Source organism: Pongo pygmaeus, chromosome 12, assembly GCF_028885625.2.
Source record: "Pongo pygmaeus isolate AG05252 chromosome 12, NHGRI_mPonPyg2-v2.0_pri, whole genome shotgun sequence".
Lineage (NCBI taxonomy): Eukaryota > Metazoa > Chordata > Mammalia > Primates > Hominidae > Pongo > Pongo pygmaeus.
Window position 1 is genome coordinate 67,350,173 of NC_072385.2, and position 72,089 is coordinate 67,422,261.

General features: G+C 38.8%; 1 long non-coding RNA gene across 1 annotated transcript; it reads right to left on the minus strand.

Annotated features, from left to right (window-relative positions):
* Nucleotides 1-589: 589 nt before the first annotated feature.
* On the minus strand, nt 590-60,203 carry LOC134737874 (uncharacterized). Its single transcript, XR_010123276.1, has 3 exons — nt 60,131-60,203; nt 59,235-59,336; nt 590-657 (listed from the first exon to the last, which is right to left on the minus strand). It is a non-coding gene; the product is annotated as an uncharacterized LOC134737874 (long non-coding RNA).
* Nucleotides 60,204-72,089: the final 11,886 nt, after the last annotated feature.

Sequence of the window (72,089 nt, forward strand, 5' to 3'; positions counted from 1 at the left end):
AGAAGCACTGTTAGGCATTTGTAATAATTAATGTGAGATAGATATGGCTCACCAAAATCAGTCACCTGTACCTTATCCTACCAAGTCACCTGCACCTTCTACAGAAACCTCTCAACCCTCTGGAAAGGTCACACACACACACACACACACACACACACAAAGAAAGAGATAACAGGGGAGATGTGAGGGGAGAATAAGAGAGAGAGAGAGAGACACAGAGAGAGAGAGAGAGAAGGAGGGAGACTTCAACTCTAGTATTTTTTTTTTTTTTTGGTTGATGTCCTTGTGCATTCTCAGGCTACCCCTGTCCAAAGCATCAGGATGCACATGGGTCATCTATAAACACATCCTAAGACATGTATCTTATGCAATAATAGCATCTACTCTTTATTTATTTACATTGTCACCCCAAAAACATTTATTTAATATTTATTGAATATGCTATGGACATCATGCTAGTTATTGGAGACAAAACTAGTCTGTAAGACACAATCTTTATTCTTAAAGAGATGGCAAGTCAGTGGGAAAACAGACATGAAAACAGACCATTAGAATACAGTGTGGAAAGTGCTATAAGTTCAGTTACGTACTGTGCAGGGAGGGACTGGTCCAGCAGAGGCAAGACTCATGACCTTCTCTGAGGAGGACCTTGCAATCCTGTTGGGACAAGAACCTAATTAATTGATGAGTGAAGCAGCATTGTATAAGTATGTTCTGTGCTCATAAAGTGAAATTGTCATCGTGAAGTTTCAGACAATCAGAAGAGTAGGCTTGTGTGATTCAAGGAACACACTAGGGCATATACATGAGGGTGAGCACAGAGACCACTGCTGTCTCAGCAGAGAGCCCTGTACTTTTTCTTAACAGTAACAATAGTTACCATGAACTGAGTTGTTACTGCTGTAACATTTTAAACTTATCTCATTTATTCCTTATAATAATGCTTTGAGGTAGCTACACACAAGGATTATATCCATTCTAGGATAGGCCAAATGTGGTTTGCTGATTGGCCCAAGGTCTTATTGCTGGGACGTGATGGAGCTGAGATTTGAACACACCAGAACCCACAAGTGCTTTTTATCAAGGCCCATTCTGCCCCTGCCAATGACATAGCCCACACCCTGGGTGGCTTTTCCGCTATTGACTGAAGCTGACAAATCATACCAGTCTCATCCTCTGTGGCTCAGGGATGGGGCTGAAGACACTGAAGACAGTGACTATTCCTCCAGCACATGCACAGAGTTGGGTAGAATGAGGTTCCTGAGCTCCCTGCTGCTGTAGCTTCAGTTGGAGGGGAGGAAAGTGACCCTGGATGGCCAAAGTATATGTACAATAATTCTCTTCTCCACCCACCTTCCCTATCACCCCTAAACAAGGGTGGTTTTACATGGAAGCAGTGGAAGCAGGAAATGGGCAGCTAATGGGACCTGCTTTCACACCCTGTTTGGCTATTCCCTGTTGGGTGTTCAACATGCTAGGTTGGGAGAGGCGGACTTGTGGTCCTTAAGCTCTACCTACTAAAGAGTCCCTTTCTCTGACTTCTCTTGATTAATCTGCAGATTTCCCCAGAGATCTTTTCTTCCTTCTGTCTCCTGTGTTATGGCTTTGGTTGCTCCAAAGTTGGTGGGTTATTGTTGACCCAAAAGGCAACTTAAAAGGCTACCTGAGGAATGAAAATAAAAGAAAAGGAACCACAAATTTACTTTGCAAGCAAGGCCATTCTTAGTATGCAGTGGCAGATTAGAGCCTGGTTGTGAGAGCCCTGGAACCTATTATTCAAGTCCATGACTTATGTAGGTCAATGTAAATAACCCCAGGCATAAAAAGGGGAATGTTTATGATGGGCGAGGCATCCAATTCAAGTGGATGGTTCAACATGCATTATAGTGTTTCAAGCCAATTTTTAACTGAAAAAAAAAAAAGCACAAAAATTGGGATAGCAACTGAACCTCACTCCTTAGTGTAAAGGAGGGCAGTGGGATCTCTTAGACTTCCTAGGAGTGTCATTGTTGCCAATTTTGACAGATTTTCCATGTCCCTTTGGGTACTTTCAACTGAGACAATCTGCTTTGGTGCCTTGGTTATTATGGACTCCTGCTTTCAACAGTCAAGTGTATCAAATACAAGGTTAATTGGAAGAGAACTGATCATGCTTCATTTTTAATAGTCTTACTAATCTAGTTAAATAGTCTATTAGTAACTACAATTATTAATCTCTTTTAAGGTGTGTTCAATTACAAGATGTAAAGATGAAGTTCTACTTGCTAGTAAACTGTTTGCTAATCGTTTACTCAGTGGCTTTATACTAGTTGTTGCTTAATACAAACGGTTTAAATAGAACACTTCTTTCACCTCATTGTTCATATCTAAACAGAATCAAAAGCTCTTCCACCAGCTATTTTTCTTTAACTCCAATTGATGGCAACAACCTTTTATAGGTTGAGATGCTAATTCCGTATCCCAATGGCATAAAATAAATCGAAAGTATATATATTTTCTTGCTTAAAATTATACTGAATTTAGTATTGGCTATTGTTTTTCCCTTTTTTAAAACTTTTATTTTAGAATCAGAGACAGAGGGTGCATGTGCAGGTTTGTTACAAAGCTGTATTGCATGACACTGAGGTTTGGAGTATAAATAAATTGGTCACCCAAGTAATGAGCATAGTACCCAATAGGCAGTTTTTTACAACCTTTACCCCTCCCATCTTGTATTCCCCAGTGTCTATTTTTCCAATTTTATGACTATGAGTACCCATTATTTAGCTCCCACTTGTAAGTGAGAACATGGCAGGCAGTATTTGGTTTTCTGTTTCTGCATTACTTTACTTAGGATAATCGTTTCTAGTTGCATCCATGTTGCTGCAAAGAACATGATTTTATTATTTTTTATGGCTGTATAGTATTCCATGGTGCATGTGTACCACATTTTCCTTATCCAGTCCACCCTTGATAGGCACCTGGGGTGATCCCATGTCTCTGCTATTATGAATGGTGCTGCAGTGAACATATGGGCACATGTAGTCTTTTTGGTAGAATGATTTATTTTCCTCTGGGTGTATACCCAGTAGTGGGAATGCTGAGTTGAATGGTAGTTCAACTCTCAGTTCTTTGAGAAATCTCCAAACTGCTCTTCACATGGCTGAACTAATTTGCATTCCCACCAACAGCCCACGAGTTCCATTTTCTCTGTAACCTCACCAACATCTAATTTTTGATTTTTTAATGAGAAAACAATTGCCTTTTTAAAAATGACTTTTCTGGGATAATACATACTCAGTCTCCCTCCACCCTTCACCCTGGGTATCTCCTGTTTCTCTAACAGTTCCTAGACAAGGTCATCTGCTGATCTTTAACTCTGGTTGTTGATATTTGGTGTCTGGATCCAAACCCATCCTACCAAGAAGATAACTGATCATTTGTGGGCGTTTTGCCATGATTTTCTGAATGCTTACTTCCTTGATTGATTGTACTTTTCTACAATTCCCTCATTCTGAGAATCTGGTTTTCCTGATATCCACACTTGGGTGTGACAGAGACAGAAACTGTATCAAGTGATGTGATGTTATTGATATGTTTGAACTTGTAATATCTGTTTGTGGATTAGAATGGAGTGATTCTACACCTGCCCACCTCTCATCTTTAGTTGTTTGCCCCTAGAAATTTCAACTTGATTATACTGATAAATTTATGTGAAATGTTCCCGATCATTTTTATTCCAGTGTGCTTTGGCCCTCTTTACCCTGTCTTAATTTTCTTAATAGCAATTATCACTACCTGATACTAAATTTTGTATTTGTTTGTTTATTGCTTGTTTCCACCACTACATGTAGGTTCCATAAGAGTAGTTACTACATCTTCAGTATTTAGAATACTGGCTGGCACATAGTAAGCACTGGATATATATTTTTAAAATAAATGTTGAGTGGATGAATTAGCCACAAGCAAGAAGGACAGCATATTACCAATGATCAGTATCATGTCCCCTCCACTGGAATCTTTCAGATGAAGATCTCTAGGCTGTTTTGCTATAGCTTTGCCTAATGTTGGGGGAGTGAAGTACTGTACCATAAATGTTAAGAGCGTGGGTTTTGATTCAGATTCTCTGGATTTGAATATGGTTTTAATTCTTATCATCTGTTTATAATTTTATGAAAGCTATTTAACATCTCTGTGATTCTATTTCCTTTCTTTAGAATGGAGATAACCACACCTACCTCAAAGGGCTATTGTGAAGATGAAATAAAATAATATAAAGCCCTTGTAATAGTGATCGGCTTATGGAAAGGGCACAATTAATGCTATGTGTTCCTAGTTAAGATCTAGTTGCAAATAACAGAAAACTCAACTCAAATTGACTCAAATTATAAATGGGGATTTATTGGTTCATGTAAACAAAAATTTCAGAGGCAAGATATGATTTAAACATGTATTGATAAAAATTCTGGTCATGTTTTTCTGCAATTTTCTATACCTTTCCTCCCTCCAGGGACTTCATTCTTCATGATAGTATGGTGATTGTAATAAACTTGGCCTCACAGCCACACTGCACATCACTCAGAATGAGAGGTTTTCTTTAAGTGCTTCCATGGAAGCCGGAGGAGGTTCTTACCTAGAAGCAAGAACTCTGACATTTCCTGGGAAAATTGGGTCACATGCCCATCCTGAATCAATCACTGTGGCCTCTGAGATGGGATGTATGAAATGTATTGATTGGCATAAGCTAAACATTTATCGTTCTTTGACTGGAGGTGAAGTCAGTTTGCATTGAAACACTAGAATTTCATGGTGGAGAAATAGAAAGCCAAACCAGAGTTGAGGCACTATAACACGAGAAAAGGACAATGGATGCCAAAACATAGCAAAAGTGCTCTATTGGTGAATAAACTATAGCAAACATCTTGAGTCCCGATGACACTGTAAAATGGGCAGAGGGAGAGGAAATTTCATCATCACTTTCACCTTCACAAAATGTTTTGGTGAAATGGTTTACCTGATGCACAGCAAGGGACAGAGGGTTTCCTCCAAGCTAATGGCTTGCTAAAACTAATTTCACTCCAATCTCTTACTCTTCAACAGCCTCTCCTCAATGAACACATTCCATTATTTTATATTTCCTGAACTATTTTGAATGTCCTTATACACTACATGAATGAAAGTATTAATCTCTTTTAAACCTGGGTTGTATTCTTTACATATATATTTATTTATTTTTGAGACAGAGTCTCAAATACAGTCACCCAGACTGTAGTGTAGTGGTGCGTTTTCAGCTCACCGCAACTTCCACCTCTCACGTTCAAGAGATTCTCATGTGTCACCCTCCTGAGTAGCTGAGATTACAGGCATGCACCACCATATCCAGCTAATTTTGTGTATTTTTAGTAGAGACAGGGTTTTGCCATGTTGGCCAGGCTGGTCTCGAACTCCTGGCCTCAAGTGATCCACCCACCTTGGCATCCCAAAGTGCTGGTATTACAGATGTGAGGCACTGCACCTGGCCTGTATTCTTAATTTTATAAAATAAAAGCATCTTTTGCAATCACTTTTCTTATATAAAATGAAAACTTATAATTGTGAATGGATTTAAGTTGAGAGATGATACATTTTATGTGATTTTTTCTTATAAATCCTGTGTGACTTTGTCAAGTTGCATAGATATTGAAATAACCATAATTTTATCACAGTGACAAGGTACACGATATAGTAGAGCATCTTGTTTTAGAAAATGTTCAGGCCATTTCTTATTCTTGATTTTCTGTTGTTGTTTTAATGATATGCACAAAAGACATTGTTTTTATTGTAACCTTATGTATAAAACACTGTTATTGACATCTGAGGATTAAGTTTTAATTGAAGTAAGTTTTCAAATAGTCTATTATCTGTGATCCCTATATAATGATCACAAAGACATCCTAGAGTAGGCAATGAAACAGATAAATATGTTGAAAAGACAGCTAACAGCTCCATTTAGCTCACCCATGCTTGCCGAACTTGACACACACAATTTATCCCAGACTGATGGAAAGGCAGCATAAAATATAGCCAGATTATGATACTGTATGTCTCTCCAGTGGTGCTTCCTTAGGCTGAAAATCAGGTGTCTCATATGCCCAGTCATGGTATTCCCATAACTGTGGATGGGATTTTTGGCCCAAGTTTATCATATTTTTTTATTCTTTAGTTTGGAGCTTCCCTGAGAACAAGGTTAGCAGTAAGTCCCTCATCTGTATAACATCTTGGATAAAATGAGCTTCAATACGAAGAGAGAGTAGGGAGCCATCCATGACTAAACCCAAATCAACTCCTAAGAGAGAAGTGAGAAGTGAATCCAGCAAATATTTAACAAATGATAATCATTTGTGACAGTGATGGTAAACAATGGGAAGTAATTAGATTTTCTGTAAAGTGGCTCTCATGATGTTTCAGTTTCAAGAATTTTTTTTTTTTACATCTCTACTCAACAGTTTTGCCTGGGGAACATGCCCAAGAGAATTCTGCTCTGGGCTGATCAGTCTGAATTTGAGTCTGTTTTCAAAGGTGATTCAACAACTTGGGTTTTCAATAGCCAACCCATGGCACTGGACAACCCTTGGATTGCAGCTTCAGAGAGAGTAGGAGGCCAGACCACAGCTGCAGCACTGTCCATTTTTAATAGAAACAACAACCCCCTTCCATGTGTGTCCCCCTTCCGGACCTCCAGCCAGCCATCCACTCCCTACTTCCCTGCTAGGAAGTTGTCTGAGATAAACTGGGCAAAAGTGACTCCACAGTGTAAAGCAAGGTCCTGTCAGCAAGATGCCAGTAAAGGAAGCCTCTTGTGAACATGGATTGGAATTAAAATTACCTGCTGCTTCATGTTTATTTAGGACTGCAGAGACACAGGAGTTGACAGGCTGTGGAGGAGGAGCTCAGGGGACATCAGGGCCTGGGCTCCAGTGTGGGTTTCACTGATCTCACCCCAATGGTCCAGGATGTTCTTGCTGCTGCCGCTCATTCCCTTGCTTTCGCTTTTCCTCTGTTCCACAGGTCTCATTTTCTACCCTCACCTAGTTAAGTCAGGGTGGAGGTAAAATTTGCCATATAGAAACAGCAGTTTGAAACAGAGCCTCCTCAAGTAAGTGAAATGAGCAAAAGGTCTTTTCTTTTGCTTCCCGAAAGAGGACATGATGATAAGGACATGGAGACAAAGATGCTATGAATAGGCAAGATCCTCCAGGTAAGCCTTTACATCACGTGAGCCACAGGGGACAAGAGTCACCACTGGGCCTCATGTTCAGATAAATCTGAATATTGGGTAGGAAGGCTGATTGTAAGACCTAGATAAGACACTTTACTCATGGGTGGTGGGGGCTGGGGGTGTAGACACAAGAGAAAGAAACGTGTTTTGCTTGCTTGTTTCCATTTGCTTTCTTGGAGGAAGTTCACCTGCTCTCTAAGGCAGGCGCTCACCCACTCTCTAAGGCAATCAGCTCACCACCTTCATAGGAAAACATTCTCTTCACCTGTCTTCTCCCTTGACTGCGCCACTCTCCCTGAGAATGTGGCTCTGCTCTCTGACCTCTGCATTGCCCAGGATGTCCCCAGGAGAGCTCTCAAGGATTCTTGAATGGACTAAAATGTTTGTGACCTGCAGCCAAGAACCAGGGCAGGACAGAAAGCATAGGCTTCAACTCAACAGAAGTGATTGAGGCTGATTTAAGGCAACCTCAGGATTGCTAAACACAAAGTGACATCCTTCAGCCCAGATCACTTTTCCCTCCTCTACCTGGAAAATGCCCTCTCAGTCATCAAAACCCAGCTCAACAGCGTACTTCTCTGACAGCCTTCTCTGCAATCTCCCATTTGGAGTTGCTAGCACATTTCCCCATTACAGTGATTCTCTCCCCTTCCTGCACTGTTTACCTACATGCTTTCTCTAGCAGACTATGCATCTTTAGAGAAAAAGAGGTCCTGTCCTATTCGTGTTTATGCTCCCCAAGCCTGGAATAACAATATTGTTGTTGAATGATGATGATGATAATGAAAGCTATCACTCAGATAGTACTTACTCTGTACCAGCCATTGTTCTAAGTGGCTCACGTATATTCACACACTAATCTTTACAACAATCCTGTAAGGCAGCTTCTGTTATTTCACTCCTTTTACAAATGAAAAAACCAAGTCCTAAAATGGTTAAATAGCCCTTTAGACATTAGATAATATAACCACACAGCTTCCTAGGGTTGGGACTGCTGCTCAGAATTCTGGCTTTGTTTTCTCTATGATTTGAGCCCAAAAATGATTTTTCATGAGTGAATGAATGTACTGGAAAAGGAACCAGGAACAAATGCCACTAAGAAATGGTTTAGATTATTATTTTTTCCATGAAATATAGTTATACAGGCCATATTTTGTTTTCAAGCTTTTGGCCTGACAAAAGATTGATTTTTTGATTAATTAATTTCTTAATATAAATGATATTACAGAAACATAAAAAATAAATACTATTTAGTCATAAGTAACATATTAGCATATGTAACTGTGTGTGTATATATATGTGTGTATATATATATGTATTTAAAATTTGGAACATAAGGCTACAATGAGTATGGAATAAAATACTCTCAAACATAAAAGTCATTCAGATCATCTACCAATCTCATGTTTATGTCCCTTCTATAAAACATTCATTAATAATGATCATCCAGGCCAGGTGCAGTGGAGTGTACCTGTAGTCCCACCTACTCAGGATGCTGAGGTGGGAGGATCCTTGAGCCCAGGAGTTCAAGGGTATACTATGCTGTGATTATGCCTGTGAATAGCCAGTACACTCCAGCCTGGGCAACATAGGAAGACCACATCTCTAAAAAAAAAAAAAAAAAAAATGATCCAACCTTGGATTGAACTCCCGTAGGGATGGGTAACTCCCTACTTTTCAGAGTAAACTATTCCCTCTCAAAATGACTCCACTGTTGAGTTTCTTCCTTACGCTAAGCTGCAGTTAACTATAACTGACTCTGCTAACTTCCTGGAGCATCTTCGCACGGTTCTAGTAGGAGGCAAAGTGCAGGGCTGGAAGACATCTTTGGCTCTCTCTTTGCTATATATTTCCAAGTTATTACATGTTGATCCCTTTGTCTTAAAGGAACCAATCTTTAGATTTTACTCATTGTATCCATATCTTACTGCTTGGCATTGTTCCATTGTCTTGAGTTTTGGGAACCTAGGAAAGAGGAGGATGAGACTTCTAAAAAAAGGCAGACATGACAATAAGATCTGTAAATCACATAGACTGATGAGACTTCTAAAAAAAGGCAGACAGGCAGACATGACAATAAGATCTGTAAATCACGTAGACTGAAGTGTCTCAAAATTTAAGTTTAACATGCACACAAATCTCCTGGGAATTGTTAAAATGTAGATTTTGACAGTTGTTCTGACATACGATCTGAGATTCCAAATTTCAAATAGGTCCCAATTGATGCTGATACAGTTGGTCCAGGGACCACACTTTGAGAAACAAAGAACTAGAACTTAAGGTGTGAGACTGTGCATTTGCAATAATTCTCCTGATTCTGGCATTTTCCATGAAACTAGCACCCCTCCTTATGCAAGAACTCTAGTTTATTCACTTCACTCACAACAGGGTTTCTCAAACTTTAATGGGTATAAACAATCCTGTGCGGGAATTCTTTTAACATTCAGATTCCTGGTCCTTTCTGGATACACTGATTTGGTAGGTCTAGAGTAAAGCAGAGAAATTTGAATTCCTTTTTTTTTTTTTTTATTTTGAGATGAAGTCTCATTCTGTTGCCCAGGCTGGAGTGCAGTGGTGCAATCTCAGCTCACTGCAGCCTCTGCCTCCTGGGTTCAAGCAATTCTCTGCCTCAGCCACCAGCGTAGCTGGGACTACAGGCACCTGCCACCATGCCTGGCTAATTTTTTTATATTTCTAGTAGAGACAGGGTTTAACCATATTGGCCAGGCTGGTCTTGAACTACTGACCTCATGATCCACCCACCTCAGCCTCCCAAAGTGCTGGGATCACAGGTGTGAGCCACCGTGCCCGGCTGAAATTTGATTTTTGTAACAAGTGTTTCCCCAAATATGATTTTGATGCAGATGGCCTTTGGCTCAGGCTCTGGGAAACACTGCCTGGAATGAATAAGTTAAGTGGAAACACCAGTTTTCTACATAGCTCATCATTCTTAATCATCAGAGTGAAGGATGTCAACTAAATGGTGACCATATTTTGTAGGGGTTAGTAATGAAGGCTCAGATTGACACTGTTAAGTCAAACTACTCTCTCATAGCAACCAGAACATGCCCAAGAATGCCTCCCTGACTGGAGAATACAATCCATATGTTTTGATTACAAGAAAAGTTCAATAAATAATACATTCAGAGAGCAAACAATGTAATGGTCATATGGATACCACTGATCATTGGATTTGCTGGGCCAGTGTACCTGTGTTCTGCCTATTAACAAATAGTATTTTCATAAAATAGGATGATGCTACAAGGCCCATGCCAAGTTAGTAGCACTCTTGTCTTAATCTGGATGATTAGAAAATCATCTAACTCTCTTAGAAGCCAGAAGAAATTTAGTCACATTTGAAAATACACTAAAACCGGGTGGAGTCAAGATGGCCGAATAGGAACAGCTCCAGTCTACAGCTTCCAGCGTGAGCGATGCAGAAGACGGGTAATTTCTGCATTTCCAACTGAGGTACCAGGTTCATCTCACTGGGGAGTGCCGGACAGTGGATGCAGGACAGTGGGTGCAGCGCACCTTGCATGAGCCGAAGCAGGGCAAGGCATCGCCTCACCCGGGAAGTGCAAGGGGTCAGGGAATTCCCTTTCCTAGTCAAAGAAAGGGGTGACAGACAGCACCTGGAAAATCGGGTCACTCCCACCCTAATAATGCACTTTTCCAATGGGCTTAACAAACGGCACACCAGGAGATTATATCCCGCACCTGGCTTGGAGGGTCCTATGCCCACGGAGCCTCACTCATTGCTAGCACAGCAGTCTGAGATCAAACTGCAAGGCGGCAGCGAGGCTTGGGGAGGGGCTCCCGCCATTGCCCAGACTTGAGTAGGTAAACAAAGCGGCTGGGAAGCTCGAACTGGGTGGAGCCCACCACAGCTCAAGGAGGCCTGCCTGCCTTTGTAGGCTCCACCTCTGGGGGCAGGGCACAGACAAACAAAAGGCAGCAGTAACCTCTGCAGACTTAAATGTCCCTGTCTGACAGCTTTGAAGAGAGTAGTGATCTGAGAATGGGCAGACTGCCTCCTCAAGTGGGTCCCTGACCCCCGAGTAGCCTAACTGGGAGGCACCCCCGAGTAGGGGCGGACTGACACCTCACACGGCCAGGTACTCCTCTGAGACAAAACTGCCAGACGAATAATCAGGCAGCAGCATTTGCGGTTCACCAATATCTGCTGTTCTGCAGCCACTGCTGCTGATACCCAGGCAAACAGGGTCTGGAGGGGACCTCCAGCAAACTCCAACAGACCTGCACCTGAGGGTCCTGAGTGTTAGAAGGAAAACTAACAAACAGAAAGGACATCCACACCAAAAACCCATCTGTATGTCACCATCATCAAAGACCAAAAGTAGATAAAACCACAAAGATGGGGAAAAAACAGAGCAGAAAAATCGGAAACTCTAAAAATCAGAGCGCCTCTCCTTCTCCAAAGGAACACAGCTCCTCACCAGCAACAGAACAAAACTGGACAAGAATGACTTTGACAAGTTGAGAGAAAAAGGCTTCAGAAGATCTAAAGGAGGAAGTTCGAACCCATGGCAAAGAAGTTAAAAATCTTGAAAAAAAATTAGACGAATGGCTAACTAGAATAACCAATGCAGAGAAGTCCTTAAAGGACCTGATGGAGCTGAAAACCACAGCACGAGAACTATATGATGAATGCACAAGCCTCAGTAGCCAATGCGATCAACTGGAAGAAAGGGTATCAGTGATGGAAGATGAAATGAATGAAATGAAGTGAGAAGTTTAGAGAAAAAACAATAAAAAGAAATGAACAAAGCCTCCAAGAAATATGGGACTCTGAAAAGACCAAATCTACGTCTGATTGGTGTACCTGAAAGTGACGGGGAGAATGGAACCAAGCTGGAAAACACTCTGCAGGATATTATCCAGGAGAACTTCCCCAATCTAGCAAGGCAGGCCAACATTCAAATTCAGGAAATACAGAGAATGCCCCAAAGATACTCCTCGAGAAGTGCAACTCCAAGACACATAATTGTCAGATTCACCAAAGCTGAAATGAAGGAAAAAATGTTAAGGACAGCCAGAGAGAAAGGTCTGGTTACCCACAAAGGGAAGCCCATCAGACCAACAGCTGATCTCTTGGCAGAAACTCTACAAGCCAGAAGAGAGGGGGGGCCAATATTCAACATTCTTAAAGAAAAGAATTTTCAACCCAGAATTTCATATCCAGTCAAACTAAGCTTCATACGTGAAGGAGAAATTAAATACTTTACAGACAAGCAAATGCTGAGAGATTTTGTCACCACCAGGCCTGCCCTAAAAGAGCTCCTGAAGGAAGCACTAAACATGGACAGGAACAACCAGTACCAGCCACTGCAAAAACATGCCAAATTGTAAAGACCATCAAGTCTAGGAAGAAACTGCATCAACTAATGAGCAAAATAACCAGCTAACATCATAATGACAGGATCAAATTCACACTTAACAATATTAACCTTAAATGTAAATGGGCTAAATGCTCCAATTAAAAGACACAGACTGGCAAACTGGATAAAGAGTCAAGACCCATCAGTGTGCTGTATTCAGGAAACCCATCTCATGTGCAGAGACACACATAGGCTCAAAATAAAGAGATGGAGGAAGATTTACCAAGCAAATGAAAACAAAAAAAGGCAGGGGCTGCAATCCTAGTCTCTGATAAAACAGACTTTAAACCAACAAAGATCAAAAGAGACAAAGAAGGCCATTACATAATGGTAAAGGGATCAATTCAGCAAGAAGAACTAACTATCCTAAATATATATGCAAGGAAATATATATGAAGGAAATAGAGACGCAAAAATCCCTTCAAAATCAATGAATCCAGGAGCTGGTTTTTTGAAAAGATCAACAAAATTGATAGACCGCTAGCAAGACTAATAAAGAAGAAAAGAGAGAAGAATCAAATTGACGCAATAAAAAATGACAAAGGGGATATCACCGCCAATCCCACAGAAATACAAACTACCATCAGAGAATACTATAAACACCTCTATGCAAATAAACTAGAAAATCTAGAAGAAATGGATAAATTCCTCAACACATACACCCTTCCAAGACTAAACCAGGAAGAAGTTGAATCTCTGAATAGACCAATAACAGGCTCTGAAATTGAGGCAATAATTACTAGCTTACCAACCAAAAAAAGTCCAGGACCAGATGGATTCACAGCCGAATTCTACCAAAGGTACAAGGAGGAGCTGGTACCATTCCTTCTGAAACTATTCCAATCAATAGAAAAAGAGGGAATCCTCCCTAACTCATTTTATGAGGCCAGCATCATCCTGATACCAAAGCCTGGCAGAGACATAACAAAAAAAGAGCATTTTAGACCAATATCCTTGATGAACATTGATGCAAAAATCCTCAATAAAATACTGGCAAACAGAATCCAGCAGCACATCGAAAAGCTTATCCATCACAATCAAGTGGGCTTCATCCCTGGGATGCAAGGCTGGTTCAACATACAAAAATCAATAAACATAATCCAGCATATGAACAGAACCAATGACAAAAACCACATGATTATCTCAATAGATGCAGAAAAGGCCTTTGACAAAATTCAACAGCCCTTCATGCTAAAAACTCTCAATAAACTAGGTATTGATGGGACATATCTCAAAATAATAAGAGCTATCTATGACAAACCCACAGCCAATATCATACTGAATGGACAAAACTGGAAGCATTCCCTTTGAAAACTGGCACAAGACAGGGATGCCCTCTATCACCACTCCTATTCAACATAGTGTTGGAAGTTCTGGCCAGGGCAATCAGGCAGGAGAAGGAAATAAAGGGCATTCAATTAGGAAAAGAGGAAGTCAAATTGTCCCTCTTTGCAGATGACATGATTGTATATCTAGAAAACCCCATTGTCTCAGCCCAAAATCTCCTTAAGCTGATAAGCAACTTCAGCAAAGTCTCAGGATACAAAATCAATGTGCAAAAATCACAAGCATACTTATACACCAATAACAGACAAACAGAGAGCCAAATCATGACTGAACTCCCATTCACAATTGCTTCAAAGACAATAAAATACCTAGGAATCCAACTTACAAGAGATGTGAAGGACCTCTTCATGGAGAACTACAAACCACTGCTCAATGAAATAAAAGAGGATACAAACAAATGGAAGAACATTCCATGCTCATGGGTAGGAAGAATCAATATCGTGAAAATGGCCATACTGTCCAAGGTAATTTACAAATTCAATGCCATCCCCATCAAGCTACCAATGACTTTCTTCACAGAATTGGAAAAAACTACTTTAAAGTTCATATGGAACCAAAAAAGAGCCTGCATCGCCAAGTCAATCCTAAGCCAAAAGAACAAAGCTGGAGGCATCACGCTACCTGACTTCAAATTATACTACAAGGTTACAGTAACCAAAGCAGCATGGTACTGGTACCAAAACAGAGATATAGACCAATGGAACAGAACAGAGCCCTCAGAAATAATTCCACACATCTACAACTATCTGATCTTTGACAAACCTGACAAAAACAGGAAATGGGGAAAGGATTCCCTATTTAATAAATGGTGCTGGGAAAACTGGCTAGCCATATGTAGAAAGCTGAAACTGGATCCCTTCCTTACACCTTATACAAAAATTAATTCAAGATGGATTAAAGACTTACATGTTAGACCTAAAACCATAAAAATCCTAGAAGAAAACCTAGGCAATATCATTCAGGACATAGGCATGGGCGAGGACTTCATGTCTAAAATACCAAAAGCAATGGCAACAAAAGCCAAAATTGACAAATGGGATCTCATTAAACTAAAGAGCTTCTGCACAGCAAAAGAAACTACCATCAGAGTGAACAGGCAACCTACAAAATGGGAGAAAATTTTTGCAAACTACTCATCTGACAAAGGGCTAATAACCAGAATCTACAATGAACTCAAACAAATTTACAAGAAAAAAACAAAAAACCCCATCAAAAAGTGGGCAAAGGATATGAACAGACACTTCTCAAAGGAAGACATTTACGCAGCCAAAAAACACATGAAAACATGCTCACCATCACTGGCCATCAGAGAAATGCAAATCAAAACCACAATGAGATACCATCTCACACCAGTTAGAATGGCAATCATTAAAAAGTTAGGAAACAACAGGTGCTGGAGAGGATGTGGAGAAATAGGAACACTTTTACACTGTTGGTGGGACTGTAAACTAGTTCAACCACTGTGGAAGTCAGTGTGGCGATTCCTCAGGGATTTAGAACTAGAAATATCATTTGACCCAGCCATCCCATTACTGGGTATATACCCAAAGGATTATAAATCATGCTGCTGTAAAGACACACGCACACGTATGTTTATTGCGGCACTATTCGCAATAGCAAAGACTTGGAACCAACCCAAATGTCCAACAATGATAGACTGGATTAAGAAAATGTGGCACATATACACCATGGAATACTATGCAGCCATAAAAATGATGAGTTCATGTCCTTTGTAGGGACATGAATGAAGCTGGAAACCATCATTCTCAGCAAACTATCGCAAGAACAAAAAACCAAACACCGCATGTTCTCATTCATAGGTGAGAATTGAACTATGAGAACACATAGACACAGGAAGGGGAACATCACACACCAGGGCCTGTTGTGTGGTGGGGGGAGCGGGGAGGGATAGCATTAGGAGATATACCTAATGCTAAATGACGAGTTAATGGGTGCAGCACACCAACATGGCACATGTATACATACGTAACAAACCTGCACATTGTACACATGTACCCTAAAACTTAAAGTATAATCATAATAAAATTTAAAAAAATAAAAAATAAAATTAATAAATCAAGTATGCTAAAAAAAAAAAAAAAGAAAATACACTAAAACAATGAACTCACAGCTCTGTTTTCCCAATATGTCTTCTTCCCAGAGGATGTGAAGAGAACAAGTAAGTGAGGTCAATGTTCTTAACTAAGCCCTGGAAATAAACTGTCCAAGTGTTACCAGTAAGGATTAGGGAGAACTCTTCCAGGGAAGGAAGAGTTAGTGAGAAATGTACTCTCTGCATAAAGGAGCTGAGACCAAAGACACTTCCATGTTGATTTCTTGAGTTCTTGAGATGTTGAAAGGTGAGTAGAATTTCTGCCATAAATATTTCTCAGGAAACCCATAATCCAGTTTGCTTTCCGCCCAAACAGGCAAAATTCCACAGAACTCAAGCATATACTAGGTAAAGGGAATGGGCAGAATGTGAATTTTCTTATTCTAATACTATGTGTGTATTGCCAGAGCACTTGGCTCACTCACACATGCTTGCATAATTATTATTAAATGACCTTGTTGTGTTGAAAGCTTGCTAAGGTTGTGGTAAGATGATGAAAGGAAATCTATGCTGCCTTAGGGAGAAACACCAAGGAGACACACATTTTCAATGTGGATTGTGTGTGTGTGCATTTCTGTGCTGACTATGTGTTGGAACAATGTGACTCACACTATCAGGATATCAGGCAATGTGCCAGTAATGTTTGAAAATAAAATGGCTAGGAAAATTGTTGCAAAATGCAGATGTGCTTGTGGCAATCTTTGATAAATGATATGCACATCTACACATCAGCAGAATGTGTACCGTATCCCCTCCTAGCTCCTCATAGATGAGGCATGATGATTGGATATGGTGATAGAGGATCAAAGGGGTTATTGGGACAACCATCCTTTGACCTTTGCAAAGCAGACAAACATTCAGCATTGCATAGAGACATAACAACATATGATGACATGGAGACTTTTGTAACAAGACACAGATGGAAACAACCAAAACGTGCCCAGCTTTGCCCCCTTCATTCGTGGCTGTGGCTTCATCTCTTTTCTTCAGACTAACTGATAGTCCTTGCTCTTATGAGAATCAATAGGCTTTTTATGAAAGGATTTCCCTGGGACAATACTCCCCAACTCTTACAGCTGAGATTACTCAAAAGCTAAGGTTAAGTGGCCTATTTGAAAGTTACATACAGTTAGTGGAATGCAGGTCAGGAAAGTTGGGGATAAGGCTCTAAATTGACACCTCCTACATTGGCTCTAGCCATCCCCATCATCTATGAACAAGAATATGCAGAATTTGTGTCACCCCATTTAATTAACCTTGACATATTTATTCAGATGACAGATTTCCAAGTTGTATCTCCTACATCCTCAGCCCCTAGCCTGGAAAAAAATAAATGATCAGAACAAATTTCTTACAATATTTGGTGAATGAATGAGTGAATAAATGAGTCTTTGTATGTCAGTTATCTTTTCAGATTCTCAGTAAATTCTTACATCAATGTATTCTTTTAAATATAAACTCATTTTAAAAAATATAAACTGTCATTTAAACTTCTATCTTTTACATACACTGCAATCATCTATGGCTCTACCACTAGCACCATCGTGATGACACGTTCTTAATGCCAACAGAGACTACAATCAAGCCATTCAATCAAAATCATTCAAATTCAGTTTCACATTCCAAGGGTCAGATTCTCAGGAGGGCCAATTACAAATGATAAGTAATGCCTCCGGGGGCAATACTTATATAGACATTTTATAATCCATTTTCTCCAAAAGTAGTCTTCCTGATTGGATTATTAGCAATGGCTAAAGCTGTGGTTAAAATCAGCAAGGATATGCTGGGAAAGCTGGCTAGCTATATGCAGAAGAATGAAACTGGACCCCTACCTTTCATCATATACAAAAATTAACTCAAGATGGATTAAAGATTTAAATGTAAGATTGTAAACTATAAGAATCCTAGAAGAAAACCTAGAAAACACCATTCTAGATATCAGCCTTGGGAAAGAATTTATGACTAAGTTATCAAAAGAAATTGCAACAAAACCAAAAGTTGACAAGTGGGACCCAATTAAACTAAAAAGCTTCTGCACAACAAAAGAAACTATAAAAGACAACTTACAGAATGGGAGAACATACTCACAAACTATACATCTGACAAAGATCTAATATCCAGAATCTATAAGGAACTTAAACAATTCAACAAGCAAAAACAAATAACCCTGTTAAAAAATGGGCAAAAGACATGAACAGACACTTTTTAAAATAAAACATACAAGCAGCCAACAAACACATGACAAAATGCTCCACATCACTAATTATCAGAGAAATACAAATCTAAACCACAATAAGATACAATCTCAAACTAGTCAGAATAGCTATTAAAAAGTCAAAAAACAACAGATGCCAGCAAAGCTGCTTAGAAAAGGGAATGCTCACACACTGTTGGTGGGAATATAAATTAGTTCAGCCACTATAATAAGCAGTTTGGAGATTTCTCAAATAACTTAAACAGAACTACCATTCAATCCAGCAATCCCATTACTGGGTGTATATCTAAGAGAATATAAATCATTCTACCAAAAAGACACATGTACTCATATGTTCATCACAGCACTAGTCACAGTAGCAAAGACATGAAATCAACCTAGTTGCCCATCAATGGTGGATTGGACAAAGAAAATGTGGTACATATACACCGTGGAATACTACACAGCCATAAAAAAGGAGATTGTGTCCTTTGCTGCAACATGGAGGCAGTTGGAGGCCCTTTCCCTAAGCATATTAATGCAGGACTAGAAAAACAAATACCACATGTTCTCATGTAGAAGTTGGAGTTAATCACTGGATACTCATGGACATAAATATGACAACAATAGACACTGGAGATAACTAGAAGAGAACGGGAAGAAGGGAGGGGGACAAGGGTGGAAAAACTAACTGTTGGGTACTATGATCACTCCCTCAGTGACCGGATCAGTCATATCTTAAATCTCAGCATAATGCAATATACCCAGGTACAAATCTGCACATGTACCCCCGAATCTAAAATAGAAGTTGAAATTATTAAAAAAATTAAAAAACTTCAATTGCAAGAAAAAATCAGCAACCACTAATTATGTGATATCTTCTGTCTCTCCCATCCTGGTCACACACACACATACACACAGAGCACAAACCATGCCTCTGTGTTTTCTAATTCATTTTCTGATTTCCATTTCCCTTCTCCTCAAATGTGCATTATTTTAACCCTAAATGATTATTTTCTGCCTCTTGTTCAGTTGTCTTTCTAGTGTTCCTGGTTATTATCTGCTAGTACTGGCTACCTCATAGTACAGAACGTACCTTATTTTCCTCACCAGTGGGTGTGCATAGGTCGAATTTTAAGATATAAATTTAATTAACGCAGTTTCTTTTCTTTTGAGCTCAGAGTAGCAGCATCAGGACTGTGGGGCAAATGTAGAAAGAGATGTCTCCAGCCTCCCTCACTCTTTCCAGTTTAATCCAGCTTGTTCTGAATTGAACTGGAAACTCTGGCTGTCCCTGGTAACTTTCTTCTGGCTTCCTATTGGCTCAAGGCCTGTGCTACTTCAAACTGAGCAAAATAAAACTACATGAAGAGTGGGTACCATGGAGATCAAAGTCTCCGGCTCTCTCATTTACACATTAGCTCACGTGCCTCTGGGTGTGTGTGTATGTGTGTGTGTATTTGTAGCAATGGAGGTTAAAGCAAAAGGGAGGGAGACTTGAGCTTATTCTTCATTCATTGACATTTGCTAATGGCCAGATTTGCATGATTTTTGGAGAGTAATTTTGCAGCCTGAAAGTCTCTTTTACCAACAAGAGGATACATTCTATCCAATCTGAATCAGATGCACTAACTGAACATGTCCTTGTGATACTCTGTGATGCTGATTAGAAAACCCAAGAACAACGAAAAATCTATTATCCCTGTGGATACCAAAAAAACATAATCCAAAAGTTAGATTTGAAATTCTAAAAACATTTTAAATTTAACTATTCAGAATCTGTACCTATTCATAAGTTGTGGGATATATCACATGAATGTAAGTGCGTCTGAAACTCTGAAAATGTATGCTCATCTCTATGATGACGTCATATCAGTTTTTACTTATCCGTCGACAGTCGGGTGTTCTCAATATCCCAGTGCAGGTTTGGATATAGAAGGCAGAGTGCAGAAAGGGGAAATATGTGGTGAGGGGCCCAGGCAGGTCTGATGTGGTGTAGCTCAGCATGCAGGGGAGCTGTGGCCTAATGAAAGCCGAGAGCTGTTTCTACTCAGCTTCGTTGAAGTGCTTCCTTTGGGATCCTTGGTCCAAAAGGAGATGGCCTTGACTCCCACCTACCTCTGCTTTGGAAATATAAACCTAAGGGGTTCCTGCATGGCCCAGATTTGGGAGTCTGCTTTTTGGTTTTCTTTCTTTTGATGCCAAGCGTGATAAAATAAATGGTAAACGAACTCTGGTTTCTTTATGAGGCTCGCCTACGCAGGTTGGGACAAGCACTGCATGGAATACTCCACCCACCCCTCTGAAGCACAATCTCCACCCTTAGCAGAGGCCTCAGGACTGCTTCAGGTGAGCGACTTTGGCTTATTTCATTTCTGGTCTCCACTCTTGCTTTGCCCGGAGAGTATATATGAGGCAATCATTTTCTACCTCTCATGATGAGCCAGTGCCCTAGAGAACATTTCCTAACCCAGCTCCACCCTGCCTGAGAGTGAGTTTAACCCCAGAAAATTCCTTGAAGAGGTCTCAAAGAAATCCTAATCATCCACCCCAGAGAGAAAAGATTCTAACTTACAGATGGCAGGCCACGCAGAAGGGATGTGATATAGGAAAGTCAGAAGGAATGCAATGTAAAAAAGTCACCCATCTCTCTTGATGTGGGACTTAAGGGCATTTAACGCAGTTTTTTAAATGAACACATACTCTCCACACCCTCTTTCCTTTCCCTGTCCCCATGTGCTTACATTTTCTTCTCTCTTTTTTATATAAACACACACCCCAATACCATAACCACTACCACCACTGGTGCCATGTAGCACATTCATATAGATCCAGATTTACAACCTGTTGTGCCATTTGAGAGCTGTATGGCTTTATTCACATTATTTAACTTCCCATGCCTCAGCTTCCTCCAATGATAAGAACAAACACTAGTATCTCTCTCATACGGGATGTTGTGGGGATTAAGAGAGGAGATAAAGTTTCTGATCTAGAGTTTGGCCCAATGCCTGGTGCTTAGCACGTGCAAATCTACCTTCCCCTCACCTCCTGCTTTTGTTTCTCCTTGAGTAAATCCTATAAGCTATCCTCATAGCCACTCATTTTCAGAGGTCTTCCTATCATGAACTGAACTTCTTTCCTTGCATCTGAATGGATTCTGACTTCTTGTACAGCGAGAGTCACGTACATTCCCTCAATTGCCTGCTCCTCTCCTCGATAGCCAGATGTTTAGAAAGTTTTCCTCCGTTCTCACCTCAATCTCTCCTGCTTCCTTTTAAAAATACCTACATGAAAATGACATTTAGCTGGAAGCACTTTCCACAGCAAGACGGCCTATCCTCTGGATCTCTGGGTAGCCGTCTAAATGTAGCCTCCACAGATTAAAATCGAACGCCACTAAGGGGCTCTTCAGCAATGGCTCAGCTGCTTTTTCCTTTGGGGTCTAGGGGCTGTGTTCCCTGTATGAAGATCCCTTTGACTTCAACAAATTGAAATAACACCTATTTCAAATATATTATTTGATGAAAGCAGATGTCAGCAGATACTGCCTATGTAATTGATATTTGATTTATTCAAGATTTATGCATGCTGTGCCTTAGATTTATTAATGATAATCCCCAGCTCTTGTGTTTAATATAGTGGAACCAAAACATAATTTGCTGGGATCAGTCAGAAATGCATCAAAGTGATTAACTCTACATGCAAACCATTATCCAGTGACATCCCTACTGTGCACAGTGCAAAAGGAGGCAATAATACAGTAATTGGCTTCATTTATGCAAGTTAGATATCTGCCGTAATTGCTAGTAAAATTTGGTCCCTTTTATCTCTGATTCTGCATCTCCATATCCCTTCTCATCCTTTGATGCTCCTTTTTCTGGCAGGATTCTCCTGAAATTAGCAGACGCCCATGTGCACGCAAGCATGCATATGCACGCGGGCGCGCACACACACACAAACACACACACACACACACACTATATCAAACTAGCAATTATGTGCTAAGGAAGGTAGAGAATCTTACCAAAACAAGGGGGGTAACTGCTTTTCTCAGGAGGCTCGCTAGTGGGGCACTGCCTCTAGGGTGGACGACCGGCCACCTATCTCTCCTAGCAAAGGAAGGTGATGCATGGCCAGCAAATGAAAATCATATCCCAGTATTGTTTTCTATCCACATCTATCCCCTGTTTCCATACCCAGCCAGGCTGCAAATCCATAGTTCTCTTGGAGTGAAAAATCAGAGCTATGCAAACCAGCACTAAAATGACTTTTTGGGGGAACATGCCTGTTATTTTTTTTTTCACATAGCACTCTTAGAGTCATCTTTTATACATGTGTCTTTAAACACTTCACTATATGCATTACAGTAAGGTCCTATTCTTTTATGTTTTTGTGTTGTTTCATTTTGCTTTTGCTAATTAAAACTTAATTGGACAGACAGCCCTTTATTATAAGACTATGTCTTTTCTACTTAAAAAATATCCTTTTTGTTATGAACCAATGATAGATGAGAACAGTTTATTTTTAAAATTTGAAAGTAAAAATAATATACACATGTGACAAAATATAAAACTGTGTGAAATGAAAAATGGAAGTCACCTTTCTCTGCCCTCTAGTCCCTCTCCACCAAGGTAATAATTGCAATAGCTTCTTGTGCAGCCTTTCAGAAAATGTAAACAACATACCTACATATATATGCACCATGTGCTTTTCATTTAATGTTCTATCCTAGAGATGTTTCCCTGTTTGCATGTGGAGAGCCACCTGACTCATTCTCATTGCTATCGATGATCATTTTTAATTGTTTAAAGTGCTGCCTGGCCTGACAATGATGCACAATGAGCTCTGTACTTGAAAATCATTTAAAAATTCTTATTTCTAGCCTGGGGATTGGGGCCACAATTTAGAATGAAGTAGCTTCTTGTGAAGATTTACAACAAGATGGAAACACATACTGCATCCCACATTTTTCAGCAAAACCTGCATAAGATGGTCCTTGATTTCCACATTGCCTAAATGTGCCATCTGTCTTCAGAGCATCTGGTAGAATGCGTCAGTACATCAGCATGGCATTCTTGATGGGAGAGGGCATTTCTGACTCCCATGCCTACCACCAGGTTTGGATCAGGGTTTTAGCATATTCAGGAATACATTAGTAAACGATGCTTACACCATCTACCTCACAGTCTAACATAGCTCACTACTAATTGAAAATGAAGTCCCCAGATGTTTTCTTGGGTTCTTCTATGGGACAACAAGAAAGATTAGCTTCTCTTTTTCTCCCCCTGCAGTATAGTCAGTATTTTGAGAAAATACAAGAATAGCTCACAGGGATATTCTTTTGTATTCTTAATGCCATTAAGGAATTGCCCAAAGAATTAAATGGATATCTTCTGATGTTTTCTAACTCATCCTTTCAAGCATTATGAACAAGGCCCAGTGTTCTGAATAGTGTTCTGCATGGGCTAGGCCTGTCAATAAACACCCCAAGCCTTGGTTATTAAAAGCACTCTCTACTCAGCAAACCCTCAGACTCCTGAGCCATGGACGCAGCAGTTCACTCTCTGGACTCGTTTCTCTTAGCTGCTGCAGAAGCTCTTCCTGCTTCAGCAATCCAAGTGATCTATCTTTCCTGTCCTAAAAATTAATTGATTCCTGCTTCTGAGTGCCATGGACTATGAAAAGCTATGTCTTTGCTCAGCAACAGTCTATTAGACTAGATCCAGCTGGACTTACTTTGAAAGGCTTCATAGCCTGGCACAACCTGGGGACCCGGGATCTGAAGTCTGAAAGAAATTAGGACAGGCCTACTAGAAGCTTGTCTAAGAGACTCATTTAAAAATGGTGAAATATGGCCAGCAATCTTCACAGTACAAATTTTCAGACTCCCAGAAGATGAGGGAACAATTATTATTACTGAGGGAAGGGACCAGTGGACAGTTTGCAAACTGATAACCATTGCAGGGAGTGGATCCTTAAAGCAAGACTCACTTGGGTCCAAGTTCCAACTATAAACACTTCGAATTGAGAGGTCTCAGGAATAACACTTAACCACTCTGACCTCAGTTTCTTCTGGGGAAAAAAGTCTACATTGGGTGTCATGGAGAGAATGATAATAAAGTATACGAAGAAATGTACGTTAGGAAAATGACAAATGATGCTAGCAGAGTGCTTGGCACTAGTAGCTGATGAACAATGATATCAATAATAGCAACAATCATTACTAGTCAAAAAAGTATCCACATTCAGGCCACTAGCAATTTTCTCAGGGAAAGGCTACGAGAATTTCAGATACCTATACTACATTCTGGGGGACATTTGCAGTTCAGCAGGCCACCGCCTGCTCCTCCTCTACAGCGGTTGTCTTTAGGCTCACTAGACCCCAAAACTCTCTCTATGCCTCCTGTGAGTCAGTGGTATGGACAGTCCCAAAGAGATTGCTTTGCTTCCAATGAAGGACATAGTTAAGGAGAAAATGCATGGAGACTCTGAACAGCAAATGCTTAATTAACTTCACAGTACTGGGGGAAAAGTCTTGCTGAGGCTACTTAAATCTTGAGAAGCATACGCTCCTTTCTTGGACTTCAATGCTTTCCTTCCACAGAGCATTGTTCATGTTCAAGTTATTAAAATTACATGTGACCCTGAGTTTGGACCCCTTCGGCCTATGAAGCCTCCGTTACTTTTAAGCCACTCTTACACTTGAGGTAAGTTTGTAATTTGGGGAGTGTTGATGGCATTTCATTGGGTCTGCACCACACCAGGAAAAGGGTCTGCAAGGTTCTTTGGGGCCACCAAGTCAGAGATGGAACGTTAGAGTTTGAAAGATTCTTAGAAATCCCTAAATTTAGTAGCTTGGCTTTTAACTTATTTGGAATGAGTGCAAAACAGGTTTTATTAAATAAATTCCTGTGCAGGACACCAATTAAAGCAATTGATAAAACTGCAGTTACGCTCATTGCAGTGGAGGGAGGGAAGAGAATCCCTGAGATACCTCTGGGATCTGAAACACCTTTGAAGACCACATTTGTCTAATTTAATTTTCGCCTATTAGGAGAGAATGACAAGCCAGTTCTATCTTAAAGTATGGTATCCTGGGTACAGTATCAGCTTCACCCCAGAGCTTGTTAGAAATTCAAATTTTGGGGCCCACCCCAGACCGACTGGAGGCAGAGTCCAGGAGTCTCTGCTTTAACAATTACTCCAGATGATTCCGATGCACGCTTACTCAAGTTTGAGAACCAGTCCCCCAAGGGCCTTTCAGTGAATATTTCAAGCTCATTTAATACAATGCAGCTTCAATAGATGGCAAGGATAGCCCTTTACACATCCCAAGGAGTTTCTGCGGTACACACCCTGTCTTGGGAGTGGTTCTCTTCCATTCAAGACACTTTAGTAGCATTGCAGGGAACTCTGTCTATCATACATTGGAAACAATTCAAACGGTGGTTCTTCTAGACAAATGGCTTCAAGTCAAGAGATTTTGATCCCTACAATAGATTGTTTTAATGGATTTGGCCAGTAGCCAAACTGTTGCAATGGAATTACACCCCAAAAATAGCTATTCTAAAGAAATTATTTGTCCTTAGAAAAATAGTGAACTTAAAGAGTGATTTTCAGTTTTCAAAACATGTTTTGCTTGTAGTATCTTCTCGTGTGATAATGCTACCATCTTAATCTGACACTCCCACCTAACTTTCCCTTCCTATATTTAGGAGTACAAAATCAAGAACGGAAGGGTTAGGTAAATTTTCCTAGATCACATACAGAGATAGTTGCAGAATGAATATTGGAATCCAGTTCTCCTTGGTACCTAGTTCACTGTTTTTTTTCTGAAGAATATATTAGGCCATTTCCTGAGACATGAATTTACAACCAGATCAGTTACCTCTATGGAACTTTATTTTTTCTCTCTTTTCTTTCGTTGATAATTGATCGTAATAAACTTCATAAGCCCTAAAATTGTTGAATTCCCAGTTTGATTATTAGTTAGGGAGCTTCCTGCCCTATCCCAGTAACAGGTGAGGTGTGAGGTGTTGTTAACTAATGCAGCTATTCCCTTCTGATCCTATTGGTGGGCATCTGTTTCTAGTTGTAACTGGCCAAACATCCCCTTTGCAGGAAAACTAATAACATCTTAACATATGGTCTTGAATGTGAACTGCCAAATGACCTTGCATGGAGATTAATTGAAGGTGTTAATGGCATAGTTCCCAGCCAGGAATGTCAAAATACTGGCTTGGCCTTCTATGTACATGTTTTAAGAGGATTTGCTATTGATACTGAACTGGATTAACTTTAAATATAAAGAAAAATACTATAACTTCAGCAACCACCTGTGAAGCAAGTTTCTGTAGCAAAGAAATCTGGATTAGTGCTCCAAGCATGGTGCAGGATAATGAATTTGACATCCTTTAGGACTCCCTTGAAAAAATTCCCAGGATACAATCTTCTTAAGTGGGGGTAATATAGGGAGCAAAATTCTGTTGAGGGTAAAAAATCTATTGTATGATCTTCTCCAAGACTCTGCTGGAAAATGCCATTAGAGATTAGAGTTGATTTATGGGTGTTCTCTCTTGCTGCCCCCTTCCCTCCCACCTCACCCAGACAGAAGGAATAGGCCAATGACCAGTGAAAAGAACGTACTTTAAATTGCATTTCCTCAAATATTTACATAGAAATATGTTCAACTTTTAGGAAGCTGATTCAAGGCTAGTTATCATAATTATCTCATGACTTAATCCTGGTATAATCTCCCATTCTCTGATGGGTTCCTTTTTTTAAAATTTCTATTTTACTATCCTAGTGCTTGAGTTCTTTTGCATGTGTGTATGTTTATTATAATTCACCTGAAGGCTGCTTGTGGGATATAGATTATAAAGACATAAAAATAAACACGGAATAATCTCCTTTCACACATATATTTGCAAACCCATAAACTCTAAGGAAGAGTGAATTAGATTTTTAAAACATTGAAAATTATGTTTACTAAGCCTTTCTTTGCCCAGTTTATACAGCTATTTTGGCCAAGGGGGCCATATAAATATGTCAACTGCTGCCGGAGCAACTGACTAGAAAGTAAAAATAATTAACTCAAATATAGCACCACCAATCCAATAATGACTTAGAGAAGAGATCCTTGAAATTACAATTTCATATCATTTTTAGGAACTACTCAGTGTCCAGTTCTTTGAGTATTACTCTTTGCTCTTGCAACATCGCCTATGTACAAATCTCAATCTTCTATATTATTATATAATATTTGTGTATATTTTCATTTGTCCTGACAAACTGTGAGCCTCCTGAGGGTAGACTTGTGTTTTATTTATCTTTTTAATACCCAGTGTTTTCTGCAATGACTGACACAAAATAGTTCTCAGTTGTTTGGGGTTTTTTAAATAAATAATTCTGTGAGGTGTGCAAATGAGATCTCAGCTACCATCCTGGCTGCAAGGAGGTTTTGTGGTATCAGTACTTACTTACCTGAGCAAGAAGAATGAAATTAACCCATAGTATCAATACCCACATTACACATTTGATTTTGCAAACTCACTGAAGCCAGCTAAGTAGTTTTCTTTAGGCCATCCAATAGCACACATTTGTGCTTATTGAGAAACATTTTGTAACATATGAAAAAACTCTAAAAGCTTAATTATTCTTAGAAACTTAGCACATTTTGTGCTCATGTACTTGTGCCAACAAGATTCCACATGTGCATTTTAATTTTCCCCTAAATAAAATTCTCCAAATTCTTTTTTAAAAAAATCTTAACTCATTGTGTTCAGATGAAAGAAGTAGAAAACCAAGTGGGCCAGCTTTATCTAATTTTCCAAATTGAATAAAATGAAAAACAAATAAAGGGATGATGAAAAGCAAGGTACGTCTGATTCCCTTGGCTTTCCTGTTGGTCAAGCCACTCAGGTCATTCATTTGGGCCCCCTGTAATTCTTTGCACATTTGAATTTCAACATCAGGCAGAATGGCAAGCCATTCACTGGTCAACCCAGGGCAAAGGGAACCATGCAAACCATAAAATGAAGGAATGCTGACTCCAGCTATCATTGGAATGCCAGGCTTAGGTATCTGGGAGCTGTGAAACTCAAATAGAGTTATAAAGAGATTATGTGGCCTTGGATATTGCAAATACGTTATATGCTGTTTTCCCTCACTAAAATGAGGCCATGGATAGATACCTCAGTGGAAAAAGCAATTAGTAGTAGGGAATGAAGTTCCTTACTTTTCTTTCCCCATTCTCTCCCTCCCAATCCTTTCAAATCTCCCTTGGGTCCAATTTGGGAATTCTTGCAAAGGCTAAAGTCCAGCAGCTTAACAGCTATTAAACACGGTTGTAAAGTGAAGATGCAGCCTGTGAGTTGGGCTCTTGGCAGCGTCAAAGGAATAAGGCAAACGGCACAACTCTTTTGCTGAAAGGAAATAAAGAAAGAGATGAAGGGAGGGGATGTGGATAAACCAGATTGGGAGTTTCAGATGGCAACCCATGGAGCATACTAACCCACTCTGGTATTGCTATTTAGAACCTGTGAAGTCTACCATTATGCATTATTAAATTCATGTATTATTGAATCATGAATCCTTGTTCCCTGATAAGAAATGGAGATGATTTCTTAGTTTAAATTAAAGCCCTGCCTCCTTATTTGAATAAAACTGCATTACTGGATGCCTAGCATGCTAATCAGAAACTGCATTAAGCAGGTAGGACTGTACGAATTAAAAAATAATGAAACAAGACTTTTCAGCCAGACATTGTTCCCTCGCCTGCTTTTCATGACAGCGGATTTCCTACTTGGAGTTGATAAGACAACGGCAAATGAAGATAACAACATGAGAGGGAAATCATTCACTCTAATGGGCTCCACCTGTGCAGACTTCAGCTCATTTACATGGCTGCAGAAAAATTAGAAATCATGAGGCAATTAGTCTGTTCTAGATTATGCAGTGTGTCAACTGATACCACTCAGGAGAGCACTAGTGCTAAAATGGTTTCAGAAGATAAATCTACTCTCCTATACAAACAGTTTTAATTACCTGGAAAACGGCATTGCCTATTGAGAAATCTCCATTGTGAACCTGGGCTGCTCTCTTGCTATTGGAATCAGATGTTGGGAAATTCCAGTGTTTATGTAATTGACTCATATAGTATTTGATGACTTGTTGAAACTGAAATTGGGCCTCTTGGTCCAGTCCCCAGTTGTTCATCAAAGGACTCTTTTTTTTTTTTTTTTTTTTTTTGAGACAGAGTCTTGCTCTGTCACCCAGGCTGGAGTGCAGTGGCGTGATCTCAGTTCACTGTAACCTCCGCCTCCCAGGTTCAAGCCATTCTCCTGCCTCAGCCACCTGAGCAGCTGGGACTACAAGCGTGCACCACCACACCCAGCTAATTTTTTGTATTTTTAGTAGAGACAGGGTTTCACCATGTTAGCCAGGATGGTCTCTATCTCCTGATCTCATGATCCGCCTGCCTTGGCCTCCCAAAGTGCCAGGATTACAGGTGTGAGCCACCGCACCTGGGCCAAAGGCCTCTTTTAATGTCTACTTCAGAGTTGGTCCAGAAAATGTAGGAGAGGATTAGTTTTTTTTTTTTTTTGGCCCTTCTGCTTATAGGTAGTCTTTGCATCGTCAGCCTTAGTTCTCAAAGGTCTACAGAAATCTGAGAAATTATCATAAATTAGTTTCAAATATGAACCTTGAGTCAGCAGATCAAACAACTATAAACATCTCCTTATGAATAAAATGTTAAGACCATAAAGGTTTTGGTTTCTCACTTAAGACATTGAGATAGTATTTTTCTTTTTTTTGAGACAGAGTCTCGCTCTGTCACCCAAGTTGGAGTGCAGTGGTGAGACAGTATTTTTCTATTTATTCTGGCCTTAAAGTATATGTATCACTTTCTTAAAAAAGTGTACCTAGAGAAGTAATGTTCATAAAAATCTAGTTTTTGCATATATGTATAAGGGATTATTTAAAGGTTTTGCTTTGGGTTGCTTATAGAAGTGCTTATGTATTCACACCCACTTTATTTCATCATTGTTATTTTTCAGGGATAAATTGTTTTATTGGATTTGGGGGTAATACAATGAAGTCAGGGTTAATGGATCAATTTACAGCAGAAGCAATAGTTGAGGAGGGGTATCCCATAAGACAAAGCTTTGGTCCCTGGGTAGGAATTACCTCCTGGGGTGTTGGTGGAATGTCTGTCTTCTGCCTGTATCTTTAAGGATGAGAGGGTCAAGGACTCCTTCAAGAAACAGCAGGCCAGGCCGGCCACGGTGGCTCACACCTGTAATCCCAGCACTTTGGAAGGCTGAGGCGGGTAGATCACAAGGTCAGGAGATTGAGACCATCGTGGCTAACATGGTGAAACCCCGTCTCTACTAAAAATACAAAAAATTAGCCGGGCGTGGTGGCAGGCGCCTGTAGTCCCAGCTACTTGGGAGGCTGAGGCAGGAGAACGGCGTGAACCTGGCAGGTGGAGCTTGCAGTGAGCCGAGATCGCACCACTGCACTCCAGCCTGGGCAACAGAGCGAGACTCCATCTCAAAAAAAAAAAAAAAAAAAAAACCCAGCAGGCCAGCACTTAGCATTGTCTGCAGCAATATTTATAGCACATTTCATAATATCAAAGGGCCTCTAGTTTCCTCTGCTAACCTTTATCTTCATTTCCTCAGTCACTTCAGTGAAGGCACTTATACTGACTTCAAAATTTGCATTTAATGCCCAGAATGACAACCTGCCTTTGTTTCTTTGTTGTGGGCCCAGTGCCAATATCTGCATGCCTTTATCAGCCACAAAAGATCAAAAGGTGTGCAAAATACAATAAATGGCAGAGGGAATACAGCAGATAAAGCCACACCTCTGCAAAATACCCTTGATTTGGTGAGAACTTAGAGCAGGAGTTAGCTGAGGGAGTTTGCAGTATGGTGCCCAGAGTATAAGATATAATCCACCACACGAGATTCCACTGACTAACAGCATAGTAGAGCACTCAGAACATGGGACAAAATTAACATCTGAACAGTGTCCCATTCACTGTAAGCCCAAGGAGGCTCAGTCCTTCATCTTGTTCTCTATCTCTGCTCACTCCCTGGTGATCTCTTTCTGAAATATGACTTTAAATACCAGAAAGTGCTGGATACTTGGAAATGTTACATCTCCAGCCCAGACCTCTCCCCTGAACTCCAGATTCATATATCAGATTCAACTGCCTACTTGACATCTCCTCTTGAAAGTTTAAGAAACATAACAGGCTTTCATGAAACTCCTGATTTCCCCATATAAGCATGCCTTCCCTATCTCAAAAAGGTAGCAATTCCATTCTTTCAGTCACTCAGTCCTCTCTTTTTCTCATCCCACCTCTGACTGAGAAGGAAATCCTGTTGGCTATTACCTTCAAAATATATCCGCAATCTGGCCACTTCTTACCACTTACACTGCAACTCCCCTGATCCAAGCCCCCATCATCTCTCACCTCAATGATTGTCATGGTCTCTAAGTGACCTCCTCAACTTTGCTCTTGACACCTACCGTCCATGATTATCACATCAGCCAGAGTCTGTCATGCCAGACCTTCAACAGTGGCCTCTATGTCTTTCACAGGGAAAGCCCAGATCCTCACAATGACCAGAAGACCTTACTGATCTCCCACCCACACCTTACCTCTTTGACACCATCTCATAGTCACCTCTGCCCTGCTCATTCTGCTCTAGCTACATTGGACTTCTGAATGTGTTTTTAAAAACATGTTAGGCATGCTCTACCTTGGGAATTTTTTTCTATTTATTGTGTCCTATGCATGAATGATTCTTCCTCCAGCTATCTGCGTGGCTAACTCACTCATCTCCCTTAAGTCTTTGTTTAAATGACACCTTCTTCATGAGCCTTTCACAGACCACATTATTTGAAATTTGAACACTCACCATGATATCCCCTATTCATTTCTCTGCTTTCCTTTTCTCCATAGCACTTACTTTATGTGAAATTATAACTTTACTTAATGATTTACTGTCAATGTCTTCCTGCTAAAAAGTAAACACAGTGAAGACAGAGATTCTTTTCTCAGTTTTCCACTGCTATAACCTCAGTGCCTAGAATAGTACCTGGAATGTAGAAGACATTTTTTAAAAGAAAGAGAAAAATATTTACATATCTTTTTATTCACATAAGATAATATTTAGGAGAGAAAGATATGTATGACAGGTCAGTGCTGTGCAAGGCAGTTTATATGTAATGCTAACAGCTGTGACAAACATCTCCAAATCCCAATGCCTTCTTGCAAAAGTTTATTTCTCATTTGTACCAAAGTCCATTGTAGATGGCTCCTGGTTGTGCATGTCTTCTGGATGTCTCTCCTACAAGTAGTAACTCAGAGATCTAAACTATTTATATGTATCTTTATCTATGTCCTCAGAATATTTGACTTATACCAAACAGGAGACAGAGGCAGATAGAGAGTGATTTCATGAAGTTTTACATAGAATACGTGTATTGCATGGGGCAGGCTTGTAAGTGGCATACATATTTTTGCTCATCTTTCTTTGACCAAAACTCAGGTACATGGTCTCATCTTGATACAAAGATGGTGGGAAGGGGGCTGAAAAATATAGCTTAACCATGTGCCCCCTTCCCACCATGTAGCTTAACTATGAAAAAGTAGAACAAAATGGTGAACATTAGCAGTCTTTATGACATATTACTAGATGATATAAATTGATAAGATAAACACCATATCCCTTATAGGCCCTGACTAGGTTACTCATAGAAGAGAAAATAGAAAAGCTAATGAACATATAAAGGGATTGTATAACCTCAGTATTTCAAATAAAAATGAAAATTTTAATGAGACCACATTTTAGGAAGTTCTTTTCTAGTTTGCTGAGTGTCTATTATGAATGGTTGTTAAATGTTGTCAAATGTTTTCTTGTCCACCTTTATTGTGATAATAATTTTCTTCTTTAGTTTGCTAATATTATTAATTACATTAATTAACTTTTGAATGTTAAAACAACCTTGCATTCTTGGGATAAAGTACAGTTGGTCATAATGTATTAGACTTTTTTCGTATATTGTTGAATTCAATTTATGAATGCTTTGTTAAGGATCTTTTTGTTCGTGATCATGAACAATATTGGTCTCTGATTTTCTTTCACTGTAATGTCTTCATTAGGTTTTGGCATCAGGGAAATTGAGAAGTATTCCCTCATTGTCCATTTCTAGTATACTTTCAAAAAGAGTTTGTGTAAATTTGGTATTATTTCTTCCTTAAAAGTTTGACAGAATTCAGTGGAGCCATCTAAACTGAGTTTTCTTTGTGGTAGAATTTTTAGTAACAATTTCAATTTATTAAATAGACTTAGGGAAATTTAGATTTTTTACTTCCTTCTGTGTAAGTTTTGATACATTGTGTCTTTCTTTTCAAGGAATTTGTCTATTTCATCTAAGTTCTGGAATTTATTGGCATAAAATTGTTCATAATATTCCCATATTACCATTTTAATGTGAAATATCATCTTAAAAGTCCATTTTAGTGAATTGAATTGCAATGGGATTTATATTTTCATGTACTGCTGATGAGAGAGTAAATTTGAACAACCTTCTGGAAGGCAATTTGACAACGTGTACCAAATGGCTTTTAAGTATTTGCACTCTATAAAAAGATGCACAAAACTTAAGATAAAAAAACTTTATCAAACATATAGTTGTACTATATGATTAAATTCTGACAAATGTATGTATATTTACACTTTTGGAGTATACATATTTGATGTGCATATGATGTGTAGGTATTTCATACGTGACTCTTTCTTGCTTTTTCATCTCTTCTCAAATGTCTAACACTTTTTCTCTCTCCCTCCTTCCATCTGATAAACTGATTTCTTCTGTCTCCGAATGTGATGGTTAATTTTACATGTCAAGTTGACTAGGCTACGAGATGTCCAGATAGCTGGTAAAACATTAATTCTGGGCATGTCCATGAAGGTGTTTCCAGAAGAGATTAGCATTTGAATCAGTGGACTGAGTAAAGAAGCTTGGCCCTCCCCAACATGGACAGGCATCGTCCAGTTCCTTGAGATCTCAAACAGAATGAAAAAGAAGAGGGAGGAGGAATTCTCTCTCTCTCTTTTTAAGCAGGGATATCCATTTTTTCCCGCCCTAGGACATTGGAGCTCCTGGTTCGTGGGCCTTCAGCCTCAGACTGAATCATACCCACTGGCTTTCCTCGTTCTGCAGCTTAGAGATGTCGCTTCTCAGCCTCCGTAATCATGTGTGCCAATCTCCATAATAAATCTCTTTTTATTTATATCTACATATATGTCTTCTATTGGTTCTGCTTCTCTGGAGAACCCTGACTAATACACTAATGAAAAATAAAAGTAATCAGAAAAGAATTCCCTGAAAGAACTAACATCAAATCCACTTTATCTTCATTGATACTCCCATTCTCTGCCACTCTTCCACTGCAATGCAAGAAGTGGCCCCCTTCTGTCTTTAGTCAAGCTCTCTTTGTATATGGAATCTCATTCCTCCTCAGCCTTTCACAGTTATCAATGTTGAAGTTATCCCCTTCTCTCCTACATCATACATTTCTTTTTACCAGATTATTATGATTAGCTCACAAATATTCTGTTATATCCCAACTTAAAATGAATCTCCCCACATCTCCCTCAATCTACCACCCTAATTATCTGATTCTCTTTAGGGCAAAACACCCCAGCAGTCGTCTATACTAGGCTGCTGTCATGAACATCCCACTGAAATGGTTCTTGCCAAATCCAATGGTCAGGACTTATTCCTCCTGTTACTCCACCTCCAAAAGCATTTTAGAATACAAAGCAGCAGGCCACTCCCTCCTTCTTGAAACATTTTTGCAACTGACTTCCAATATACTATACCTCCTTCTTTTCCTTTTATCATACTGGCTACAACTTCTTAATTTCTCTTTTCTTCATTTTATATGCTCTAAAATTTGGAGAGTATCAGAGTTTGCTCCTTGGTCCTCTTGGCCATGTCACTCCCTGAGTGAGCTCATCTACTCACTAGTCATAGTTTTGAATACCATCTCTACACTGATAATTTACAAGTTTACATCTCTAACACAAGCCTTTCTCTCTGAAGCCCCAGAGAGCTCTCCTGAGTTCAACGGCTTCATCTGGGCCTCGAACAAAACTTGTCCAAAGACAATACTAGATGTTCTACTCTAAGATGCCCTTCTCCCAGTCTTTGCCATCTTAATAACTACTTTCATTACAAACCTTTAGTTTCTCTGCACCAAAACCATGGAGTCATCTCCTTTTCCACACACCCCACATCCATCTAACAGTGAGTCGTGTCAACTCTACCTTCAAAACAGATGCTGGATTTGACCAGTTTGGCACCTCATCCACATCATTAATTGCAGTTTAACTAAAGCAGTTCATCTTTTGCTCAGACTACAGTGATGTCATCTAACTCATTGTTATTTGAATTACAGATAAAATTATTTTTCCGTGGTTAGGTTGTACCCATCGTTAAGATCAGCATCCACTTACTTTGGAGGAAGCGGAGAAAAGTACACATTTTAGGGAAGAATCAATTGTAAAATACATCCCTATTTTTTGAACTCTGGAAAATATTATTCTTACAATTAAATAAATTTCAAATATTTATACACTCAAATTTTATTAGTAGATATTTCCCATTGCTATTTTCTTGTTGCACAGCTATAGTTTTTTAAGCTTTGCACAGAATAAAGCAATGTTATATTTGTCAAAAGGGGAAAATAAGTTATTTTAAAAAATTTATTACTTTAATACACTGATATTTTTTGTAAATCTAATTTAAGGAAATAATTATAAATATGGACACAGATATGCATATATAAGTAGTAATCAGAACAACTATTATAAATGTTAATTTATAATATTTTAACCTTAAATGGTTCTGTTTTATCAATTTCAATTTCTGATTGTTCATTGTTAGTGTATAAAAAACACTAATTGATTTATTGTACATTGATTTTGTATCCTGTGACCTTTGTACACTTACTTATTATTTCTAGAGCATTTTTATACATTCTTTAGAATTTTCTACATTGATTACCATGTCGTTTACAGATAAAGATAATTTCACTTCTTTGTCTCCAACCTGTGTACCTTTCAATTAATTTTCTTTCCTTATTGCACTAACTAGAACCTCTATTATACACATAAACAAAGTTATGACAAGGAAATAGGTGTCTTCTTCCCAATCTGAGGGAGCAAGCTATCAGTTTTTTTTTGCCATAAAGCATGATGCTAGCTGTAGATTTCTTTTTCCGGTAGGTGTTCTTTATCATGCTTAAGAAGTTTCCTTCTGTGTGTATTTTGCTGAGAGATCTTATCATGAATAGACATTGAATGCTGTTAAATGCTTCTTCTGTATTGCTTGTGATGATAGTTTTTTTAAAATTCAATAGTTTGTTGATAGGGTGAATTACATTAATTGATTGATTGTCAAATATGGAACCAGTCTTGCAAATTAGTCACCATGTTTTGTCCTCCTTTACATATTGCTAAATATAATTTATTAGTTTATTAATAATTTTGCCACTATATCCCTGAGGCATATTGGTCTATAGATTTCTTTTCTCTGTCTGACTTACTACTTGAGTAATTTTGGTCCTATGAAATGAGTTGGAAAGCATTTTCTCCACTTCTGTCTCTGAAAATCTTTGTAGAAGATGGTACTATTTATTCCCTCAATGTTGGTAGAATTCAGAGAAGCCATTTGGGCTTTTTCCTTTCTCAGAAGGCTTTTAATTGTGACTTCAATTCCCTTGTGATAGATATAGGAATATTAGGATATCTCTCTTCTTGAGTGAGTTTTGGAAGTTTGTATCTTTCAAAGACTTTTTTCTACTTCATCTAAGATATCAATTTGCAGGCATAGTTGCTCATAATATTTCCTTTTTATCCTTTTAATGTCTATAATAATGTGGTATCTATAATAATGTCCTATCTTTCATTCCTGATATTGGTTGGTTTGTGTTATCTCTTTCTTGGTTAGTCAGGCTAAAGATTGATCAATATTATTAACATTTTCAAAAATAATTTTTTTGTTGTATTGATTTTATTGATTTTTTATTGGTTTTCAAATTTTAAAAATATCACTGATTTCTGTTTATATCCTTTTACTTTTCTTCCTTCTACTTGCTTTAGTTTTAATTTGCTTTTATTTGTCTAGATTCCTAAGATCAATAATTGGATGTCTGATTTGAGATCTTTGTTCTTTTCTAATATAAGCATTTAATGCTGTCAATTTCTTTCTGCTTTAACTCCATCCCATGCATTTTTATATGATGTCTTCATTTTTATTCATTAAAAATAGTTTCTAATTTCTTTCTTTTTTGGCACAAGGACTATTTAGAATGATGTTGCATAATTTTCAAACATTTGGGGGTTTTCCACATATTTTTACGCAATCCAGGTTGTGGTCACAAAATGTATTTTGTGTAATTTCATTTCTCTTAAACTTATTGCGACTTGTTTTATGACCCAAAATATGGTCTACTTTAGTGAACATTCCAGGTGCACTTGAGAAGAATCTATAATCTGCTGTTGCTGGATGAATTATTCTGTAGATATCAATTAGGTCAAATTGGTTGATAATGCTGTTCACATCTCCTGAATGTCTACTGATATTCTGTCTACCTGTTTTATCAGTAACTGAGAAAGAAGTGTTTAAATCTCCAAATGTAATTATGGATTTGTATATTTCTCTTTTCAATTCTTTTGGTTTTTCTTTATGTGTTTTAATGTTCTTACATACAATCACATTTAGGTTTTTAAACATCTTTATAAGCTAATCTTTTAATCAATATGAAATATCCCTCTTTTTCTCTTTTAAAGTCTAATCTATCTGATATTAGTTTAGCCATGATAGCTTGCTTATGTTTAGTTTTCAGTAGGTATGACTTTTTCTATTTATTTATTTTCAACCTTTGCATTTGTATTTAAAGTACATTTTTGTAGCAGTGTGTAGTTGGTTCTTGTCTTTTCATACAAACTGACAATCACAGCCTATTAGCTAATGTATCTAGATGGTTTATATTTAAGGTAGATATTGATATGTTGCATCAAAATATATCATCTTATTATTCTTTTTCTATTTGTCCCATCAATTCTGTTTTATCTTTTCCTGAATTCTTTTAAGTTAATTGACCTTCTAAATAATTTTATGTTATCTGTAGTATTGGTTAATTATCTATACTTCTGTTTTTGGCTTCATGGGTTGTTCTAGCTGTTATATACCTTATACCTTTAACTCATCAACGTCTACCTTCAAGTAATATTATACTTCAAGTAGAGTGTAAGAATTTTACACAATGTATTCTCACTTCTACTTTCCTTTCATCTGTGTTAATGTTTTCATACCTTTTTTTCTGTACATAGCTATAAGCCCTTAATACATGGTTATCCATTTTGCTTTAAACAGTCATGTATTATCTTTTAAAGAGTATTTGCTTTTAAAGAGTTTCAAATTTTTGGAAAATAACTTTTAGATTTACTGACATATTTACCATTTCTGGAGCTCTTTATTTCTTTGTGTAGATCAAAATTTCTGTCTAGTGTCCTTTTACTTTTTCATGAAGAAGTTCCTTTAACATTTCTTATAGTGCAAATCTGCTGGCAAAACTGTTTAAACTCTGTTTTTTATTCAACTGTGAAAGATATTTTTACGGGGTAAACAATTCTAGATTGACAGTTCCTTCTTGTACCTTATCATGTCTTGTATTGTCTTCTGACTTCCTTGTTTTTTATGAGAAGTCTGCTACCATTCTTTTTGTTGTTCTTCTTCTCTGTACATACTGTATCTTTTATTTCTGGCTATTTTCAGGATGTCCTCCTTGTCACTGGTTATAGAAATTTTATTAGGAGGTACATTGACATAGTTTTCTTTATATTTATTCTGAATGGAATAGAAATATTTGCTAGCTTCTGTATCTGTGGGTTTATAGATTTCATCATAGTTGAAAATTTTTAGCCACTATGTCTTTTAATTTTTTTCTGTATATACATTTTCTCTCTTTCCAGGACTTCAGTTACATTTAGGCCACTCAATAGTTTTCTACCTAGCACTGGAACCCTGTTCATTATTTTTATTCCTTTTTGCTCCCATTTCTTTATTTTGAATAGTTAAAGATGGACTCGAGTTCACTGCTCTTTTCTTCTGCAATGTCTAATTTGCTGTACATTCTATCCAGTGTAGTTATCATTGTAAACATTTTAACATTCATCTATAGAAGTTTTATTTGCATCTTGTTTATATTATTTATATCTTCCATTTCTTTCTGCATCATGGTCGTATTTTTCTCTACTTCCTTAAATATACATTATACGTATGTATCTGTGTGTGTGTGTGTGTGTGTGTGTGTGTGTGTGTGTGTATTTGAGACAGGTTCTAGCTCTGTCACCCAGGCTGGTGCGCAGCAGCACAATTTCGGCTCACTGCAGCTTTGACCTCCTGGGCTGAAGCAATCCTACTCTCTCAGCCTCCAAAGTAGCTGAGACCACAGGTATCCACCATCATGCTGGGCTAATTTTTGTATTTTTTGTAGAGACAGGTTTCACCATGTTGCCCAGGCTAGTCTTGAACTCTTGAGCTCAAGCAATCCACCTGCCTCAGCCTCCCAAAGTGCTGGGATTACAGGCGTGAGCCACCATGTCTGGCCCATGCTTTTTTTCTAATAGCTGTTTAAAAGTTCTTGTTGGCTACTTCTACCACCTGTATTACTATTGGATCTGTTTACATTTATGGATTTTTTTTCTGGTTACGGATCATATTTTTGTGCCTTTTTTTTTTTTTTTTTTTTTTTTGAGACAGAGTCTCACTCTGTCACCCAGGCTGGAGTGCAGTGGCGCCATCTTGGCTCACTGCAAGCTCTGCCTCCCAGGTTCACGTCATTCTCCTGCCTCAGCCTCCCAAGTAGCTGGGACTACAGGCACCTGCCACCATGCCCAGCTAATTTTTTTGTATTTTTAGTAGAGACAGGGTTTCACCGTGTTAACCAGGATGGTCTCGATCTCCTGACCTCGTGATCCGCCTACCTCGGCCTCCCTGTGCTTCTTTTTATACCTGGTAAGTTTTTAAGTGCACATTTTGACAAGTTTTGAAAAATGTATACAGCAATGTTATCTATCAACTCAATTGTGATAACCTTTTCTTTACCCCCAAAAGTTTTCTAGTATCCTCTGTATTCAACCCATTTCCTCAACCCTCAGGCCCTGGAAATCCACTGTCATGATATTTATTGCTATGGTTTTGCTTTTCCTGGAATTTCATATAAATGAAATCATACAGTGTGTAGACTTTTGTGTCTGGCTACTTCATTTATCACAATATTTTTGAGATTTGTCCATTGTTGTTGCTTATATCAATACTGTGTTTCTTTTCATTGTGGAGTACTAGTCCATTGTATGGATATATTACCTTCTGTTTATCCATTTACTATGTCAATGGATGTTTGAGTCTTTTTATACCCCATTTTTGTGCTATCATGACTAAAGCTCATTGATTATTTGAGTACATGTATTTGTGCGGACATATGTTTAAATTTCTCTTGGGTAAATACATACTAGGTAAATTTTTGTTAGTTCCAAACATTGTGCATTTTACATTGTTAGTTGCTTCATTCTGTTGATTTCTTTTAGATAATGTTGGGTTTTCTCCTTGTGTGCAGTTATTTGAAATCTGTTGGGTTATTTTGAGGCTTGTCTCAAAATTTTAATAAGGCATATCCAAAGCACTCTTTAGTCTCACGTTAATTTAACCCTATTACTACAGCAATAGTCTATTGAGGAGTCTACCCAATACTCTGTGTATTTTGATATTTTTCTATCCTTCAGTTACATACACAAACTATTCTTAGCTCTGTCAAAGCTTTGGAGATAGTCTTATTTACAATTTCTAGTGACTCCTTCCCTGGCCTCACACTTAGTCCCTTCTCATACATGTACAGGTCAACAGTCAGCAAAAGACCTGTGGGAAACTCTCTCTCTCGCTCTCACTCTCTCTTGCTCTCTCATTCTCTGTCCCTTTTCCTCTCTCTCTGTGCAACTCTCTTGTCTTCAGTATTCTGCCATGCAAATTCCAGACACCTTAGCCTCCCCAAACTATGATTTCTGGTCTCTTCAACTCAGTAAGACTAATGGGCTCTGTTTGAATTTCACCTCCCTATAGTTGTGTCTGAAACTTACCTCATGGGAAGGCTATGTTTGTTTCTGTTTGTTTCTCTTCTCTCAGAGAGCAGAAGTATGTGCTGCTCATTTTCTAATATTGAAAAACCCATCTTTTATATACTTTGTCTTATTTTACCAGTTCTTTAAAGTAGGAAGGGGAACTACAGTTCTTCTTACTCTATTTTGACTGAGTGTAGGAGATACTGTTCTTTTTTTTTTTTTTTTTTTTTGAGAGTTTTAATTAAAAATAACCATGAGGCTGGGTGCGGTGATTCACGCCTGTAATCCCAGCACTTTGGGAGGCTGAGGTGGGCAGATCACGAGGACAGGAGTTCAAGACCAGCCTGGCCAGCATGGTGAAACCATGTCTCTACTAAAAATACAAAAAATTAGCCAGGCATGGTGGCCCGTGCCTGTAGTCCCAGCTACTCGGGAGAGTGAGGCAGGAGAATCGCTTGAACCTGGGAGGCAGAGGTTGCAGCATGCCGAGATTGCACCGCTGCACTCCAGCCTGGGTGACGGAGCGAAACTTCGTCAAAAAAAAAAAAACATGAATATGGTGTCAAACTTTAGTAAATGCATTTTAAAAATAAATTAAGATAAGCATGCATGTTTTCTTATAATTAATTGATATATTACATTGATAGTTTTTTTAATGCTAAACCATTGTCTATTTCAAATGAACTTACTTGATCACAATGAATTATTTTTATTGCATGCTTGGATTGAATTGACTAATATTTTTGATAAAATTTTCATGTATAGTTTCAAGTAATGCTTTCATAATACTCTTGTGAAACTAAGATTACACTAACACCTAAAATGAGTTGGGCAGTTTTTCTTCCCTCCTTGTTTTGTGAAACAATATTTTAAAAATGAGAGCTATCTTTGCTTGATGACTTATGATATAGAACAAAAAAAAAAGAGAGTGACCTGTTTCCCAAAAATTTGGAAGAAATTTTCTTTACAGGCATTTATGCTTAGAACAACTTTGGGAATTATAAATCTCTAATTACTATTTTAATTTATTTTGTGGCTATATATCTATACATAGATTCCTCTTTTTCGCTCCAATTTTTATATTTTGTGTTTTTCATGAATTGCATAAACTGGATTTTCTACCTTCCTAAGTTAAATGGTTATCTCATTTGTTCTTATTTTTTCTTGGAATTCTACAAAGAGGTTTAAAGCTATACATTTTATTTCAAATACTAGTTAACTGTGACCCTTAATGTGTATGTATTGTATTCATATTTATTCAGTTTTAAGTATTCCACAATTTTCCTCATAATCTGATCATCTGTTTTTCTCAAGGGCTATTCAGAAGTATGCGCTCTATTTTCCAGGTATATGAGAGTTTTTTTTTTTAAAAATACCTTTTTGTTGTTCATTATTGATTCCTGAATATAGTAGATTATGAATTTAGAAGATAACCACTATGATGTTAATCTTGTGGAATTGATTGAGGTTTGTGTGTTTGTATGTGCCTTAGCATTTGGCCGATTTTTGTAGAGATTCTGTTTAGTGAATGTTTCATGTGACTATTCCACAAAGAGAATGTGATTTCGCTATGCATTTTGTATAAAGGTATACATATAGAAATAGATACAGATATGAAATTTGAATTTATTGGATCATGTTATTACTATTTTTAATATCTTTAGTTATCTTTAATATGCTTGATGTAGATTTAGCTAAGAATGATGAGTTTAAAATCTCTAAGTACTATTGAATCTAATTCTTATACAGTTCTGTCTCTTACGATTTGTATAAACAAATATATATTTCGTTTGATACACATATACTCCTTGTTGATATCTTTTGATGTACTATAGCATCTCTTTTTGATATTTCCTGAGAATTATTTTGTCCTGATATTGTAATTAATATCTTTCTTTTTTCAGAAATGTCAAGTTTTTTTTAGTTTTCATCTTAGTAATAATAAATTCATCATTTAAAGAATTAGGCCAGGCATGATGGCTCATGCCTGTAATCCCAGCACTTTGAGAAGCCGAGGCAGGTGGATCACCTGAGGTCAGGACTTCAAGACCAGCCTGGCCAACATGGTGAAACCCAGTCTCTACTAAAAATACAAAAAATTAGCTGGGCGTGGTGGCAGATGCCTGTAATCCCAGCTACTCAGGAGGCTGAGGCAGAAGAATCGCTTGAACCTAGGAGGTATAGGTTGCAGTGAGCCAAGATCATGCTGTTGCACTCCAGCCTGGGCAACAAGAATGAAACTCCACCTCAAAAAAAATTATGTAAGTACATATTTTACTTTTGGATTGCTATTACATTCTTCATTGTCAAATTCTCCGTGTAGAGCTTCAGAGTCTCTCATAATTCTCTGTGATTTTAGGTTGTTTTGAATTTCTCTCATTATTTTACATATGTTTCCTTTACTCAAGCTTATGCTTTCTGATGAAAAATATAAACAGAAATTATCATACTTTACAAATGTAAATAAAGAGTGCTACTAAAATTGCCCACAACTTCCTCTTCCTCAATTTTAGGGTCTTCTGAATTTTGGGGGAAGTCATTTCAAGTGGAACTATGAGTAGTTAAATTTTGAGAAAATATTTGGTGAAATACAAACTGAGAAGTTGGATAGATTTGTAAAAGCTTATTTTTTTAATAAAAAATTCTTTTTAAAACTAATAATTCTTGAATGAACAGACTATCTTTGCCAGTGTCTGCTGTTCACCAAGAAATTCCAAACCACATTTCTGAATCAACAGACAGACATTAGTACAGTTGCCCCCTGTATCCATTGGTTCTGCATTCATGAATTCAACCAACCACAGGTCAAAAATATTCAGAAGAAAACTTCCACAAAGTTCCAAAAAGCAAAACTTGTATTTGTCATGTGCAAAGTACTACACTGAATTTAAATGAATGAAGTGATGTGTAGGCATTTTATTAGGTACTACAAATAATCTAGTCATGATTTAAAGCATATGGGAGGATATGTACAGGTTAAACCTTCATATATGTAGTATATGCAAACACTAAATCATTTTATATAAGGGACTTGAGCACTGCAGAATTTGGTATTGGGGGAGGGGGTCCTGGAACCAATCCCCTATGAATACCAAGGGATGACTATGTACTTCATTTTTTTCCCCTGGTTACAATGATTCAACTGTAGCACTAATCCTACTGGGTTCCTCATGACATAAAAGTATGACATTTCCTAATTAACCACCACATATAAATGAACACATCTATATGTATTCTCTCTCAGTTTTACTTTTTTAAAAAGATGGAACATATATCAATAATATCATAGTATAAACATAATTAAACTCCAAACATGTTTTCTGGGAGTCTGGGGATCCACCTGCCCTGCTCACTGCCACTGACACCTGTGCCTGAGCATGCTATCCAAGGGCCTGAGGACAGGGCTGCCCTACTTGGCACCACCATCACTGATGCCTGAGGACCAGCCCAGCTGGTATCCCCATTCTCAGCAAAGCCTCACCATAGCCTTTATTAACAACTGCAGTCTAAGCTACTGAGTAACTCACAGACATCACTGACACTGATTATGTCCAAAGAAATCTTATGGAGAATACACTACTGCACCCATTCAGAATCAAAACCAAAACACCCCATCGAACCAATTCTATAAATACATGTATAGGAAAAAATCTTTTCCTGTGAAAGCCAATCTGTGAAATTAGAAGAAGTAACTATTACACCAGATGTTCAGATATCAACATGAGAACACAAGAAACATGAAAAAAAAGACAAGGAAACATGATATCTCCAAATAAACACAATAATTGTCTGGTAATAGAACCCAAAGGAAAGGAAATTTATAAACTGTCTGAAAAAGAATTCAAAATAATGATATTAAAGAACTCAGTAAGATATAGGAGAACTCAGATAAACAATATAAATGAATCAGGAAAACAATTTGTGATCTGAATGAGAAATTCAACAAAAAGATAAATATCATAAAAAAGAACCAAATAGAAATGTTGGAACTAAAGAATTCAATTAATGAAATAAGAAATACAACCAAGAGAATCTGCAATAGAATAGATCAAGCAGAAGAAAAAAAGTCTGAACTTGAGGACAGGTCTTTTAAAATAACAGAAAACCAAATACTGCATGTTCTCACTTATAAGTGGGAACTAAATGATGAGAACTCATGAACACAAAGAAGGGAACAAGAGACACTGGGATATACTTGAGGGTGAAGGGTGGATGGAGGGAGAGGAGCAGAAGAAATAACTATTGAGTATTAGGCTTAATACCAGAGTGATGAAATAATCTGTACAACAGACCCCTGTGACACAAGTTTACCTGTATAACAAACCTTCTTATGTACCCCCAAACCTAATAGAAAAGTTTTTTAAAAACCTAGTTAGAACACAAAGGCGAAAAGAATCAAAAAGAATGAAGAATGCCTGCATGACATATGGGATATTATAAAGTGACAAGGATTCAAATTTTGGTGTCCCAGAAGATGAAGAGTAAACCAAAGGCTTAGAAAAGCTATGTAATGAAATAATAGCTGGAAAGTTCCCAAATCTTGCAAGAGATACAGACTTCCAGATAGAGGAAGCTCACAGATCCCCAAACAGATTCAACCCAAAAAGGTCTTCTCCAAGGAATGTTATAGTCAAACTGTCAAAAGTCATAGATTAAGAGAGAATTCTAAAAACAGCAAGAGAAAAATATCAAGTCACACATAAGGGAATCTCCATAAGACTAACAGCAGATTTCTCAGCAGAAACCTTACAGGCCAGGAGAAAATGGGATGATATATTCAATGTATTGAAAGAAGGCAAAAAGAAACATATCAATGAAGAATACTATACTCACCAAATATATCCTTCAAAAATAAAGGAGACATAAAATCTTTTACAGACATACAGAAACTGAGAGAATTAATCACTACTAGACAAGTCCTACAAGAAATGCTTAAGGGAGTTCTACATCTAAAAGCAAAAGGATGATATCTACTATCATGAAAACACATGAAGGGATAAAACTCACTGGCAGAACAGACACACGAATGGGAAATAAAAAGGAGCCAAATGTTACTACTAAATAAAAACACCAAACTGCAAAGATAAACCATATGAGAGGAAGAAATAAACATGGGATTTCCTTAAAACATCCAGAAAACAATTAACAAAATGACAGGAATAAGTCGTTACCTATCAATAATAGTTTTGAATGTAAATGGATTAAATTCCCCACTTACAAGATATAGACTAACTGAATGGATTTTTTTATTTTATTTATTTACTTACTAATTATTATTATTATTATACTTTTAAGTTCTAGGGTACATGTGCACAACGTGTAGGTTTGTTACATATGTATCCATGTGCCATGTTGGTGTGCTGCACCCATTAACTCGTCATTTACATTAGGTATATCTCCTAATGCTATCCCTCCCTCCTCCCCTCACCCCACGACAGGCCCTAGTATGTGATGTTCCCCACCCTGTGTCTAAGTGTTCTTATTGTACTTTGTGTACAACATATAATACTTACGTATAAATACATCTTTTAAGATCATTTGCAAAGAATTTGCTCTCATAAACTCAACCCTTTCTGTATTCTTATTTATTAATTAATTTAGGAAACCTTTTCCTCATAACTGGTTCAAAAGTGATCTTCATTTCAATCCCTATTCAATTCAGACAAAAATGCTTAATGCACATTTCTCCCAACACCATCCGCATACACAGCTGTGTGATGTTCCCCTTCGTTTGTCCAAGTGTTCTCATTGTTCACCTCCCACCTATGAGTGAGAACATGTGGTGTTTGGTTTTCTGTCCTTTGACCCAACTATATGCTGCCTACAATAAACTCATTTCATCTGTAAAGACACATATGGACTGAAAGTGAAGGAATGGATAAAGATGTGCCATGCAAATGGAAACCAAAAGCAAGTAGGAATTACATCAAATAAAACAGACTTTAAGTCAAAAACTAAAAAGCAAAAAGACAAAGAAGGTCATTATTTAATGATAAGAGGATCAATTCAGCAAGATAATATAACAATTCTAATTATATATGCACCCAACACCAAACACTCAGTTATATAAAGCAAATATTATTAGATTCAAAGGGAGAGATAGGCTTCATTACAATAATAGTTAGGGACCTCAACACCCAAACTCTCAGCATTGAATAGGTTATATAGACAGAAAATCAATAAAGAAACATTGAATTTAAACTGCACGTTAGACCAATCGGATATAGTAGACATTTACAGAACATATTATTTAACAAATGTAGAATACACATTCTTCTTATCAGCACATGGAACATTCTCCAGGATAGAATATATGGTAGGCCACAAAACAAGTCTCGACAAATTTTAAAAAACCAAAATCTAAGACCACAATAGAATAAAACTAGAAATTAATACCAAGAGGAACTTTGGGAACTATACAAACATACAAAAATTAAACAACATGCTCCTGAATGACAACTGGATCAATGAAGAAATTAAGAAAAAAGCCAAAAATGTATTGAAATAAATGAAAATAGAAACACAACATACCAAAGCCTAGGATACACAGCAAAAGCAGTGCTGAGAGGGGGGTTTATAGCAATAAACGCCTACATCAGGAAGATTTCAAATAACCTAATGATACAACTCAGGTAACTAAAAAAGTAAGAACAAACCAAATTTAAAATTAGTAGAAGGAAAAAAATAATAAAAATCAGAGCAGAACTCAATGAAATAGAGACTACAAAAGCAATAGAAAGGATCAACAAAACAAAAGATTGATTTTTGAATAGACAAGCAAAATTGATAAACTGCTAGCTAGACTAGCCAAGAAAAAAAAAGAAGACCCAAATAAATAAAATCAGAAACAAAAATGGAGATATTACAACTGATAATGCAAAAATACAAAGAATCATTAGCTATCATGAACAACTATATGCTAACAAATGAGAAAACCTAGAAAAAGTGGATAAATTCCTAAAAACACACAACATACCAAGAATGAACCATGAAAAGATAGAAAAGCTGAATAGACCAATAACTAGTAATGAGATTGAATCAGCAATCAAGTCTCCCAACAAAGGAAAGCTCAAGAGTGAAAGGCTTTACTGTGAAATACTACCAAACTTAAGGAAGAACTAACACTAGTTCTTCTCAAACTATTCTAAACAATTGAAGAAAAGGAAATTCTTCCTAACTCAAATGAGGCTAACATTACCCTGATACCAAAACCAGACACAACAAAAAAAGAAAACTACAGGCCAATATCCTTGATGAACATAGATGCAAAAACGCTCACTAAAATGCTAGCAAACTGAATCCAACAACACATCAAAAAGACTATACACCATGATCAAGTGGCATTTATCTCAGGGATGCAAGAATGGTTCAATATATGCAAATCAATAAACACAAAACACCACATCAACAGAATGAAGGACAAAAAACATATGAGCATCTCAATAGATGCTGAAAAAGCATTTGATAAAATTCAATATCACTTCTTGATAAAAAACTGTCAACAAATTAGGCATAGAAGGAAATCAGCTTAACATAATTAAGACCATATATGACAATTTCACAGCTAATATCATACTAAATGGGGAAAAGCTTAAAGCCTTTTCTCTAAGAACTGGAACAAGGTAATGATGCCCACTTTCACTATTTTTATCCAGCACTGTAATGGAAGTTCTATCCAGAGCAATCAGACAAGAGAAAGAAATAAAAAGCATTCAAATTGGAAAAAAGGAAGTCAAATTTCCTCTATGCAGATGATATAATATTATATAGAGAAAAATCTAAACTCTACCAAAGAACTCTTAAACATACAAAAATCAAGTGTTTTTATATACCAAAATGATCTAGTTGAAAAAGAAATCAAGAAACCAATCCCATTTACAATAGCTACAAAAAATAAAATTCCTAGAAACAAATTTAACCAAGGAGGTGAAAAGCCTACCTCCACAACAGAAACTAGAAAAAACTGATGAAAAAATTGAAAAAGACACAAGCAAATGGAAAAACATCCCATGCTCATGGGTTGGAAGAATTAATATTGCTAAAACGACCATAGTACCCAAAGCAACCTACAAATTTAATGCAATATCTACCAAAATACCAATGTAATTTTTCACATAAATAGAAAAAACAATTCTAAAATTCATCTGGAACATATGAGAAAGAGCCAGAATAGCCAAAGCAATCCTGAGCAAAAAGAACAAAGCTAGAGTCATCACACTACCTGACATCAAAATATACTACAAAGCTATGGTAACCAAACCAGCACGGTATTTGTTTAAAAACAAACACATATGCCAATGGAACAGAATAGAGAACCACCCAGAAATAAATGCATGTATTTAAAGCCAACTGATTTTTGACAAAGGTGGCAAAAACATTCACTGGGGAAAGAACACCCTCTTTAATAAATGTCCTGGGAAAAATGTATATCCATATGAAGAAGAATAAAACTAGACCCCTATCTCTCATCCTACTTACAAATCAACTTAAAATGGATTAAAGATTTAAATGTAAGACCCAAAACTACAAAACTACTAGAAGAAAAATAGGCGAAATATTCAGGATACTGGTCTAGTCAATGATTTCATGGTTAAGACTTCAAAAGCACAGATAACTATAACCCCAAAAGACAAATGGGATTATATTAAACTAAAAACTTCTTCACAAGAAAGGAAGCAATGAATGGGGTGAAGAGAAAATTCATTGAATTGGATAAAATATTCGCAAACTATACCTTTAAAAGGCACTAGTATCCAGAATACATAAGGAGCTCAAACAACTCAACAATAATAAAATAATCTCATTAAAAAGTAGGCTAAGGACATGAATAGACATTTCTCAAAAGACATACAAACAGGTACATGAAAAATATTCAGCATCACTAATCATCAAGGAAATCCAAATTGAAACCACAATGAAATATCATTTTATTCCAATTAGAATGGCTACTATTAAAACCACAAAAAATAATAGATGCTGGTGAGGTACAGAGAAGAGGAAATTCTTATACTCTGTTGATGGGAATATAAATTAGCACAACTACTATGGAAAACAATATAGAGATTTCTCAAAAAACCAAGAATAGAACTACCATATGATCCAGCAATATCACTACAAGGTATTTATCCAAAGGAAAAAAAATTGTATATCAAAGAGATACCTGCACTCACATGTTTATTGTGGCACTATTCACAATAGCAAAGATATGGAATCAACATACATGGCCACTGACAGAAGAATGGATAAAGAAAATGTGGTATATATACACAATGGAATATTATTCAGCCATAAAATGAATAAAATTCTGTCATTTGCAGCAATGTAGGTGGAAATAGAGGTCATTATATTAAGTGAAATAAGCCAGGTGTAGAAAAATAAATATTGCATGTTCTCACTCACATGTCGGAGCTAAAATAGCTGATTTCATGGAGGGAGTAGAATGATGGCTACCAGAGGCTGGAAAGACGGGGAGGGAAATGAATAGAGATTGTTTATTGGGTACCAATATACAGTTAGATAGAAAGACAAGTTCTAGTGTTTGACAGCACAGTAGGGTGACTACAGTTAACAATAAAGTATTATTTATTTCAAAATAGCTAGAAGAGTAGAAATGTTCCCAACAAAAATAAATGATAATTATTTGAGATGTTGGACATCCTAAGTACCCTGATTTGATCATTTCACATTATATGCTTATATCAAAATATCACATACACCCCATAAATATGTACAATTATTATGTATCAATTAATTAATTTTAAAAAGTCTCTTCTAATATTTATAATAAAATTGGTACTCCAGGAAGATATGCTCTGTTTAGCATAATATCATGTACACACCCTGCATGTGTGTATCCCTGAGCATACGTGCAGATTTGTTTTAAAATCATAAACAAGGTAGGATAAAATAGAAACTCCTTAACTTACTACTTAAAACCCATCATGATCTGGCTGCTACCTACCAACCCAGCTTCACTTCTATCACTGCCTTACTTGCATCCTATATCATAAGCATATCAAACTTCTTGTTAGTCTTTTCATCACCTCTCCCATTTCATACCTCCGTAACTTTGCATATACAGTTTCCTTTGCCTGAAATACCCCTCCTCATTGTCTATCAGGTAAAAACATATTTATCTTTCAAGTCTCAGGTCAAAGTATTCCTCCTTATGGAAATGTCCCTCATTATCCCACGCAGAAATAAGAATTCATTCTCCACTCCCACTGTTCTTTATACCAAGTCCATTCTGTGTCGATTATTTCATTATATTTTAATAACCATCATTTGTTTATAAAATGTATTTTTCATCATTACTACCCACCATTGTCACCTAGCATAGCACATATTTATTAATGTATAAATATTTGTTGAATGAGGCATTTTGGGTCCAGTAATTTAAACATACAGGAAAACACCCCCTAAACACTCAATTTCTAAGATTATATTTGATATTTTCCTAGAGGGACAAGGACCTGCTTGACAGAACTTTACACATAATGGATGTGAAAATTCTCGTACCCACCCTACAAAACCCCCTGAAGTTCCCAAGGCTCTGTGACTGCTCAGCCTCACTGACCTTTGTTTTCTCTGAACTGTGAACATACAAACCTTCAAAAGCCCAATTTCCCATTGAGAAAAACCGGGCAGTCATGGGGTAAGAGAATAAATCTTCAAAAGCTGAATCTTTACCTACTGATAACATAAAACTCTCTTTTGTAGGTTGGGGGAAAAATTTGGACAGATAGCTATTTCAAATGTTGCATAAATCCAACGATAATAATTTTTGCTCGTCTGCCATGTGATCTGTCTTTGTACTCTGTTGAAAGACATCAGATGATGAAGTGGACCCTGGCAAGGGCAGCCTGCAGAGGGGCAGACCTTTAAACCTGGGAAAAGCTAATGAAGATGCAGTAAACCTGAGACATACTTAAAGAATATGTAAATATGTAAATGTGTGTGTCTAAGTAGGTATACTTTTTTTTTCAGTTTTTGTGTTCTTTGGTGGCATTGTTTTTGGAATAAGACAAACCTAAGTTTGAACCACGACTCCACTGTATATTTGCCCTCTTAAACATGAGCAAGTTAGAGCTAATCTTTTTAAGCTTTCTTTTTCTTAACTCTAAAAATACCTCTTTTTCATCACTAATATACTTATAAGTACACACACACACACCCTACATTTGTATTTAAATTAATTAGAAACATACCTGTAATTTCTTCCTTTGTCATGATCATATATATTGGTCTAGACAGTCAGTGTCTCAAAAATAGTTAACCTGAGATAAATAATTTGACACTCCCTAGAATAATTTAGCATATTACTTATTTACTTACTAGGGACTGCAATGGGGAATGAGGCTAGAATCCACCTTTTGGCCTCTCTATCTTCCCACCCCAAGAGGCACCTGAGATACACGAGCAGAGTTCTAGCACCACACTTTGGAAAACACTGAGCTAAGCTAACGCCCTTTATTTCTGAGAAAACAGACTCAAAAAAGTAGAGTATGTTGCTCAATGTCACATATAACCAGAACTAAGACCTCCGACTTCTGATTTCCATAGCAATGCCAATTCCACAGCAGACCAGAAAATCTGGTTGCAGGAGAATCTCCTGATGGGCTGAACACCTATTTATTTCATAGATCCACTCTCCACTCCGTTTCATCCTGTATTGTCTCAAGAAGGGGGAGAGGAGGGTTGAGCTTTAAGGACAGCGACAAAAGCCTCCCTTATCTTCCAGCTTCTAGCTGGGTTCTGTCATGAGGAGGATCAGTAGCAGATGGAGGGGGGAGATGAAAATATGGTTGGGATATAGCTTCCCTGGCTGCCTTCGTGTGAAATTACCCAGGATTGGCTGCATCCTTAGACTTAAGGTCATACAGCTCCTGTTAGGTGACTCTCCCCAGGGGGGCTTCCCCTTTCTCTGGGTTCTGATGACTATTTCCACCCTTTCCTTTTCTAGACTAGGGGTGATAATAGCACCCTACTGCTCCTAGACTGAAAGTACTGCACTATTCCTTCTAGTTTTCCTGTACTCTGCTGGCACCTTTGTAAAGAATCCCTTTATTAAACTTTCTTCAGCTTACCCAATTTGAATCTGCCATTGATTTCCTGTTGGGGCCATACCTGCGAGCTTTTAAGAAGTATAAATGCCTGGGGGCTTTCAAAAGCTGCCCAGATGATTCTAGTTTATAGTTGGAGCTGAAAACCTCTATACTAAACCATGATGATAATTTTTGTTATTAAGTCACTGGTGTACACACACACACACACACACACACACACACACACATTCACATTCACTGTTAGAATGGTAGAGCCTTCAAATGCGAGGAAATATCATGAGCTATGTTGGCTGAATTCTGGTGATCTATGGTTTTTGCAAACTACCATTCAGGCTGACATATAGATTGCTAAATGTGCAAACTCTTAGAATCAAGCAGCTTTGTAAACGCATTCAAAATATTTACTTTCACGCTGTTTCTTTCTTCTTCTAACACCCAAATGTCAATTTTAATGGAAGCCACATCTCCGTGTATTGATTGGTTCATCTTGATTTTTTTAAGGTTCAGTTTGGCTGCCCAGGAAGCTTTTCTAGCGTTTGAAACATTTATAAAAATTGTCTATTTGAGAGGGGCAGAAAGGGAGACAAGGTAGGTGGGGGCAATGAAAAAATATCCCATCTTGTCTAAAGTAAAACATAGTTTGTTGCCAAGATTTCATTAATTCAATAAATAAAAATACAAGGTCCAACTTCAACAAGCTCGAGTTTCCCTCCTAGCTGTGAAACCACAGCACCCCAATGGCTTCTAAATATGTCAACACATCCCTTCCCATCCCAAACTCACCAGTGTGGAGAATATGATTTATGAGGTTGTCTGACCATCCTTGAAAGAGGTTTTTAATGTTTTACTCTTATAATAAGTGTAGTTCCTTCATTCAGTGGTAAATGATTGTGGGTTCTTAGAGAAAAGGGGTAATTTCTGGAAGAAGAAAAAAAAAGCCTAAACTTGGAAAAGATCTGCAAATAGCTCTGTGGCACCTTATGGTGTGTGAGCTAATTACTGGCCCTAAGTTGCCTAGTAAACGGTCTTTGTTTGGGAAGGTTAAGTTTCATCTCGGTTCCAAAAACTCAGAGCCAGACAGGGAAGGGGAAAAAATGATGGTGTCTGTGGCGAGGCTGGCAGTGCTGCCTGCCGGCTGGTTATTTGGAAAGGTTTTAGAAGATGTGTTATGAGGCACGGTAATGTGTGTCATCTGTCATGACTTAAGTCAAAGGATTTAGCAGGTTGAGTCTGTGGACTTGAAGTTGGAAATGGAAATTATCAGATAATGTGTGAGCTTGACTTTCATACCATCAAAGACGGAGGAAGAGGGCACTACTTTTTGGACTGTAGAATATAACCAAGTAGAAGAGGGGAAATTTGGCTCACCCAGCTTTAAATTTATTTTTATATAGAAAAGTGAGTTTCAGTTGCAGAAAAAGTTCCTCAGTTTAGAAGTTGTTAATGAAGAATGTGAGTGTTCTAAAACACGTCAAAAAGGAGGCATCTCTTGTTCTGAGACAGAAGTAACCCTTAAAAAAATGGAATGTGCAGTGTCTTTCCCCTGAAGTACTCTTTCTGTTCTGGTTTCTTTAAAATTTGTGTTCAAAGGCAATTGAGTGTAAACCTAACTCTCCTCACCAAGGATTCTTAGTTTCAAGTAATAGAAACTCTTTCAAACTAGTGTAAGCCAAAAAAGCAGCATTTCTTATAAGGACAGATAGGTATCTCATGGAACTCAACAGGCTAAAGTGAGTTCAGACTTAGGACAGAGCAGAACCAGGAGCCAGAAAACCATGAAAAATCAAAGCACCTGCTCTATCTGTAGGCCTTCCTGGTCTCCTGATTTGCCTTTTCACTCCATTCTGTTTTCTCATCTTGTCCTGAAGACTATCTTTCCCTCATTATTCAGGTCCAAGTCTGAAGTTGATCATTCCACAGTGTCTTCAACTCCCAGATCTACAGCTCTTTAATTCATGTGACCAGCCAAGGTCACAAATTAGCCAACCCTCAGATAGCGCATGCCACAGTTCAGACTCTACTCTAAGCAGTTTACATGTTGTATTAACTTATTTAATCCTCTCATCTAAACTATAATGTTTATCCCCATTTTACAGATAAAATTGAGGCAGAGAAGCTAAGTGACACATCTAAATTCCCATAGCAGATGAGTAATAGATTTGGACATCAAACCCAGGCAGCCTGGCTCGAGAGTCTGTGCTCTTAACCATTGCTGGTCTGCTTGCTCAGTCCTGATGCCACACCCCAGAAGAGAGAATAGAGTTGGCTTATATCTGCTTGAATAATACCTCTTGGATTGAGTGGCTATCCCACTCCAATCAGCCCTTCCCTGGGTGGTGATGGGACCCCAACAGGGCCACATGGCACCACATGAATTTTAAGACCCATTATGGTGGGGAGAAATCAGTTTTCAGGGATTGGGGAATGGAGATTGGACGGGTACTAACAATGTCTTCCACATTTCACTATGAAAATGCTTATGCTTTCTGAGCCAAGTCATGGGATAGTGTGGCAATATAGAACTGAAGGTTGTTAAAATTTTTGAAACAAAGAGGATTTTCCTGGACACGATTATTTTCACTGAGGCAATTCTGTATGTGAGTGGTTGTTTCACTTCTCTCTAGAATTCCCTAGAGATGAGGATTTTAATTTCCCCACATAGCGCTTCTGCCAGGTTCTTGCAGTCTGGGAGTTCTTCTCCCAGTCCAACCTAAATCTCTCTAATGGCAGCTGAAATTGATTTCTTTGTCTTGCTTTCAGGGTAAACTCTACCAAAAAAGAAACATGAGGATATTCTGAAGTAATTCTGTTCTTTGGCCGAGTGTCACACTGACTTAATTAGAAAACTTTATCAAAAGACTAATAACAAAGGCATTATAAAGTTCCTGGAATTATGTGTCTGGAAAGAGTTTTATTTATATATATATACACATACATACATATATATATATATATATATATATATATATATGTATGTATATGAGTACATGAGTGAGAAAAGTATTCCAAATCTGAGAAAATGTTGGCTTCATAGCAGAAATGATGAGGAAGATAAAACTGTGAACTAAGAAATAGGCTTTTTGGATACATATTTCTGACCCTCACCCCATAAATGCCCTAATGCATGAGACGTTGGTCTACATGGAAATTTTGATGCATTTAACACTTTCCTAATACAAAATTCCATTGAATGTATATAATATTCTACCATGGCAAAAGACCAAAGTAAAATGAAAAATCAAACAAGATATGCTCGTTCTGTTCTAAATTATCCAAAGACAGTTTCAGCTCACTCTCTCCTTCCCAGAATTGCCTAGTTTTTGCTGCTAATATAACAGTTATCTCAGCTTTTGTAGGCCTCAAATCTTTTAGGCAGTTCTCATCTCCCTTCTACTGCAGCCAAATGATTAGCTGATGGGTTAGCCCTGCTTCCGCCTCCGACACACACACACACACACACACACACACACACACGCATGCATGCACATACACAAATACACTTCCTGTGTGTATTCCTTCCCATCTTCCTTGCAATATTGGTTTGGACCTTTTCTACTCCAGGGGTCAGCCTGTAACAATAAGCAGCCTGTTAGTCATTCTAGGCCTTGTTTTCCCTCCCAGAAGACAGCAGTGGCCATCAGCTTCCAGAGGTAGCAATTCTGTCTTATCGCTTCATCATCGCCTCTCATTACCTTGTAGAACCAATAGAAGTTGCAACTCAGTGACCTCTCAAAGGTCTCTGCCTTAACTAGAAAACTTCAGTTCATACCATACCTCCACCTGTGATTTCACTCCAACTCTATGGAGCAACCTTCTTTCTGTTTCTGTTACTGTTGAGAATCCCATCTGGTAAGCAATACTTGCCAGAGACGTCAAATGCATGAATTATGAATGAAGCCTCTGTTCTACTGACGTGAGAAACAACTTCAACCAGGGATAATCCCACAAAATGAAAAGTATGGATTCCAGGTCCATTCTACTCCACACCTCATGGAATTAGAACCTATTTCATAGGCACCACACCCTTGATCAAATGCTCTAGAGACCAAGCAAGAAGGCTTTAACAATCAAGATGGCTTCAGAGGGATGCACTGGAAATATTTGATTTACTCATTCAGCAGATACTTGTTAAGCTCATGGACCAGCCACTGAGCTACTACTTCAGGTTCTTGTGTTCTTTCAGCTCCTTGGAGGTATTTGCTGAAAATCTTGGTGGGAGTTGGGGACTGAGAATTTCAAGGGTAGTGGGTGGGAGGCTACAGCCAACCCCTGGTAGAGCAGACTCAGTGGCCCAATCATGCTCTCCTGCCCGTAGATGCCCCCACTGTTATATGACACCAATGGTTTCCTTTGGATATCTCTTTCATTAACCCCTTTACCTCTAGCTTATTTGTTTGCCAATGTCCCTATCTCAACACCTCTTTCTTCTGCTCTTCTGCCTCTTACTAATTCTCAGGGTTCTCCCTGCCCTCAATACCTTCCACTCACAAGAAAAGCTAATTGAGCCAACCAATCCAGACCTCTCCCCTTCCAGGAATTTTTTTTTTTTCCACAAAGCACAATGCTTCAAGGGGGCAACATTTAGCTCATATGAATGAATTGCTATTAACTGAATTTCAAGTATTTTTGCCTTGGTTGAGAATAGGAGGGCTGCTCTACAAGGGGATTTTCGGCTGATGGAAGCTCTCCTGAGGTAGTTTAAGGCAACTTAAAGAGACAGCAACCTTTCTGCCTACTTCCAGGCTCAGCTCTGAAGAAAAGTTTCAGTGTACTCTAACAAAGGAGCAGAGGCTTAAATAACATGTGTTGTCTACAAAGTTGACTCCTTGGATTTGTTTAAACTTTAATCTGTCTCCAGCCTAAAGTTCTCTGCCAATGATACAGAAGTACTTTTCTTTAAGACTTAGTGGCCTTAGTGTGACCACATTGGCCTTGACTTTCAAGTCACCAGACACAGCGGTCTTGTGGAAGAGGGGTTGGCTGCACAGCTGGTGCCACTCTGTAGGTGTGGACGGTGGCTTTGTAAAAGACACACTCTCTAGGAATGTGGGGAAGGGCTACACCAATCATTCAGCGTAGGGTGGTGGGTGCAGCATACAGGATGGGGAATCACTAGTCCTGGGTTTCCCTCTCTGCTCTATTCCTTCTGGGGCTGACCTTTCCAAGGCATTTCCCTTTTCTGTGTCTCAGGTTGCTCATCAGGGGTTGCAGGATCCCAAACTCTTAAGTTTTCCTGCAAGCTCTTAGATCCTGGGATTCCTTGGACTTTCCTCTTAATCTAGTCTTTATGACTCTGGTTTCACCAGAAACTCTTTGTGAGGAACAAGGCCCAGCTGTGGGAGGCATTGGTGAGAAACTTCAAGTCAAACCTAGGGCGCAGGGCACAGGGCACAGGGATGGACCATGAACAGAATGCCTGAAGCTCATGATTTTCAAGTTTTTAGAGGCCTGGCAGGTGACATGTAATGTGCGATGAGGCTAAGTCTAGGACAATAGGAAATGATGAGGCTCGCTGTAAACTGGAGAGGGCACTTCCCACCTAAAGGCCCTCCAATTCTTACCTTTTAAACACAGTGCCTGTCACACAGAATGAACCTGTGGGCTGGATTGCACTCACAGGCAGCAAGTTTGTGACCCAATATGATCTCCAGAATTACAGTAAATACCTTTTCTGAAGCAGCCAACTTGTCTGTCACCGACCTAGAAAATTTTCTTTTAGGAGCTTTAGGTCAGTGAGTTCCATTTCAATCAGATGTTTCCTACGGCATCTAAAAGCAGAGAGACAAACAGGATAGAATTCACAGGAAGCAGCTTAAAAACTTACAGCCTATCTGAATCACCTCTAGGTCCAGCATTAATTTCAAAGTTTGTTGTGCTGCTAAATTGAAAACCTTGTCTGCAGCCAAAATTATCTCCAACTGCCTTCCAAACAATGTAGTCTCTGGGAGCTGGGGAGAGTATCCTAGGACTGTGGCTTTTCAGATGAGAGAATAGTAGGCAAGAAAGGAGACTTCTTGCTAAGCCCCATTAACGTTTTAATAGAGCTTAAAGCAATAGTCCTCTTTGAAAATACTTTATTCACAATTGACCAATTGTCATTAGATATAGTTACACTCCATGGCATCTTATTAGAAGGAGTTTTTTGAACCACCTCCTCATGCATTCATAGTAAATTCCTAACAGATGATGTCATAACAGGCCGTTACAATCCATAACATGTAGATACCATCAAAGCAATGTGTGTGACTTTTTGATACTGAAACATCTAACTTTATTGTGAAGTTTGCTATAAAACCTGCTATGATGTATTTAACAATATTAAAGCATTTATTCTTTAATATTGGAGTCATACTGCCCCTGTGAAGTCTGTTACTGCTGCCACGAATGAAAATTGCCAAATCTATCAGTTCAACTTTTAAACGCTTCCTTAAGAGATTTTTTTTCCTTCTTCTTTCCTCTTCTTGCTTTTTTTTTTCTTTTGCTATGAAAAAGCAGATGTTCTAAAGCTATAAGTAACTGAAAACCAGCAATATATGCTCAAAGGCTGAAACCTAATACTTACAATAAGCTGATCCAATGAGAAATGTCTCCATGGTGACCCTGGTCTTGTCGTGAAGTAGGAACCCGCATGGTTGTCAGTCCTTGCTGAGAAGGTCGCCACTCATCAGGACACTGTGCATTAGGGATTCTCAGTTAGAAACTTTCCTTACATCAGCAACTCTCCACTTACTTGATAAAAAGGCAAAATAAATATAAAATCTAACTTTACTGCATCACATTCCACTGGCTTTACAATTGTCATATATGGCAGTTATTCTGCAATTTATGTGGATTCTGTGATGTATGTGAATTCTATAATTCCTGTAAGGAGATTTGAGTTTTGAGGTGGTGGCCCTACTTTTAATCTCTATTACTATAGCAAACATTAAATTTCCTAATAAATCCTCCAGATAGGAATTGCTGTCATAAATATGTATTTCTAAGACCTAATAAGATCTATAGATCTTAATATGCAGACCAATGCCAAAAATGAGAGGAAAGCTGATCTTCCCTAGAAGAAGCCATCAAATTCAAACAATGGAAGGGATTTGACTAAGTATGGCACCAAATTGCTAACCTTGGACTTCTAGGGAATGTGTGTATGTTGGGAAGAAATTCAAACTTCTCGTAAGACCTATGAGTCCAAACATGTCTGTATATTCTACCAGTTACACATGAATTTACTATAACCAGATCCTCTTTTAAACTACAGACATTCCTTAGAAGGGTTAAGCCTATGGATTATTCATTTTTTGCATACTTTTCTTTGCTTTACTAATTTTTAGAAGAGTCTCTTCAATTCAACTACCAAATAATTTAATGAACACCTATTAGGTGTAAAATAGAGGACTATGTTCGCTTGGAAGTTATAAAAACAGATGCTGTCCTCTTCCCCTTGACAGCTCCTCAGAGGAGAGGTTGAAGGGTCTCAGTAATAGGTTTCAAGTACTTCTGGTAACAGGCTCCATCCTGCTCCTCCTCGCCCTTCAGAAGCCTCTGGATCTTTCCTGCTATTCCTGTGGCCTGTATCCATGGAGACATTTTATGCTCATATTCTTTCCCAAGTCTTCTTTTCCATCTGGACTCTCTCAATCTCATGGCTCTACATGCCACAGCCATAGTCCAGCACTCCTTACTCTCCCTATTCTAGAACCTCACCTGGACCAGTGCTCTGGGCTTCCGTTTGCCAAGAGGAACATTCAGATGGCAAAGACTCTATTTCTCTAGCTCCAGAACTGCACAACCCATAGGTTGTCATTAGAAGCACCTACTCATTTCCCACAATAGTAAATCCATGGGGTACTGTGGTTTTCTTCCCCCTCCTCATTCATTGATCACCCCAGCAGTTGCCTCCTGAAAAGTGGTGAGTTGACTGACCAGGAGTTTGAAAGAAGAAATGGTCATGCTTGGCTCAGGCTCCTTCCATGTTAGCCACTAACTCATTAAGAAAACAAGATCAGGCCAGGTGCAGTGGCGCATGCCTGTAATCCCAACATTTTGGGAGGCCGAGGCAGGTGGATCACCTGAGGTCAGGAGTTCAAGACCAGCCTGGCCAACATGGTGAAAACCTGTCTCTACTAAAAATACAAAAATTATCCAGGCATGTTGGTGCGCTCCTGTAGACCCAGCTACTCAGGAGGCTGAGGGAGAAAAGTCGCTTAAACCCGGGAGGCGGAGGTTGCAGTGAGCCGATATCGCATCACTGCACTCCAGCCTGGATGACAGAGCAAGACTCCATCTCAAAAAGAAAAAAGAGAAAAAACAAGATCAAACAACAACATCAACAACAACAAAACCTTGTGTGGGTGATTGTTTGCAAGACATCCGAGATTGTCCTCAGGACCGTGTGGTGGCATATGGTTTGCCTGCTGTAGCCATCACCGAGTCTTTCCTCTTCCCCTCCTTCCCTTCCACATAGTAGTTGAAATCACCATGAAAACCTCCAAGGAGATAAGCATAGACTCATTTTCAATAACATGAATTCTGGCTAGCCTGAGAAAGGGTTGCTTCTCAGCCATGAACAGCTGTTAGTATCACCTTTAGTGTGCAATATAACTTGGTGACTTCTGATATCACTACTTTAAAAAGCTGAACTATACCAGAGGAAAAAAATGATAAAATTATTATCAAATTCAGACTTTTTCAAAACACACAATTTTCTGCCATAGACTGTAACAACTTTAGAGTTTAAAACACCTGAAAAAAATCGGCAAGGGTGAATCCATCTTTCAAGTTACAGCCTTCATCAGCATTCGGGGTGTCTCTCTGTTCTGCCTGCCCAGATTTTCACCTTGAAACTTAGCAACTTTATCCTTCTTACAGCAACTCACTCCTCCGAGCTAGAATGGGTTCAATAACTTGGTCCAACTGAATCTTTTGATTGTTGATCCTACATTGATCTTACGTCTCAAACAAACTGTAAAAGAAAAGGTGAATTTCCCACTCCATTGGGTACCTGATGACAAGGTGCTTGGCCCTACAGGTTTTATTTACAGATCCACAAGGAAATGCCGTCTGTCTGAAAAGTGCTAAAAAAAAAAAAAAAAAAAAAAAAGTCCACATGTGTGTAACTGGAAGCTGATGATGCTCTTTTGGGGACATCAGCAGGGCCCCGGGGCTGTTTGCATGAGAAACTAGCCTGCCCCACGGTGCAGGAGAGGTCTCCGCTGCAGAATGGATGATGGAGGTTGACAAAAACAAAATTGGAGGCCAGTGATGACTCCTTGCCACTTCCTCCTCAAAATCCCCACCAGAGAGAATTTTGTAGGGACTGGATCATTACATACATTAAATTTATGGAGGCAAAACAAGTGGTTTGGGAGTAAAAATCAAATTACTGCAGATCAGGGCTAGGGAAGGGGTTCACACAGCATTTATTGACAGACTTGAGCTGGCTCCTTTCCCCCACCCTCTCCAGAAGGGGTGAGTTTTTGGCTCGGTGCAACCACCTGCTGCTGTTTGGGTGTGTGTTTCTCTGCCCTCAGAACCACTGGCTAGTTAACAAAATTCAGCCTTGAGAAGTGCTGCCCTGCTTTAAAATGCTCAGTTCCTCAGATACATTTGTGTGCGTCAGAAATTGGTTTCCAGATACAGAAGCCTCCAAACTCGGTAAGCTAGTGTGGATTCCTTCTGGTCCTACTCTTCTCAGCTTTCCTTACAGGCATGAAGGAAGTTTGGCTTACAGTTCAGTTGCATAGGGACAGATAAACCTCCAGCTATCCACAAACCCGGGACGACATATGGTGGGAAAAGGGAGGGAGTTAAGTAATTTTCAATTTAGTTTAACAAAGAATTTTTCAGAGATCCCCATCTTGAGGGAGTTGATAGCTCAAAAAGACAATGCATCATCATATACTGAATTTGGTGGTTAATTAGAGTGAACAAACAGCCAGCCTAGCTTGCCTGGAACTGTCCTGGTTTACACCTTTTGCCCCAGTATACTTATTACTGAAAAAAAAAAAAAAAAAGTCCCTGTTTGAACACTTAAAGATGTATTCACCAGATGTGAGGAGAAAAGAAGAGAGAAGATTCCTCAATTTTTTTCTTGGCTATGATTGTCTTCCCTAGCAAGGCACAATAGTAATATTGTTGATGGCTCCAAGAAGGTTCTTCAATGCCCTTTAGACATGGTTTCAGTATTCCTGCCATTCCTGGCCCCTAACAGCAGAGAATAGTATTGCTCCACAGGTGTAAATGTCCTCCCTGTTTTTCCTGCAGACATCCAATTAGTGTCAAATTTAATAAATAAAAACACAGGATGCTCAGTTAAATTTAAATTTCAGATAGACAACAAATAATATTTTTAGTATAAGAGGTTCAATTCACAGACCAGACTCAACCAGTGTTTTAGTGGCTGTGATCTGTGGGCACCTCATCCTGCTCGCGAGTTGCCCTCTGGCAGGCATTGCTTCCCCAAACCCGCTGATGGGGCCTGGACGTCAGAGGGGCCCTAGGGGAGCCCTGACCATCTCTACCCTCTTTCGCCCAGAGTCAAAACATTTTCTTTTCCTCAGTGGAAGATGAAAGGTTGCACAGGGAGGCCTACTCCTAGATAATGGTGACATGAGACAATGATTTTCTGGGAAGAAGAAATACAACACTTTGGAGAAGTGAGCAACTTCTTGGAGGGTTAGTTCTTTGCCTGGAATGCTTTGCCCTTGTAATTCTTCCATCCAGCACTAAAGAAGGGGAATGAAGAAACCCTGAGAGGATGGGCTGGAGCCATAGTCATTCTTCCCAGTGGGGTTTGGAGAGCAGCATAAGCAGCTTCCAATCTGCATCCTCCCACGCCCCCAGACACTGTGGTCTGAGTGGTCTGTATGTTAAAGCCCACTAATGTCAGCCTTAAATCGTGCCAGCTTCCACCTGTGGGAAGATTCCAGGGGAGAGGTGAACGCATATGGAAGCATACACATACACACACACATACACACTTGTTTGTAAGACATATTTCATACCTTGGGTAAAATGTAGGTGGCGGACACACATGAAGGAAAGAAAGAAAAAGGAAAGAACAAAGGAAGGAAGGAAGGAAGGGAGGGAGGGAAGAAAGGCAGGCAGGCAGGCAGCATCGTGGATGAGACCCAATGTAGCTTCAATTCAGCGATTTTTTAACTCGAGCCTTCTCTGATTTATTAATGTTTTTGATCTACTTAAGTGTCTTTCTCTGAAACCGAATTCTGACAGGAAAAAATATTTTAATGAGATGAATATTCAGAGTTTAGAAAGGTGAGTTTAGAACTGAGAAGGCCAAGATTGTTACTTGTCCTGGGCTTCTGACTGCAGACGGATTTTCAGTTCTTTGTCTTCTCAAGCACAGGAAGAAGGGTCCAGAAAAGGGCCTGGACAGCAAGTGTGCTCAGGCTAGAGGTCAGGTCACTGTTTGCAAACTGCAGGAAGCCACCTATTTGGGGATTTCTCATCTAGTTACACTGCAGGGAGACAGGACAAAGCGTGACTTTCTGGGACTCAGAAATGGATGTACCAACCAGGCAAATTAAAGCTGGTGGTGGGGTTGGGGGGGATGTATGTACTTCCGGAAGCAGTCGGGTGACACCCAGAGGGGCTGTGTTGAAATTGACCCACATCCACCCAACCGCAGAAAGGACCACCTCTCACCCTTTCCCAAGGGAAAGCACTCAGGGAAGGGACAGACAGCATGGAAAGAGAGAGCTAGGGAAGCACTAGGAGAGTTGCCTTCAGGTCTGGCTGTAAACTGAGAGCAAATCTGAGACCCCGCACACTTGGACACACACCTCGTGTTCCAAAGTGCGAAGGGATGTCCTAGAATTGGGGGTTTGGCCCCCATGTCATGCATTTTTAATCTTTTTACTGAAGTGATTTGTTAAATATTTTGCGTGGTGAAGCTGGGTTATCACTGCTTTGTAAGACTTTTCAGCCAAGAAAGCCCACAAATCAGAGAAAATCCTGCCGAACCCAGTGCTGAAATTTCTGCTTCACGAAGTTCAGTTACCAGATCTAGAAACTGGAAATAGGACCTGCCCCAGGCAAAATTCTGAAGTAAACATAGTTTGCTTTTTAACTCATGAGCCCGGCCTTTCTTTTCCTTGCTTTCCTGATCATTCTGACCCCTGAGAATCCCAGCCTCATTGCAGGCTCTCTGACACAGGTGTTTGAGGTCATCCAGAGTTTCCTCTTGGTTTTAAAATTGGGGTGTTGGATGTAAGCCTTATTTCTAACAATAGAAGGATGTTTTGCTCTATGGAGAAAGTGGTGGAAGAAACTGGGGGCCAAAAGGTCCACAGCCCCATGAGAAATCATGACCCAGAGTGAGTATCCATTCCAGCAACAGCTGGAAAGGTCCTGAGAACCCTGGCTGGAGGAAGACTTGTTTGAAGCTGGAACTTTCAGCTAGAAATAGAGCACATCCCTTGCTTGATTCTTGAGTTTGGTCTCAGAGTGGTCTAGGAAACCTCTTTTTTTTTTTGCCAGACTTTCAGTGTCTGCCTCTGTGACTTGGAGCTGGTCACCATCAAGAGAGGAAGAGAGTTATCAGTGGGAAGTGTTCATTCTATTCTTTGCATCAATTCCAGAGCAGCACCATGTGATAAGCCAGACGGGGACTATGTGCATGTGCCCACAATAACGGGTGAGTTTCTCTAGAGCACCTGTTTCTCCTGCTTACAACTCCACAGTCTAAGGTGGCTTAAGGGAAAGTGACCCAGGGATGGGACTGTTCCCATAATGGTTGCATCCCATCAGAAGGACTGGAGGTGCACACACATCTGGCCCACCTCCTACTCTTGAGCTCCCTCCATTGGACCCTCTGCTGGCCAGGGACTTTGGCCAGAGTTCATGGCTGTAGAAAGCCAGGTCACAAACCCTTGAGCCTATGGGCCCACTCTGCACCATCAGACGCTTTAATACTTCCAGCCATTTTCAGGGTCTAGCCCCTCCCAATCCATGACTCCAAGCTGGCTCTCAAATAGTATATGCTGCTAGCCTAGAATTGTTCTCCTTTTGGCACTGCTATGTGGAGAGGTGTTGAAAGGAGGCCGGAGCAGATGGAAATGAGATTCCATTACTTTGTAAATGCCTAAATGGCATTTCTTTTTAATGCAACATGAGAGTTTTAGCATGCTTAAAAATTGTCCTATGCTAATTATGAGGCCCATTTTTGTTAAAGATGCATACACCTCTCTTGTAGTTGGGGACGTTTTGGCTTTGAGGTTGGTTTCTGTGTGTGAATTCCATCCTGGGCACTGTTTAGGTCTGTTAGTAACCGGCTTAGCACTTGCCAATTTCCCTCCCTGGGTAATGACAGAGATGCTAACACAATAGCAAAGCTGTTAATCCCAAACATGTTACTAACAAGGCAAGCTGCCTTGCTAGAGGTTGCAGAGAAGAGGAGACGGATGTGGAAATGCTAATATGTGAATGAGAGAGCTCTCTCATACCCACGGATTTGCGGATAATGAGGAATGTCCTGCTTTTCTCAAAATGTCACCGCACTTAATCAACTCAGAGCTCCCTCACTAATCACATGCCAGCGACTGATGTTTGGTATTTCGGAGGCAGTGAAGGTGAACGGTAAATGTGGATGATTTCGCTCCATGGGTGGCACTGGAAAGATTCTTGCTGGATTCAACTTCCTTCGTCATTTTTGACATGCTTCCCTATGTGCTTTATTGACTCTTTGGACACATAATAGACGCCATAGCTATTTATTTATGGAAAGAAAATCAATAAATGTGTGAATGAAACCAAACCCACCTCAATCTGGGTTATCATTTCAGAAAAGAGCAAAAGCAGGGAGACTAGATACTGTAAGATTTGGGCCAAAGGTAGTTTGGAAGCATGGCCTGGCCAAGTTCACGAACTCTGAGGAGGTGGAGGAAAAGACAGAAATCATGGAAACTGATTCTTCCTTTCCCTAAGGAACAGGTGCAGACAGCTGTGGAGGAACCACACAAACAAATTCCAGCTTTGATTTGGAAATAGAAGTTGCACTGCAGACAATTGATTAAATCTTTAAACAGTCTCAATTCCACCTGGCAATCTTGTTATTAGTCCTGGACATGCTTGAAATTCGGTCGTGCTCACCTGATAGGTTTGGTGATGACAGAGGGGTAGCCACTGACCAAACTGATACATCTTGCTTGACATGTAGGGTAGTTCTGAAAAGCCATAAGTAATTCTTCAACTTAGCCATAAATCAGAATGACTTCAGGAGCTTTAAAATAATATTGTGGCCTAAACTTCACCTCCAGAGATCCGGTTTCAATTAGTTTAGTGTGGGCTCCTGAGAACTCCATTTCCCAATGCTTTTTAGATGATTCTGGAGCTCACCTAAGTTTAAAAGAATTTCTGTGTTTTCCAGACTTTGGTATTTCACAGATAAGTTAAATTTCTAAATAGGAGCTTGACTTAGGGCTGTCAACATTTTACTTTGCCAAGTAAGGGGGAAGGAACTAGCACCTGCTGTCTTGGTCAGCTTGGGCTGCTCCAACAAGAACAGTAGGTGAACTGGGTAACTTATAAACAACACAAATGTATTTCTCAAAGTTTCAGAGTCTGAGGAGTCCAAGATCAAGGTGCTGGTAGATTTGGGGTCTGATAAGGGCCCATTCCTCATAGTTGATACCTTCTAGCTGTATCCTCATACAGCTGAAGGACAAACAAGCTCCCCTGAGCCTCTTTATAGGAGAACTAATCTCATTCTTGAGGGCTTTGCCCTCAATAGGTGACCTAATCACCTCCTAAGGGCCCTACCTCTTAATCCTATCTCATTGGGGATTATATTTCAACATATCAATTTTGGGGAGACACAAGCGTTCAGACATAGCACCTTTTGTCAACATTATTTCATTAAAAAAGGTGGATTCATAGCAAGGAAAAAACTGGAAGGACAGATCTTTAAACACATTTAGCTTTATAAAAAAAATTCACCATGCTGGACGGGTGCGGTGGCTTACACCTGTAATCCCAGTACTTTGGGAGGCCAAGGAGGCGGATAACTTGAGGTCAGGAGTTTGAGACCAGCCTGGCCAACGTGGTGAAATCCCGTCTCTACTAAAAATACAAAAATTAGCCAGGCATGGTGGTGCACACCTGTAAGCCCAGCTACTCAGGTGGCTGAGGCAGGAGAATCACTTGAATCCAGGAGGCGGAGGTTGCAGTGAACCGAGACCATGCCACTGCACTCTAGCCTGGATGACAGAGTGAGACTGTCTCAAAAAAAAAAAAAAAAAAAATTACCATGTTGCCACAACCTTATCCATAGCAGCTTATTCACAACACCTCAAAGGTGGAAACAGCCCATTAAGATGAATGGATAGGCCAAATGTGGTATATACATAAAATGCACTACTACTCATTCTTATAAAGGAAGGAAATTCTATGACATGCTATATAACATGGATGAAACTTCAGGACATTTTTATGCTAAGTGAAATAAGTCAGTCACAAAAGTCCAAATATTAAATGATTCCACTTACATGAGTTTCCTAGAGTAGTTAAATTCATAGAGAAAATAGAATAGTGGTTGCCAGGGATGGAGAGGATGAGGAATGAGGAGGTAGCATTTAATGGGCACAGACTTTCCATATGGGATGATGAAAGAGTTCTGGAGAAGGATGGTAGTGATGGTCACGCAACAATGTCAATACACTTAGCGCCACTGAACTGTATACTTCACGATAAATTTCATGTTATATATATTTTGCCCCAATAAAACAATTACAACTTTGCTTTTATTCTCTAATTTTGTTGTGCAGATTGGCATTTGAAAGCCACTGCTCAGAATGAAGTAATCTCCGATGTCTTAGATAGAGGAAGGAAGGCCTGTGGATGCAGCCTAGGTGACTGAGTCCAGTTACCCAGGATCCGTTCATCAGAAAGCCTCTAAACTGCTTTAGAGAGGCTGCAACAACCTAACTCATGCTGGGTGATGAAAATGCACTTTGAGATTACTAAACAAACAAACAAACAAACAAACAGCCATGCCCTTGGAGAAACGAAACAATCTCTCAAACATAGACATACCTCAGGCCAGGGGTCAACTTGTACATTAAAGTGTTTGATACTTTTTATAAGCAAAGATGTTTAGAGGATGTTGCTCCCAAGAAAGTTTTCAAGAAGACCCTAAAGATTATCTAAGTGGGCAGAAATTATAGGTGACACCTGTTTTTTTCTTGACAAAGCAATAGAGTAAAGTAGGAAAGAACTGGTGGTTCTTTTCTACAGAGAGATTAAAGTTAAAGCACAGAGGTTAAAGTTGAAGCAATTTGGCACCCATAGGAAGACACTTAGAGACAAGATGTTCTCTGGCACAGACTTCATTGTTGGTGAAATTATAAGATTACACAAAGAGTAATACTATTCTTTCCTATAGTGGTTGCTTCTTATTAATATATATGTATATAACACATAGTAAATGAAGTTTTGTGATGACTGGTTAGTAAGTTTTCAAAATTCAGATTAATCTGTTCTTAACAATACAGACACTGATAGCCTATTAGGCAAGCCATTTATTTGGAGTTTATAATCATGGAATTTTCGTACTACATTAAGAATCTCCACGGGTGATAATAGAGCACTAAAATAGCTAGCATTGCATTGATGTTTCTCACTCTCTACATTTGTTTAATTCCTCTGCCAGAGACACTTACTTAACTTGTCTTGGTGGATTTTTGTAATGTGTCTTTCAAATGGAAAAACTGTATTCAAGCATTCCAGTTTTATCAAGTAGCAAAAACACCCAGGCTGTTGGCCAGAATTTGCATGTTTGTTACTGCAGTACATACCCAGATATCTCAGGCAGAGGAATAATAACAATTTTCCACAATGTCATTGGATCCATAATTCTGGCAGTAGGTTAATTCACTTAGCCACTTCCATGAAAGCAATAATTATTGGCATATAATCTTAGAAATCACCATGCATTGCAGTGTTCAATTCCAGTTGAAATAGCATTTTTAGTTCAATAAATGTTTGCTAAGTACCTACCATGTGTACTGCTGTATTATTTCTTACCTTTGTCCAGCACTTCAGAATTGTAAAAGTTATGTTGATTTTATCATTTCATTCTTACGGAACCTTGTGATGAGGACAAGGAGGTTAACATACAAGGAAACTGATGCATGCAGAGATTAAATACCTTGATAAATACCTTGCTCAAGATCTCAAAGACAGTAAGTGATATAGTTACAAATACAATCCAGGTTTTCTCAAGCCCATTCCAGTCTTCTCTGCTCTGCCCTGCTATACCCCACCTCATTGTCAGCACTCGCTGTTGATGTCTATCTTAAATTACCCTTTACCAATTCTCTGAATAATTTTCTGTGCCAATATTTTTCCTTTTGTTTTTTTGAAATGTTTTACAATCTCACTAAGCAACATACTACGTGATTCAGAAGGTCTTATCTTCATAAGCTCATCTAATGTGGCTACCAGTATTCGCCAATCAGTTCCTTTGCTTTCCATATTGCTAATGATAGCTTTGCATACCTCTTTCTTCCAGCAGCAGGAACAAAAGGGAAACCTGGCCATTGCACCAGGATAAGCAGTGTGATACACAGAGAAGTCTGAGAGTGAAGAGACCTGAATTCTTGTGTTGATTCTGCCATTACTTTGACATGAAATGTTGGACAAGGCAATATGCCACCACAGGCCTTACTTTTCTACTCTACAGGGATTGTAATGCTTTTTTTGACCTCAGAGGGTTGAGGTTAGCACAAAATATGTGAAGGATTTGAAAATAATTAAACTCTATATTAATGTAAATATTACCAAGTCTTTTTAGAATCCCTGCTAGCATTAAGTGTATGTGTGTGTGTGTGTGTGTGTGTGTGTGTGTGGTGTGTGTGTTTGTGGTGGAAGCTGGGGGAGAGTAAAGAAACTTCTCAATGGCTGTCCTGGATCAAACATATTTGAATTATATTTCTATGTGTCTGTGAGCACACACATTATAATTCTGTGCCTGTGGGATGGAGAGTGTAGATGGGAATGCAGAAGGATGTAAGATACTACCTTACATTTCAGGAACTTGATGCCTTTGTAATGTATACATAGACTCAATTTTCTGTAATGTATACATAGACTCAATTTTCTAAGCACTACTATCTACCCAGTTATATAAATTCTGGGCACAAAACCAGATAGGATTTCTCCATTTCTGGTATCTGCAGAAAAACAGAAATATCTAGATTGACAGTTGCTATGGTTTGAACGTCCTCTCATAAATTCATGTTGAAATCTAATTGCCATTGTGATGGTATTAAGAGATGGGACCATTAAAAGATAGTTAGACCATGAGGTCCCATCCTCACAAACGTATTAATGGCATTATTGTGAAAGTGGGTTGGTTATTGTGGGAGTGGTTTCCCAGGTGAGTTTGGCCAGTTCCCTCTGTCTGGTATGCTTGCTTGCCCTTCCACCTTCTTCCATAGGATGACTCAGCATGAAGGTACTCCCCAGATACCAGTGCCATGCTCTTGGATTTCTCAGTCTCCAGAACCATG